Below are 60764 nucleotides of genomic sequence, written 5' to 3' on the forward strand. Positions count from 1 at the left end.
CGGTACTCCCACAGGATATTGTGGTTTCTGGGAAGCTGAACTTGCAAACCAAGGGTAGGAGAAACCGCCTGCTGAGGCACTGCAGGGAGCTACGGGGGCCTTATCAGATGAAAGGTTCCCCTCTGGAAATGGGCAAAGCTATTCTTAGTTTTCCATTTATCTCTTCCTCTTATACGTGGCTGGCAGTTGTACTGCCCCTTTGCCTCCCATGGACTTTATACCCTCCCTGTTGCACACACACTCGACTGCTTGTAACTCAGACCAAATTAGGAGTGAAGTCTTTGGCTATTAGAAATGAGGCCAGGATCAAAACCCAGAGAAAAATTCAGAGAAGTTCTGGTTTTCCAGCGCCACTAAACAGGACATGCAATGAAGAATTAAGCATTTGTTTAATTTGTGAGCTGCATATCATCTCCTGTTCACGTGTTGCTTCCAACCCCTGTGAACCTTCTGGACAGAGGTGAGTTAGGCACACTGATATCTACTCTCCCTGACAGAACCAAAAACTAAAACAAAACAAAAAACACAAACAACAACAACAAAAAAGAAAATTATTTGTGAAATACTGTATTTGCATGACACACAGAAAAAATGAAATGGGAAGGCAGAGCAGAGCAAAGCCTTCATGTTGGTGGCAAAGTGCTGCTGTTTCAGCTCAGCTGTGTTGGAAACCACATGTGAAACGTTAAAGCCTGCATTCAGCTTACAGGGAACTTGGGTTTAGAGGATGCCTCCTCTACCTGCTGGGATGTCAACCAGGTCTTCAGAAAACAGACTGCCCTTCCTTAATTGCTTAATAGTTGGGGGTGACTCATTTTTATACCGCCTCACACCACTGCCTTGAGAGAAAAACATTCCTTTAGTGCTGCAGCATGGACTTCGTCCTTCTTCACCCTCTTGACAGGACGGCTGCCATCGCACAGCATCTGAAATATGGGATTTCGTGCGGGTGGGTGGAGAGGCGGCTGCAGTCAGCTCCTCCTGCCCACAGTTCATAAGAAAAAAGCCCTGTTTAAGAGGTGCCGTTCTCACCTCATCACATAGATGTTTGCTTTGCCTTCCTTCAGCCTTTCAGGTGAGAATTAAGGACGGTTGAACACACACATCTGAAGATCTTCACTCAGACTGCTGAGCGTGCTGCTTCTCCTGCAGAGCTCAGTGCCCGGGACCGAGCAAGGCTTTCCCTGCAGGTACACCTCTTGTAGCCTGGGCAAGTTACTGATGCAAACTGCAGCTGCCTAAAAGCTTAAAGGTGGCACAGATGGACAAAACAGGCATTTCTTTCAGGTGTAACTGCTAAAAATCATGAGTTGCATCCTCTCCTTCATCTGGTTGATAGAATAATGCATGAATCCAGCAAATTAACTGAAAACAAATTCCCCCCTCCCCAGCCTTTGCAAGGCTTCCAGAGCAGAAAGCTGACAAAACCACAGAGACATCTCACATGACTGACTTCGATCCTTTATGTTCCAAGTCCCTTTATTCTTTTTTTCCATTGCCACAAAAATTCACACACGTACAGCTTACTCAGCAGCAAATCCCTCAGGTGCATTGCACGAGTGGATGCCTGCGGGTCTGCTCTTCTTGGCATGACACACACGATAAATTACATTTAAATTTAGAATTGGCGAGTACAAATCCTATGGCTCAGTTTCGAATGCTCCAGAAAGAAAACCCAAAAAACTTGGCAACAGCTTTAAAAAAAAAATACAGAGTTTATCTAGGAACTAGCACTGTATGTAGTGAACAACTTCAAGATTTCTGTACCATTGATGATTATAAATTAATCAGCCTAGGTGTTACCACTAGAGGAGCTAAAAAGCAAAGTCAGAGTGCCCTGTAAAGGGGAACAGCAGACAGTGGCAAACACTGGAAGTCGTAAGGAAAACATCATTTGAAAGCTGATCATTTGCATTTACTTTTGCGATTGTTCAAGCTTGAAGCTGTCCCTCCATATTTATGGGAATGTGAAATGCAGAGGTGGTTTCAAGCGAGTAGAAGACTGGGAAGAGCAAAAGAAAAAAAAATCGACTACACTGGCTGATGGGGTGCAACTCCTACCTTGAGAGCATTTCGCCCAGTCTTCCTCTGTGGGAAGGTGTTTTCCACAAAGGACCTCAGGAATGAAGCTTGAGAGGCAAACAACTGTATGTAAGAACTAAATAAATATTCTAAGCACCTGCTTCCTTATATTATCAGCCCAAAAAACCTCAAGCCACATACTTTTTTATGCTCCATTTATCTGGGAAGGTAAAAGCATCGTTAGGTTGATTTGAAGGAGTTCTCAGCACGTACAAATGTTTCGCAAGCTCTGGCGCTAAGAGACTATTTGGTTACACCACACACCAATGGAATAAACTATTTCTGCTCAGTTATATTATAACTATATAATTTTAAGAGATAATTGTGTCAATAGCAAGCATTCCACTGCTTTTGGCTGGACAGAGGCAGCTGATGCCATGGGGTGTCACATACTTCTCCAAAGCCTACAGGACAGAAATGGCTTAGTCTGGGTAGAAGAAGATTGGGTAGATTTGATTATAAATCAAATGCATTAAAAGAGCACACTACTGCTTTTATATCTCAGATGACTTCTGTAGAATACTGCAGTTACATAAGAAATGGCCTCCTAAAAAGACAGTCAGAAAGTGGTAATTTGGGTCAGCATTACACCCTTCCTTCCTATACAAAAGAGAGAAGCACCTGGAGACTGAGACACTGACATCTAGCGGCTGTCGTGCAAGGTCTAACATTTAAATACTGCTTGGGGTAAAGAGACTAACAATAAATCAGTAACTGGGCATCTCTAACTTGCTTGCTCTATTCCTATACATAGAAAATTTGCTAATTTGTTCAATTTTGTCCTAACCCTGCTTTCTAAACATCACACACACCTGAGATTTTCTCAAGTAGAAGGATGTGAACTTCATGTGCACCACGTATATTTGCTTTGTAGGCTGCGCTGACGTAAATGAAACCTGAATGCTTATATGAAAATCTAAACATTAGATTTTTACGAGTAGTTCAAGTTTTTACACCCTCCAAACTATGAAATATAATAAGCCATCATGCAATAGTTAAGTTACCTGAGGTGAGCCAAATCGGTACGAGTTATATAACTCAATGCACTGCCTTCTCAAAGGATTCTTGGATTTATGCAGCTCTGATTACAGCACATCTATTAGTCGTAGCTGTGTTTACTCTTTAGCCACTCTTTAACAAACTTTTATAAAGGCTAGGACAAACTCATTTCAATGATGTAGAGTTTAGAAGAGCCCTGTATGAAAGCATGTTGAATAGTTTCTGGTAAAAAGAAGTTGTGCTTAAGCACTGGAAGACACTGTTGGGGAAAAAGAAGACTGGCCTCTATACACTTTGTAACAGATAATTGGTGAGAGGGGAGAAAAAACTGAATGAATTTGATGAAAACTGATCACATTCCACTGCTCTTGAGTGATATTGCATGAATTTACTCACTTTTTTCCTTAAGTATTACTGAATATACAAAATATCCAGATTCTAACATAATTAATGTGAAATTTCCTTTCCTCTGCTTTCGAAGTGGAAGCCAGCTGTTGAAGTCTTTGGGCTTATTCACATTTACTTTCTGTGAGGCTTGTCAGGAACTGCACTCATAATTTGTTGCATCTTGCTAGAATCAAGGGTGTCTTCCCGGCTACAAATAAAAGTTATGTTCTACCAATCCACTGTTTAAAATAAATACATAACTGAAGACTAGGAGAATTGATCATCAAATATAAATTAATAGAAGTATCTTCAGTTGTTTAAGGTCTATTTTCAAATGGTTAATAAAAAAGGCTGGAGGTGCAACACAGCACAGAGCAGCAACCCCTTCCTCAGCAATGCTACTGCCACATGTCCAAGCTCTTCAGGAATTCAGTAGTGAGGAAGTTAATCTCATCGGGGAAAACAAAAGGAATGCTCAATCTCTATACTGAAGGCTTAATCTCTATATCGAAGGCTTAAAAATATAAATTCAAAATTCTGGCAACAAGGTCAAAGAATTCTGCATGAGGACAGATCCATAGAGCTAGCTCTTATAAAAATACACCATACTACATGTTTTATTTAGGGATTTAATTTATATACCACAAATACTGCTTTTCATATAAGTACAATATAATACAGTTTTGTTTATTTAACTGCTGGTGTTCACTTTGGATCATGAACTCAATGGCATGCTGTGCTGTCAAACCTTTAATAAAATGGCCTCTAGTTAAACTTCTCCGAAGTATAAAATCATGCAAAATCTACATCCTATATGATACAACCAGTAAAATAGTTGAAGCCAATAGCCTACAAACAGCCTGGACTATCTTCTGGAGTTTGTTCATGAAATGTCCGCGGGTCAGCCATCATTTTCTTCAGGCAGAAAGGAGGAATTCCTGCTCTGTCTCCGGAATCTCATCACGACCACCGAAACCAGCAACAGTGTGCACAGTTATCAGCCAACAAATCTTTGTTACCTAACGCAGTTCAGACTGTGCATTTAGTCCACATTAAGTCTGGGGTTAGGAAGTTTTACGCTTTCCTCCTGTGACTACAGGTCGTGCATATTCCACAAAGTCATCTATAAGAACAGGCCACGCTCCTAAAGAGAAGTCAAGCAGTTCAGAAATTAATGTATCATTATTAGCAGTAAGTTGGTATAGTCTCTAAATAAAAAGGATCGGAAGGTCACTTTGACTTTCTGGCCTAGATTAGCTTTAGAATCATCGATTCATTCATTAAGGTTGGAAAGCCCTCCAAGATCACCTGGTCCCGCTATCCCCCCACCACCACTGTCACCACCAAACCATGTCCCCAACCTCTCCTTGCACACCCCCAGGGACGGTGACTCCACCACCTCCCTGGGCAACCCGTCCCAGTGCCTGACTGCTATTTCTGAACAGAAATGTTTCCTCATTTCCTACCTGAAACATGCATGACACAAACACTAGAGAAAAGCTCCTAAATAGTAAAAAAACATTGCATCTCTTCTTAAGCAATAGTTCTTCGTACAAACAAAATGCATTTAAAGAACAGTGCATGTTACAAAGTTGATAAACAGTTGATAGAAAAATCATGGCATTTCTATTAGAGTCATTCATAACCCAGTAAATATTTTTGTACACAGCCATTCCAAACTGGGATTTGTAAGATTAGGGACAGTGTAAGTTTCTTTTAGGTTCATTTAAAAAAAAAAAAAAAAAAGCTTATGTATGTATTCTTGCAAGTGGAAAAAATGTTTAGCCTTGTATTTAACAGCATTTTTGGTACAAAAAACAGTTTTACTGTGACTCTTGTAGCATGACAGGTTCAAATAGTATGTGCTATATCACTGTGTGACAGTATCTTTAATTCCATCTACATGTTATGTCAAAATTCTTATCATTAGTTTTGGCAACAAGTATGTTACCCTAAATTTGCAACTAAACCTCTACATGTAAGAAATTGAAACAAAAGGTTTCAGCATGTCCTGATGTACGTTTGTAGCAGTATTTCAGTTCTGCTGTACCAACTTTTGAAGATAATTCAAGTACTGCTTACCTTCCTCATCATAGTTAGACATATCATCTGCAATCATATTTCCAAAGTCTAACAGAAGATTCCACGTATCTTTTGGAATTGATCTTTTATGATGTTCCTGCAAAGGAAGAAAAATGGTACTGTTTAGTACAAACTATTTTCAAATTCCATGGTAGTATGGCAGAACTTTATTTTGACACGTACAGAAGATATTGACATTTTACACTATTTATTTTTAAAAGTTGAGCTCTTCCAAAGAAAACTATAAAATTATTACTAAAGGATGCAAAAAAAATAGAAGTTTCTGATACTTGTTTTGTCCTATTTTTGCTTTTAGGGTATGTGTTCCTAACTTGCTAGTGAAAAGAGTAAAACAAACGTACTTTACACTTTTATGTGATGGATCTTGGTGTCCAAGTGTTTTAACTTGAGCCCTTTTTACCATAACCTTTTTTACCCACCCTTACACAGTTTGTTTCAACCTGCTGGTTACATTTGCACCCATTTTCCTCTTCTCACTCCCAGTCTACCTTCTGGATCCAACATCTCAGCCTCTCAAACAACTCTCTTCTTCACCATTGTGTAACATCTGCATTTGCTCCACTTGTTTTCTCCAGTCTCCTTTTGCCCACTTCCTCCTATTTTTCCATACGACCTCCTAGTCTGATTTCAGGTATGCTCCTTTCACCTCATTCACATGGAACAGTTTCCAGCCCAGCCAGTTTGAACAACACCCCAAAAATGTGTGCTCCTCTGACCCCTTGGGAAGCCAACTGCTTAGCCTGAAGGAGAACACTCAGCTTTTGCTGGATCTTTCTGCCAGCTTAGCAAGCAGAAACAGTTCATACAGGATGGTCAGTAAAGCACTGCAGCTGCTGTAAAAGAAATCAGCAGAAATATATGTGGGGAAACAACTTGAAGCAGTTTTGAGCTGTAGGATTAGGTCAGACCACCTAAATGTAGAACTCACCTCATCCATTGATACTGCTACAGTACTTGAAGACAACAGGGGTGACTAATCAGGAATTCAATGTCAGCCCTGATGCCTAGACCTGGTTTGCAGTAAGAAGTTGTAATTGCATGTAAAGAATTAGTGTTTTGTTTGTTTTGTTCTGTTTGTGTGTATGTATGTGTGTGGTTGTGTTTTCTTTTTTTTTTTTTTAAGCATTAACACTCTGGAATATTGAGAAGAACAAGCTGCATTTCTAAAAACCTGGAACTTGATCAAAATGAGGCTGATATCCATCACAACAGCAAACACGCACTCTTACTCAAGTCGAACGTTACATTTTTTGCAGCCAAAATATAACAAGCAAACAAATCTTCTGGAAAAGGTTCCTTAAAAAGAAAAACAAAAACATGCCCTAGAGAGTCCTAGCTTGCTGTTTTCTTAAGTTGATTTTTTTTAATCTAAACATTTTTTTTCTATCATTTATGTTCAGGTTAAATACTTGTAGCAAAATAAGACACTATATTCCATCTTCTAGAGTACTGCTTGAAGCAGAGACCTGTAGAACAGTTTGTTGTAACAACCTCGATCACATAGCCTAGTGGGACGTTGTATTTTCATACTTTAAGTGTTAAAATGTGAAATATTTTCACAAATTCGCTTTATGAAACTCTTACATATAGACAGTGAATAAAATAAATATACTGTCCAAATTTTTTTTTTTTAGAAAAAAGTAAAATATTCTAAAAAGCATACACTTAAAAATATAGAAATAAATATAGAAAAGACTTGCTTCTGAACTACAGATAAAAAGTTAAGCTGAACACTAAAGATAAATTATACATGATATAATATTATACAAAGGTTTTCTGGTAGCATATAGAAATACCAGTGTAGAATTATGTATGAATCAGTTGGCTCTTAAATAAGAATATTTTGTGATTCCTAAAGTTTAATTTATGCACCTTTACTCCACTGCCCACAGAACTGCACTGGTAACACAAAACTACCAAGATAAGTTCACAACTATTATCTAAAAAATGAGTCAGAATAATTACTTGGACAAAAACTTTCACTAAGAAGTCATCTCTCGGGTTAAGTCAGTCATAACAGAACTTACTTTGTAAAAAGACCCAATTTATGCATTAGTACCACATAAGGTATGGTTAAGTATATGGCTGGCAACAATCACAGCTGTCTTGAGAATAAAGACAACATAGGTTCAATCTACAATTATGGCTTCAGTTCATGCAGCAGCTTTCTTAAGGTGGGAGAATACAGGACTGTGCAAGCAGAACGCACTGCTGCTTTGCTACATCTGTTTGCTTCCTCCTCAATTAGAAAATTATACAAAGATGATTTAATTTGGCTTGATTTAAGACTACCTTATATCAGTCTTCAAAAAAGAAGTTAAAAGGAAATATTCGTAGGTCCTGTCTTTTTCTTTATCGTAAGCACAGCATCATAGAAGTCAGACTACTGTGGACTAAGGTGGGAAGGAATAAAGTCTGTACTTACCAACAAGAATTTATTCCAAAGATCTAGGAATTTAAATCTTCCCGACAAGACTAAATTCCAATACGCAATTGCCATTTCTAGATCTGCAAGAGACAAAGCAAAACATTTAATATTGCAGCGTATTATATGCATTAAAACTGTTAAGATTAAACAATAAATGCTTCATCCAGTATGTTAAGATACAAATTTATTACATTCTTTTGAAATTCTTACAATCATTACCAAGAACTGCTCTCTATAGTAACCCAAAAGGCAGAAGAAAAGCAGTAATGGTAAAAATTGCACGTTGAACATTACAGTCAAAGATTAAAGTCTCTTTGTCACCACCCAGCAGTGCAGGATTAAAGTTACTCAATCTAGAAACAAAACACAATAGTTATCAATAACCCTGCCACAAACTTAGAGAACACACCCATAAAAAGAAGGCAAATATTGATAGAAACCCGGACATTCAAGTCTGCGGGTGCCAACCACTGTTTATTTACCACATTTTAGACACACCTAACTTGAAAGGGACTTTAAGGACAAGAGGGAATAAAAAAAGATTTGTCTGGGTATTATAATTCTACAGCACCCCTTACAGCAATATAAACTTCTGATAAGTGATTGTGGAAGAAAAACCCCTACACACGTAACTGAAAACATAAGACAAAGAAAGCAGATTTTACTCCACACCACAATGAGTGATCTAGGAGCAAAGCTCAGCTCATGCATGCCAAGAGGAGGATGCAGCACTGCCACAGATTCAAGCAGAACAGTAACAGCAGTATTAGATACAGCATTAGGGTAGAAATAAAATTTTTCTTGAAGGCCTGTATCATCTCAGCAATCCGCAATAGCTAACCACTTCTGTCCCTGGTCCCACCCGTAATACCACTAAATACAGTGGTGCGTGCACATTGCTGTGCACCAGCAAAATAAAGGCACATCCTTTCTTAAACCACAACATTCAGTGTTTGCTTTCAGTGTAGGGTAAGCACAAACCAAACGTGCAACTTAACAGAAAGGATCACCACAGCAGCCGAGGAGGAAGGCTGACCTACCTACAAGAGAGGGGTGTGGTGCTTGGAACTGCACATATCTTATTACAAACCAAAAGCCACTGCACCACCTGAAATCAAGTTTCTCAACACAGCCAGCTCCCTAGAGCCTGTATGACAGAGGGCTGGGGCCCAAAGTTAAGCACAGCAGTTAAGATGTTGCAGATAATTGATGGACATCTAATACCAAAGTCCTACCAAAGTCAGATGTCTTGGCCAATGTGCTCACTTTCCACAGAAAATGCTGTTTAATAGCTTTTACTTGCTGCTAATGTATGCAAATTAATTATTCATATCTGTTATCCCAAATGAAAAGCAAAAGAAGCGGGAAGGGAGAAACTCCCATAATCTTACGGGTTTCTAAATTTCACCGTGAAGCGACTGGCTTTGATCCCATTCACTCAGGCTTCATTATGAAGCCTCAACTTTTCCAAGCTGATCTTGTGAGCATTGGCAAGCGTTAAGCAGAACGCACTTTGATGAAAAACAGTTTTACAGCATGAGAGTTTTTACACTTCAGATGAAATATTCCTTGGAAAATGGGAGAAGGTACAGGCAAGGAAGCAAAGATGGTTAGAGGTACTGCAGAAGTGTTAAAAAAGAAAGAAGATGCCACACTTCCTTGGTTTATTTGGGTATTTGCAGCATTATGTTTAGCATTATTTTAAAGTAAACCTGATTTCAGCAGCATTATATTCAACACAATATAAATAAAATAATATTTTAATTAATCTGTCACTTGCAGACTATATTACACGTGTGTGCCAACTGACTCTCCTACACAAAGACGCAGGAGTTGGTTGTTGTGACTTACAGGCATTGAAAAAAGTGTATTTGCCCTACTCTTCCTTTGTTGTTCAGCATAATTAACTGAAAGCTACACAATTAAAAGAGAAGGAAGCCTTAATCCTAGATAAAATTAGCTTGGTGGAGATAAGAAAAATAAATTAAGAAAAAAGTAAATCTTTATCTGGTTCATAGCAATCACACAAACTCATGAACCAATACAAAGAGATACTGGAAGAAGTGGATGAGATGGGACTATGACTCTTGGTAACGGTGGTAGTTCATGTGATCTTAACAGTATTTGGGCAATCTGGGCTTTTAGGTGTGCCATGCTGTCAAGGGATGTGGCTACACGCAGTTTTGTTTGATGACATTTCTCTATCTAGGTTGAAAACCTGAGTCCTGTAGGACAGAAAACTGGATTCTTCTGCTGTCAAGGGAGGGTTTAGTCTCACAGAGTTGCAGTTCCTCATTAGGCTGCTGATAGTAGCATCAATCAACTGTGATGCTGTGGAGTGCAGCTGCTACGATGAGCACAGCATTAAAAGATTAAAACAAAACCATCAAAAGAAAGGAAAGGGAAAAAAAGCCATCACAGGATGGCTGAGGTTGGCAGATGCCCCTGGTCCAGCCCCTGCTCCAGCAGGGCCACCCAGAGCCACTTGCCCAGGCCCACGTCTGGGTGGCTTTCAAATACCTCCAGGGAGAGAGGGAGGCTGCCCAACACCTCTGGCCTCATGCCCTGAGTTCTGCAGCCCTGCAGAAAGATGCTTTGGCAAGGCACAGATTTCTTATGCGCTCTTAGGAAGATCTATTTCAATGCTGCATGGTTATGAAAGCATCAATTACAAATAAAATAAAATGATAATTACAAAAAGTATGCTGCTTTGTACAAAAACCATGCTTCCTATGTTATATACTAATGAAGAAAATTTTAGAAGTGGAAAGGTAAAGACAGATGCACAAACCTCTGGAAACTAATGTCTAAACAAGGACCAGCTTGTGTACACGCTGCATGTCATGCAGACCTTTAGTACAGTCTGAGGAGTTTGCATACACTGAAACAAAGCTTCGTTATCGAGATGTTTGGCTTTCTGGATACCTAGTCTAGGTACACAATATAGCATCTCTATAGCTTTCTGCAGTGAAACCCTGAGGACTAATTGAATCACCTACAAGTGGTATTATTTAAAATTATCAAAGCTAAAATTATTAAAAATATCAAAAAAATCAAAGTGAAACTAGAACTCAAGAAGGAGGAAATGGATAGTAAAGTAATATTTTAATTATTTCAAACGTTTTGCTGTAATAATGGTTATTACAGTAAACATGCCTTAGTACATTTTAGTGTTAGCTTTAATTCGAAATGTTAGGAACTCCTTTTATTTATACTGTTTTTACGCTATTTAAAAGATTTACATTTATTTTCACAGTCAGAAATTAATGATCTTGCGACCAGCATGATCTATTTTGAAACAAGAAAACACATCCTAAATTTGTTAAAAAAAATGAAAGCCTCAGCCTTTTCTACCCTCATTGAACAGAAAGCTTAAAAAGTGGAAATAAATTAGCACAATTAATGCAGGAGAAATAGGCTACCAGCTAAATAGCTTGTACCTACCTTCAAGGTTAGATTGAATGCTTATTTTGTTAGTAAAAATTTTAGAAATTAAAGACAGAAATTAAATGAAGTTCCTTACACCTTCGCTATGATTTTGGACACGGGGAATGAAGTCACTGCATACAAGTAATCAAGAAAGTGAGAAAATGGATAAATCAACAGACAGCAAGGGACTGACTGGAGAGGAGGATTTATGAGGAACATGAAATTAAGTTCATTTAGACCTGCTGCGCCAAAACAGCTCTCTGGGACTGCAGCACTCACTTGTCATCCTCTGCCAAGCAAAGCTTTCCAGCTCTCAGATTGCCCTACCAACAGAGCTGTTTATGCAGTCATGTTTGATGCTGTCAGAATGCTAAACCTAATTCATCTAAATTACTGACATAACTGCAGAGAAAAAAGCAGAGAGCATTACATTGGCCTCCCAAGTACATATTAAGACCTTTAAGTTATTTATAAGAATACTTCAGTATTAGTCACTGTTGTCCTTAAAATCCGTAGTTAGCATGCTGACTAGGTTCTGCACAGTGTGATAGAGCGTAGCATGTTTTAGAGCTTGGAAATAAATCATTTATCTTGATTTCCTCTCGAGATCAAATGATTGTACCAGTATTGCCTTCTTCTTCCTCCGCTGATGTTTAACCTTCTTATCAACATTGTAAAGCTTTGCTACATTACACAAGTCCTGTGGAAGACATTGAGCAGCTTGTTAAAAGCCTCAGTGCTCACTTACTCAAGGAGTACTCTCTCAAACTACAAGGGTAGGAATTTTTACACCAAGAAGTATCAGGCAGTGCTTCCCAGTCCACCTACAGCCACAAACCAAAAAATTAGCAAAGAATGTAACATAAAGCTTTTAGGAGGAAAAAGTTATTTATTAAATCAGTTAAAAAAGAATTAAAAAAGAAAAAGAAAGAAAAACGCCTTTGAGGCTTTCTCTCCTCACTGCAGTAACCAAACCTTCCTTTACAGATCTGAAAACAAGAGTAGCCCACAAATTCTATTGTGCCCAAACCAGCATAAAAATTTAATCTGGACAGGTGCAAGACAAATCTATTTTATACTATTATAAGTCAATTGAATGATAAGTAACCTTTGTAAGAGATGGAACTTCAGATGTTTTCTTTAAAATTATCTAAGTTCCCCTACAGAATCATTGGGTTGATCTCTTCCATCTTGTTCACTCACTGTGGTCACAAGCAAAAATCATACCTCTATAAAGCTAAAACAAACTGCATCATACAAATAATTACTTTCTTTCTATACAATTCCTGGACACGGTGCAGAAACTGGTGTAGATTTGGGAACAGTGGAAACTGGTGTGAATCTAAGGAATCGGACTATCACACTACCCTCACCAAAAAACATCAAATGAATACTTGCAAGATTCAGTGAGTTACTTGACTCCTTGTATCCTCATCTCTGAATGATTTTAAGAGTCTTCTTAGGCCTCCAAATTACTAAGGATATGGACACAAAAATTAGTTTCTTTCCTAATGAGAATATATATTTTTTTCTACATACAAATAAAATCTACAAAGCAAAACAGCAAGAAAATAGCATCAGATCTCAACCTGGGGACCCTTTATCAAATTGTCAAGCGTTTAGAGCAAAATAGCCCTTATCTGCAATTAGTAGCTCCCCCCCAGAAGGAATAGACAAGGCGAAAAATAGAGAAGGGGTATGAAGTGAATGCTGGACGTGGCTGAACTCAGGATCCAACTGAGTTGTTTCCATTCATCCCTGCAAAGCCGTAAGCAAGGAGCTTCCCAGCACTCCACGTTAGCAGACACAACTCACAGCATCAGAATTACATCTCTGTGGTGGCCAGGGAAGCGTGGTGAATCACAGGATGCAGATTTCAGAAGAGCTCCGCAGGAATCAGTCAGGCTCTGACTGCTTATTAACCACCTCACTGATAGCAGGCTGATTCCACGCAGAACCTTTCATGCTCGTTATCTCGAGCATCAACTGCACAAAAGCAAATAAACTGCTCCTGACTGTGAGCTTGCCTTAGAAGAAAGTAAACATCAGTTTGAGCACAGGATAATAAGCCTGATTAAAGATTTTAAGATTGTCTACATCTCTCCAAATCTCCCCACGTACAGTTCAAATAAGCTATGACGGATGACTTAAAGTGGACTGGGTAAGTAAGAGCCAAACATGAGTAAAAGAGTTAACATGAGTAAGAGTTAACAAGGCATTACTACAACTGGCAGTTATGCCACACTTCTGCTGCTGTTATTGGCCTCTTTTCCTCAGAGCACCCTGTCCTATACTGAACCTCTCTTAAATTGGTGGCATTTTCTGAATGAAAAAAATGAATAAAACTAAAACAAAGACCAATAAAACTTGGACAAACCAAGGCTATTCAAACTCCTGAAATACAGCATTCACAGACCTCTTCCAAAGTAAACGTGAAATTCAGTTAATTCCCTCAATTTCTTCATCTACTCACTCCTCTAAGTACCCTACAAATGGATCAATCTTCATTGAAAGCGGAGGAAATCCTGGTAACTAGTAAGAAAACAAGTTATATCCTTGCCTATTGTCTAAGTATTTTTTCAAAGAATCTCAAGCTTCTGATACTGCTACGATGAAAGCTAAAGATGATGTTGCTTCAATTAAAAAGAGCATGTTATACTCATCTGCTCACAGAAGATGCAACCTCCTGGAAGTCCACATACCGGCTGCAAAGATAGTCATTCTTCTGGTCTTGAGGTAACATTTGATTCAAGTCTGAATGCCCTCCTCATGTATCATGTCTTGCTTGATCCCAGGAAACTGGCAGAGAGAAGGAAGCACAACCTTTTGAGCCAGTAAGTAGGCGAAGGGACCACAAAGGAGCGACGAAGGACCCAATCTGCTTTTTGTCTCCATGTTGAAAAGAAGCCGAAGACCGTGAAGGAACGCATTAAGTTCCTCCACTGTGCTGAAACAAACTGTAGTAAGAGTCCTGAGCATGAGGAATCGCTTGAACACATCTTGTTGGGGCTCAAAGGGAGATCCATTAAGAGACTCACAATAAGTAACAGGTTTAAAAAACAAAACCAAAAAGAAAGACAGGGCTAAGGCCTTATTTTGACCTTGAGCAGTGTCCTTAGCAATCTCAACTGCTCTATACACAGCACGACAGAAGATCTGCAATACTGCTCTTTACTACAGTTATCACGCAAGAGCTAGGATGTAAAACATCACTCAGACTGCAGTAGAAAAAGTTAATCTTTGGGAGTAGAAGGTGAGATAAACCTCTCCAAAACTTAACAGTTATTATAACGTATATACTAGCAAGACCATGAGGAAGCAGATACACAGGCAAAACTAGTTATTCATAATAATCCTTTGCCTAAGGTTCCTGGCAAATTGGACCTTAATAAACTGCACCTTTTATATTATCTCAAAGATACAAACAAGGCACTCGGATGCAGTTTAATATATCCAAACATTGTGTCTGCCAGGTCCAATATTCAGCCATTGCTGCATGAAACCTTGTTATCTTTCTTCCTGAGTTCTGTCTACCACTTAGAGGGCAGTCGCCTTAACAGTCATAAACATCCCTCTTTCTCTTAGCCAACAACCAAATCGATTCAGGTGTATCAGACATGACAGCTGGGTCCTAAGTGACATCAATCAGAGCATGTTTTTCTGTTTAAAGGAAATCATGGTAGACCTCACGCAATATGCTTTTGCTTCCTGCATTTCACTGCTTATACAGGCTATCACCTAGGGGTACTAGTCCCACTTTTTACTTCTTTAAAGAGTATATTCCTTACTGAAGCAAGCTACTTGACAGTATTAATAAAAATAAATGGAATATTCAAGTTAGATGAGACTATGGAGCCTACAGATAGAAAGAAAAGTTCCCTAGTATCACCAGGTTAACTGTGGAAAAGAGACTCCTATAAAAGGCAGTCCTGTTTCTAGGAATTAATATCGATGTACTGAACTCTTTGCCTAGTTTGGGGCCTGACAGAATCGATGCAACTGAATTTACTGGAGAGGATTCTTCACATCTAATTATGTACAGGCAGAATTTCTTGCACTGGCTCTGAGTGGAACTACAGGAAGAAATTAAAGAAGCATTGGAAGACAAGCTGGTCTAAAAATAAAAAAAAAAAAAGAAAAGCAACAAAAGAGCCAGAATCGCTTTCCTGCAGTGAAATCCACTGTACCACAAAGATGACCAGGGCAGATATCACCAAAAATTCTTTTTTCATCACCAAAAAAACTTCCAAGAAGGGCTTCTGGGCCTTTCCACTCTCACCCTTACAAGTGTCAGCTGGTGTAATGAGAGGTACTACACCTTTTGCTGATACCTCCTAAAAGAGGAATGTTTGGGACATGGATTTTTTTTTCCCCTCCACGATATGCTGCAGGTAAAAAGCTTCGCTGAAAACTGACTGCAATCCCAAAAAGAACTAGAAATTCAGTCTGAAAGCACTGATGGTTAAAGTGAAGCTAGATGTGATCAAATTTAGAGCACGCTGAAGCGCCCTCAGAGCGGAAACTCCTCTGAGATTCCAAGGAGTTTCTGGGAGACCACACTCAAATTTAATTTCAGTAGTTCTCTGCCAGACTGGGAGAACGTGACTTGTCCATAGGAGTCAGGCCTGTACCTAACGCTTCAGTAACTCAGATGAGAAAACAAATGAAACCCTCGTTAAATCTGCAACTTATACAAAGCCTGGGTAAAGTGTAGCATGGTGGAAGACAGGATTAGAATTCAAAGTTATCTGTACAAACTGAAAAAACTCTTGAAAGTAAATGGGGAAGATTTCACTAAGGAGAAATGCAAAGTAATACAGCTAGTAGGACTAATCAGCTGCAGAAACAGAAGACTGGAATCAACTGGGTGCATTGCAGTTCTGCAGAAACCCAGTAATATAATAGATCACAAACTGCTGACATTATCAGTGTTAAAATATAAGCAAACTTAATACTGAGATGTAAAACAAGGAGCAAAGTACCTAAGGCAAATGAAAAGTCCAACTTATTTGGGTACTACAAGACAGGAGAAAGTTAGATCAATTAGATTGCAATGGAAAATACACATGATCAGAGGGTTGGAAGATATAATATCTTGAAGTAGTTGGTTTTACTCAATCTAGAGACCAAGGGAAGAGACATTTACCTGCCAAATATGTAAGAAGCTGTCCCTAACTGTGAGAAAACATTTTTCTATGTATTTACTCTGGATGTGTAAGTATTGAACTCCAGATCTCACAAACATAGATTTAATCTGTACACTAGAAAACAATATAAAATAGTAACTAGAAGTGTGAGCAAGCATTGACACAGATGTACAAGACCTGTTGCCAGAAAATTAAGAACTTATTAAGCAAAGGCAGCAGCTTCCAAACTTTTTCAGCTAGAGGACTACAGCTAACAGATCTAAAATCTTGCAGATAACTACTGAAACCAAAAAGACAAGATAGTATACATTGCTAGCATACCACTGAACACTTGGGTAGAAGAACATCTGTGAGGAACCGTTTTGGTAGCACTCGATCCCATCTGGCACAAAGGAATGCACTAAGCAATCCTTTATCTTTTAAGCCAAAAGGCCGCCTGGCATATTGAAAAGGAACCCATGATTCACTGTACTTCCTGATGTTCTTCAGTGGAGATGGTGAAAAAATAAAGTAGTAACTGCTGCTTCTGTTTTAAGAAAAACAATAAGCAAAGTTTTTTTTTTTTTTTTATTTTTACATATAGAAATTTGTCTGGCAAGCTCGTCTCATTTTTTGTTTCTGTTAAAAAAATGTGGTAGCACTTAGCCTGGAGGATCCTACCCTTTTAATTACATCATCTTTTATATAAGTTGTGTTATTAGCAATCTGCTACAAATATGGATTTTGTGATTGTCAATGACACAACGTCAAACCTGTTTAGTTTTCAACTATGAGTATTCATAGGTCACGTGTATTCCTGAGAATCAAGTAATATTCTTTTAGCAGACAGATCACTGCTCTAAGCAAGGAGTGCTACCAGACTTGGTGATTTAAATTCCCAGTACAGCTAAAGAAAAAAAGCAATGGATATTTCAGGCCTCCAAAAAAAAAAATCATATTAAAATATATATTATTTTTAACTGACAGGCAGGAAATAATTCCTTTTGTCATTTTCATTTCATTATTCACTTTTATCTCTACTTTCTATGAGCTTACCGACCTCTTAGTCTTCAAATCATAATTCAAATGTGAATGTCTGTGGGCAAACACCACTGCTGCAGCATGACATCAGAAAAAAAATAAGTCATGCAGCTAGGACAGTTTCTTGGGAGCATCCTGTGTTTACACAGCATTGCGTGTCATCTAATGTGCATGTAGGGAGGAAGAAGAGATCTACACTGTAAAAGGACCTAGGCTGAGGTTTATACCAGCTCATTTAGTAACAAACCAAGTTGTGTGTTCTGTCTGCACTGAATTCATAAAAGCATCATGAGCCAAGGCTCCAAAGTCAGTAAGAAAGAAACACACTTTGTACATGAGTGAGATGTGTTCCTGCATCTCCTTGACAGCAGTCACTGGGACACAAATACCACCCAACTCCATGCAGTTGTGGAGAGAGGGAGGGAAGATGAACAGATAGAAGAAAATAGAGTATATAGAGAAGATGATGTAAAATAAAGAAGGACCTCATCCTGTATTAAGGGTAGCTGAAGAGAGTGTTCTTAGCCCATAGAAATGCTCTTGTAAGGTAACTGTCTGAACTTTTGCTTTTCTTTTTTTTTTTTTGGTTTTGTTTTTCCCCCAAAGAACAGGAATAACCTTTAGAATAATCAGAGCAGAAAACAGTATGTAGTAAACACGAAACAGCATTTTTTTTTTTTTTACTTCTCTCTCCCCGCTCCACTGAACACAATGGCATTCCTTGAAAAGAGTCCAGCTCCAAACCTATGCAGCTTTAATTTTTCTTTGGCTAAGCTATCACTGACCTCAAGCACTGAAAAAATACAGTATCAGTCAATATGCCTGCTCAGCACCCTTTTTTACTCAACCTATAGTGGCTCAAGTTGACACCAGAGAGAAGTATGTATCTCTGCTGAAATAAGTAGCACCTGATTGGATTTATTTAGTATCTAGAATAACCTTAAGAAACCCAGAAGAAGTCTGACCACAAATGTCCTCAAAATACTGTGAACTAAGCACTACTTGAAATTAAGGAACAGTAAGTATTGGCACAATTATTAAAATTCCTCAAACCTGAAATCAGCAACGGTTCCAATCAACTCTTTCTACAGTGTATTTTACACTTGGCTTTCTTTCTGTTCTGCTTAGTTCATCCTGCTACCACTTCAACTTCTAGTGCAAGAAAGCACTTTGGCATTTTCTTGCTGAAAAGTACCATTCTTACAAAACAGGGAAGACAGACATAAATGGAAGGGCTTCCATACCAAATAAACAGAAGTAATGGAACACAACTAAAGTTTCCTTTTTCCTCCTCATGTCAAATAAACAGTACATTCAGTTCCATAACCTGGGTTGGGCTGCCTTCCCTCTGCCCCCCCTCTCTTTGTACAGGCTTAGGTGAAAAGCTTTTGCGTCCTATTTCCCAAGTACACGAGTTTCAAGTTGGAGGGGGGCCAATTAAAACAGGAAGCCATTTGTAATATTTCTTTAGGTATCCCATAAATTCCAACCTCAGCTGTAACCAACCTACTTTTTTTTACCCTGCAGGCTGATAGAGCTGGGCTTTTTAATGCAGGAGCAAGAAAATGAACAACTAGGTGATGAACTTGAACTCTAACCACCTCCACAGAACCTCTACTGGACTATTTCATTTGTGTCTCGAAAGGTGTCATGTGATGCAAGGAAGACATATGTAATAAAAGAAAAAATTGCTGCAAAAGATAAAGAAAATGGGACACTGACTAAAAGCTGTCCACAGCTGGAAAAAAAAAAAAAAAGGACATCAAAAAATTCAAGAGATTATTACTGCAAGTAAAGAATGAGGTACAGACACCACTGCTCAAGAAGGTCTAAATATTCTTCTTCTCCTCCCACTTCTTTGAACAATTTTTGAGAAAGAGTATTTGTTAACATGCTTGCCAAGCAATGTAGACACACAAAGTGGCTAGGCTTAAAACAAAAAACAAACAAACAAAAAATAACCCCCACACTTTTTAACCATTGCACAAGCGTACAGGGATGATGACATGATGCTGTTCTACACACAGAATGGGGTCTTTTGGAAGTGGACATATATTTGAAGTTTTATCCTACAATTTTCCCCATCTATTCACAAACTTTTCACTTGAATATAAAAATTGGATTTTTGATTAGAGAATAAAACATTGGAATTTAAATTACACGTCCTTTTCACTCCAGCAATACAAGACACGGACTGGGACAATCTCAAACTTTAGAGAACAACGTAATACTTCATACATCATATGCCTATTTCTGCTCACTACCTTTGAACCAAAGCCATATTACTTATTTTAGAAACTTTACATAAAAACTGTGGGCTAAAGCTAAAAATTCTTGAAAGGACAATATCTTTTGCCTGGTGTTTTCTCCCTCTTTTCAAGCTGATATGGAGATTTTGTTTCAGCTTTATTCTGAGCAAAACAAACATGAGGAGCTCATTAGCTAAGTCTTTTTTAAAAACAAAAAAAATGTTTTTTTTAAACATTTTTTAAACAAAAAATTACATCAGGGGTCCAAGAACTGCCGGAGCTTCCTTTGACAAGAAGAGAGATAACATCAAAGCTAGCAGAAAACCCTTTTAAATTATCTGTACCAAGGGGACATTAAAGAAGAGATTAATTGAGAAAAGAAGGGTAAGAGGAAAAGTCAGGAAAAAATAATCAATAATGAATTTACTATACAATTGCCAACGAGACAATTATATTATTGGAAGAATTTGGAATCAAGTTCACTGTCTGTAGATATTTTCTCATTTTTTTTCTACTTACCTAGACCTTTCTGTCCAGGGTTTTTAGCAAAGTTGAAAGTAAATTGATAAAAATCTTTGAACTTTGTTGGATCCTTCAGTTCTTGTTCCAGTCGCGGCAATAGAGCTTTTAGTTTTTCTATGGTGTCACACCTGTTGACAGAGAGATTACAATATTTATATATAATTAAGGGATTTTTTCTGTTTCAGAGCAAAATAAAACAGTAGTTAAGATAAAAACAGTGTCTCAAGGTAGAATTTAAAAAAATATGACAATCTTTTACTAACCATTTTTAGGTAGAACAATACATATAGGCCTTCAGAAGGACACAACCTAATCACGGAATCACAGAATTTCTAGGTTGAAGGAGACCTCAAGATCATCAAGTCCAACCTCCCACCTAACACTAATAAGTCCTCCCTTCCCTTTCATAGCTGTTGTAACATAAGCTTTATGTTTTAATCTAATTACACTTTATTTGTTCCCTGTTCTACATAAACGAAGAACTGTGTGCTATTTTTACAGCTAATCTTGATGTTAGAGGACTTTCCAACAAAATGAACTATTTGCAAACATCTGCTTGCCACTACTGTACACCTACAGATAAAACCTGGGGAAAAAAAATGACCTTTGACAACACTTTGAAGGCTGGCAAGGTGTTTAACAGCTTGGCACAGGTATGCTAAGATGGGATCAAGTTACTGAGACTCTAACAGAAACACATCCCTTGACACATCTGAAGTATTTCCTGTGAAAGTGTATGACCCGACAAGATGCAATTTTAGAAGAAAAAGGGTTTTCCCCACATCAAGGAATCAAATGCATGTTCAAGATCTACAGGATATTACCAATACTCTGAACTGCACCTTGATACTCCAAGAGACGGAAATCAGTTTCAGAAAATCTTGCAGATAACATTTCTCAGTACCTCAACGATTGCATTTATTTTAAAGCTTCAATAACAATTTTATTAAAGAATGGATGGGTATAGAAAAATCTATACAATGCAGATGTTGTTCAAAATGTCTTGCATATTACAGATTAAAAAAAAAAAACAAAAAACAACCTCCCTTGTCTCTAACAGTACCTGGTAGAGGAAAGATGAGGAATTTTGCCAAGTTTTCAACTAAGAGCTTCAGTTTCCTGGGGACATGATCTACCTAACAATAGGAACACTTAACATGCCTTCCTTCTGCTTCCCATTCACACCCTGACAGTGCTATGTGGACTAAGCCTCAAGGAATGTCTTTTCATTCAAATCTTAACCTGTGTTCAATGCTAACAAACCACAGATGCTGCACATCCTGTATGTAACAAAAAGCATTCCAGATTATCAATAAACAGCATACCAGTGGCAAGCAGGTATGACCAGATTATGCTTTCAAGAACTCTAAAATGCACAGAGAGGTAAAATTCACAGACCTCTGTGAAACATATCATACAGGACATATGATCAACACAACAACGAAGTTACAAAATAACATCCAAGCCAGAAACTGTAGGAGGATTAGCAAAATATTTTTATTTTTATTTTTAAATCAGTTAAATCAAATAATGCTGGCAGCCTTCAATGTAACAGCATAACTGCTTGACTTCTCCATGGCTAGAAAGTCGTAACTATTCTGAATCTATCCAAAACCCAGACTGAAAGGGACAAAATAAAGCAGCGGAGTTCAGATGATGTTAAAAGATCTTTCATCATTTTCTGAATATCCTTACCTAAAAAGGAAAGCTTAGACTCAAGTCAATAACAACAGACTGCTAGGACCCCTACTTCAAGAAACAACTACTACATTTGCTCGCAGTTGCTCTACTGTAGAAAGGTATTAATGAAGTGTCATTCTAAACCAAATTAAGTTATTTAACAACAAGAAGTATGCACAATAAACTGTACTTTCTCACTTACCTAATGTAATCTGTTAAATAATATATACACATATTTTATGTAAGGGTCAAAATGATAAATATAATTAATACAACATTTCTTCTAAAGAGTTGCACATAAAATATTAAGTTATGGTAATAAATGCTTGATTTTATTGCTAAACAGGAGGGATAGGTTTTAGCCTCTGTCTACTCTCCAGATCAGTTCAATAATTCAGGAAGGAAAAAAAAAATCTTTTATCAGTTATGTCACAGTCAGAGCAAATAACTTTTTCTACCACTGATACTCTCATTTTTATTTCGGTTCCTTAGAGATATTCTCTACAAATGAAGTATCTAGCACAGAAGGCAATAAAAGAAAACTATATTTTGTAAAACTGGTAAAAAGAAACAGTTCCATTTGGTGGTGAGAAGATAAAGAACTGAAAGTTCTTCTTTGCTATGCTATTTCTTCTCAATGCTTTTTTTTTTATTTGAAACTTTTCCAGTGATGTTCATCTGTTAACAGCACAGGGTCCAACAAAACTGTAACATGATCATACATGTATTTATGTAAGTTACATGAAAAGCTCAGCATATCTTGTTGTACTGTTAAGAATTATTTTGCTTCTACCTTACCAAGGATGTCATTAACATTTTGCAGTAAAGCACCAGTTTGCAGAAGACTGGACACTACAGGCCTTCAGCACCCGTTAAGCTTGGCACCATCATTACCAGCTTTTCAAAGCTTCACTCGATTTAATCTAAAATATTTTAAACAGAAACTGAGAGCATTACATTTTGAACCACGAAGAAACTGATACTCACCCCAGCTCTGTCATGCCATCTACAAATTCTTTTTTACTAAATTCACACTGAGTAGCTGCCCTGAACTTCCATGCTACAACCAGAACACTGATACTGGCAGGGTCCAGGCTTAAATCATCACAGAACTGCTGAATCCCATCAACGCCGATTTTATTTTCATCTTGCGGGTCTGCAATTCAAAACACAAAGAGAAGAATTATAATTATTCATAAAAACATTTACCAGTAGTCATCAGCACAGCTCTGATATGCTGCATATCACAGGTCTTCGGTTTTACATAAGCTTCACTTGAAATCTAGCTATTCAGTAGGTAGATCGAGTATTCTGCAAACTTCCCTAAGGATTGGATCACAACTTTTTCCTAAATGTACCAGCTAACTTTAACAAAGCAGTTTTGTCTTCTTTCCACAATGCTCCACGCAAGATCCAAATTTACAGGAAGAAATGCCTGACTGAATCTACAACGCAGCAAGGCTGATAAATACATCCACCTGCACAAGGTATTTACTGGTTAGCACATGGCTAACTTAAAAAACAAAAAACAACTAAACAAAAACTTACCAAGTGAGGCCCAAGATTATTTCCTGCTAGTGGCAGATGAGAATACACTACAAGTGTACACTGAAATATTTTTGGTTTTTCACTGCAAGCCAGGAAAATCACCACAGCATTGCTCAAACGATGCCTCAGCACACTAGTGGCTTATGATAAACTTGGAAAATGTTATGTTTCACTAGTACAAAGTACCTTCTTTAAGATTAGCACCACACTATCTGAATGTTAGGGTTGGTAACAATGCTGTAACTGTAACAGAGTTCTCACTTAAAAAAAAAAAAACAACACTAAAAATTACACCTTTCATTCTCAAGACTTGAGGTATCCCTTGAGTAAGCTTAAAAAATTAATCCCTTAATCTGGTAAGATTTTCAACTACACTGCTTTAAGTCCTTATTCTATGACTGATCAAAAACCCAGTTTAAGAAACCTTTTTTTTTGTTTTGTTGACATAAGATCTCTTTCGCTTTTCCAGACACAGCTACAGTAGCAAACATACTAAAAAGGGAAAGTTAATTTAGCAAAAATTTACACCCATTACACAAAGAATTATTATGGACTTTTGAGCAGGAATAACAAGTAACAATTCTACTATGTGCCAGATCTAGTTCTGTGACAAAATGCTTTTTTTTTTTTTTTTTTTTTATATATAACTTGGGAATAACTGAAGATATGAAGGCAAAAAGTGTGTGTGTGTTTTAAAAAATCACTGGAAACATTTTGATGCATTTCAACAAGGACATCCTTATCATGCTGCATGTCATCCAAGTGATTGGATGAAAAATGGATTGGAACAAAAATGAATTTGTTGCTTTGATAAAGCTGCTAGATAAACAGATACGACAACTACCACCAAGGTGGCACAGCAAATGAAAGACCTCTCATCTCAGATTTCAGAATATAACGCAATGTACGTAGTAATTCTATAAACCCTAGTGAAAACAGGGATCCCATCTTGTTGAGAGGCCGTGTGAAGTTTAAGCTACATCTAAGCACCTTTCCCTCGGTGCCTAATCAAGTCTGCTGTCTCTTAAATCTTGTGAAAGTTTAGTCAAGTTTACAAGCTTACTGTGATTTGCAGAACACAAGAGGTGTGCTGCTAACCAAAACACAGACATAACCGAATAGACTTTTCTTTCACAAAAATACATGCTAGTTTCCATTGCTATAATATTATGAATAAGAAATAAATTTGTGATTTTTTAAGATTTAGATATTCTTGGCAGCATTTGTGAATTGGTATATATATTTTCAAGCAAAGGACTGAGAGAAAGAGATACAGACACATACTAAAAACAAAGAGTGGTTCATTAATCCAACTTTTTCCACCTTCTCAGAGGAAATGCTACAGTTTTGCTGATTCTTTGTCTCTCCCACAACTCATTGCCACCTTTTAACAAAATACTGAAGATATTGAAGAGTGTCTATATTTAAAATAGAATGTGTGGTTTAAAGAGTAGAAAAAAAGAAGTGGAAATACTATCGTAAGAGTAAGATGAGGTATATGTGAAGCACGGTATATACCACAAGTAGAAAAGTATGTGAAATCATAGCTGATTAATTTTGAGGAGTCCATTTTTTAAAACACAAGGTTTATGGATCTCAGCAGTGGCTGGTAATGATGCTTCCAGTGCACTCTGCATGAACACGTGAAGAACGCGTGTGTTCCCATCAGATGGCCACATTTCAGAAATCCTTGATCGCTCACATTATTACATACGTTCTTACATGACTTTTTTTCCCTATTCCTTTTATTTTTCCTATCTTTGTAACAATGCTCCAAAACCAAATGAAAAAGAAACAACTCTGCCTTTAACCTGCTTCCCTGTGGTTTTCCCTCCACGCCTCTCTGAACACAGGCATCATTTTTGCTGTCATAGGCAAGCAGGAAGAATAAATTAAGGATGGAGTTTCAAGACTACTTTTTGAGTTTTCTCATTTTACTGTTTAGTCAGGCTTCTAGCCATAATGTCACCCGACACGCTTTTGATTTCAATATATAGAAATACTACCATCTTGGAACTAAATTAACTCCCCCAAGTATTTGTACAGGAATCACGTGTATTATTTTGCCACCCAAAGTGCATCACAGGTATATTTAATAGCAGCACCAGCAATAAATCCAGTTCCGTAATAAGCTCTACTCTCATTTCTACAATACGTAGCTGAGACTTTCTACATGACAGGTTTAGTTTCCTGTTGTGAATTTATTTGAAACTCTACAGGAATACCCAAGAAAGCTGTGTATTGGAACACTAAGAACGTTTAAAACCTCTCTCATTCTTACCTCACTGCTACGTACAGAGTAAGAAGCACAAGTTAATAAACTTTCCTTAGAACAGCTTAAGAATGGCAGAGGGAAGAGTAGCAATACCACCCCAAAGGAAATTTAAAAAAACAAATGAAACCCAACACACACACACACACAAAAAAGAAGCCTTACCTTTGTATCGATTATACAATTGTTCTAATTTCTTCCTGTCTACTGAATTTTTCATGGATTCTTTGTAGTACAAGTCTGGGTTCTGGAAGTAGTTGTCTGTTGCCACTTCTAGTTTCCACTCATTCTGCATTAAGCAGTATATAGCAGTCCTTTCCCCAGCCTGGGTAAATGCCATAAACTGCCGGACCTTGTCCTTCTGTGACGATTTAAGCTTATGCTTTGGGATGCAAAAGAAGCAGGAAAGCCAATGAAGCTAATCCAGAAGTTTGTTTCAGCATTCTACTACTAACGCCTATAGTTAAAAGGGTTTAGTTTTCTTGTTGATGGTAACTTTCACTTCAGAATTATGGGAAGACAAAGCCTCGTTCTTCTGCAGTTAAAAAGACAGCATTTTATTCTGAAAGTCGAAACGACAGCATCTATATGTACATTTTTAGCAAAAAATATTCTGTCAGTAATAGTCTTACGCCTTCTATGCAAGCGTCTTTTCTGTAACATCAGCTTTTCTGTAACATCAGCAAACACAAATTTCATCATATAACTATACAGCTATCTTCTGAAAACATAAACTTATAAACAAGGAATCACAAAGGCCTGATGTACAGATTCTTGGGTCCTGTACAAGCCCTCTGTGGATGGAGAAAGTGAGAAATCTGCTTAAAGGTTTTCCTGATTTGCTAGCGCTAATTCAAAGTTTAATCATTTTAAGTGATCAACTGAAAGTCAGAAGCGTTTCTCACATCTTTTTGTTAGCAACTAGTAACTTTTGCCATCAGAAGATGCAAGACCGAAAGAAAATAAAGCACACACACCCCAGAGGTTTGCTGAATGCTGCAGCGAGTCCACAAAGTTCCCGTAAACATGATCTAAAACTTTAATCTACTCTGAAAAAAAGCTGTTTACACTATTAGCACATTAATCAACATAGTGGCCTGTTGCAGGGGCACAGAGGAGCCACGGAGGGGTCCCTCTTAATGAGGGCTAATTGCAGCAGCCGCCTCTCTGCAACACCCCCAAGTTTATTGGATAAAAATGGAGGTGGGAGATGGGATTTTTTTTGGGGGGGGAGCAAACCTGCTGTCGACATGGGTCAGCGTGATTCTGTGGGAAGAAGGAGGTTGCTTACATGCAGCTCTGTTTTTTTTTTTTTATCGTGTTTTGGCACCACCTGATTCGGCTAAGCCACGCTTGGCGTAGCTGTCAGACAAGGATGCCTTATCTGAGAAATTTTTCTGGAGCTGCTTACAGGCTGGACAGGGGTGCCCTAAGCAGGAGCGGGACGGGGAGCACTGCAGATTTGGGCTCACGGCCCCATCCCTGGGCTGCCTCCTTATCTCTGTGGCACACGCATATCCTACAGATGAACTCAGGACACACAACGCATGGCACAGGCAAGATACAAAGGGCATTTTTTACCCCAATTTTATATAATAGACACCCATAGAGCTTTTTTTTTTTTTTTTTTGCATAACACCCCCAAAACCACCACCAGCAGCGCCTTTTGGGACAAAAACCCCTCACTTCTGACAAAACCTCAGACCCCAGACCCCAACTCCTCATTATCCTGAGCCGGGGGGGGGCACCCAGCGGGGGTGTGCAGGGGGGGGGACCCCAAAAACGCCACAACCCCAGACGTGAGGGGACAGACAGCGGGACGGACAGAGGGACACGGAGGGGGGGGGGGGGGCGCTGCGTGTCCTCCCGCAGCCCAAAAAAGGGCAAGGTACGCGGCTGCCGCCTGCCTGCCCGCCTCGGGTCACCTTCCCCGCTGCCTGGCACCGGGGCTGGGGTGGGGACACAGCGGGGCTGAGGGGGACGCTGAGGGTGGGGGGGTCCCCGCTTCACCCCCCAACCGTCCCCAACCGTCTCCAACCGTCCCCGTGCCTCCCCTCAGCCCCAGCCCCGCCGCCTACCATGGCACCAGCGGCGCTTCGCCCAACTTCACCGCCCGCCGCCGCCTCCCGCGCAGGCGCTGAGGAGCAGCAGCAGCGCCGCCTCCTCCTTCCTCCCCCTCCTCCTCCTCTTCTTCTTCCTCCTCCTCCTCTTCCTCGCTTAGGCCGCGGCCGAGCGGCGGACTACATCTCCCAGCCTGCCCCGCGCCGCACCGCCCGCCTAAAGGAGCGACCCCCGCCGCCGCGCCTCTATTTATACACACACAGACACACAGCCCGGACTACATCTCCCATGAGGCAGCGCGCTTAAAGGCGCCGCAGCGGCTCCGCGGGGCTGGTGGCGCCCGGGGGCCTCGCCCCGCTGCCGCCGTGCGGGGTGCGGAGCCCGGCTGGGCGCGGTGCGGTAAGCGGGGGGCGCTGCTCGGGGTTGTGGGGGGGGGGCAGGAGGATGTATACAGATCCTTCTATATTATCCTTCTATATCCCCGCCGGGGGGTGGGGAGCGCTGCGGTCCGGCTGCTGGAAATGGCCAAAGCGCAGGGATTTTACCGAAATCGCGAAATATTCGTGCTTTACGCGCCGCCATCCGCGGGGTGGGCGCGCTGCAGCCCCTCATTGATCCCCTCCGTTTCTTAATTTTAAGTGTTTTAGCTCCTCTGTTCCTATACCTTGCTCTATAGTCAACTCCCGGCACCTAAATGTATGGGCTCGCCTTTCATTCATTGCAAGGAGCCCGACAAACCCGCCCCCACGGGCAAGGATCAGGGCTTTGGGGCACCCCAAAACCCAGCAGGGCACCCCAAAAGCTGTGCTTGACGTCGTCCCGACACCTCGTACCCCTCCCTGCCACCGCTGCTGCCATATGGGCACAGCGGGTCCGCTGCCAGCCTGCCACCGGGCAGCAGTGACCCCAGTGGTAACCCCGGGTTGGGGTTAAAGGGCGAAATTTGGGCTCACACAGGCTCCTTCGGTGATACACCGAAATGTCCCGTGGGTTGCGTGTCTTCAGGGTGCTGATTCAGGGTCTCAGGGGGTGTTTTATTGCGTGTAGCCTTGGGGGGGTGGGTTTGTGCCACAAAAATGTCCCTGGTCTTGCACCGAGATGTGGGGTAGCTCCTGGGAAAGGAACTTAGGAAAGATACTGATTTTATTTTTAATACCAAACTCTTTTATAATGTAAGTCTATTTAAAATCACGAGGATCAGTAATTAGTGCTCAAGCAGAATGCCCCCGGGCCACGCAGCCTTTCAGGTCGAGGTCTCCGATCCAAGCTGGTAGCACCAAGTCCAGCAAGTTCTGGTTTTTCCCTGCAGGAATGCTTCTCTCACAACTACAGTGTGATCTCTATCAATTAAGGTTCTTTTTGTTGAGTTTTGTATAAATCACAGAGTCATCCAGGTTGGAAGAGACCTCCAAGATCACCTGGTCCAACCTCTGAGCCAACGCCACCAGTTCTGAGACTCTATCCATAACAAGCGAATACGATAAAAAATTACGATACAAAAACGATGAGAGGTTACAGATATAAAGGAAGAAGGCCTTCTGGTGCTAGGTTGAAGTCCAACCTACGGCCTCATGATATTTTTAATGGCTTTTCCCTCCTCTAGGAAGCAGCACAGATGACTGCCATGTGATATGACTCAGCCTTCCGTTTGATGTTCTTCAAACAAGGTCATCTTTAGAAAACAGAGGGAATAAAACCTGACAATGACTTTGGGCTGTTGCTTAGTTTTGATAACTCTTGACCGAAGGAGACCATATGTGTTCTGTTAAAGATCGTGGCACAGAAAGCAGCCTTCGGTTTGTTTTATAATTTGTTTGATCCAGTGACTCAACATGATGATGTTTGATAACTGCTTAGGACTGTCTTGCAGCACGGTGTATGCGCTGGGGATGCAGAAACCATGCAGCAGAAAGCCGTGAGCGGCTGTGGATGATCAGCTTCTCCCCAACAGCAGTAAAAAGCGAAGGATGAAGGTGACTGGGCTTACTCCCCTGTGGACGTTGCTTTCGCTGCTTTGCGGCCACCTGGCGAATGCTGCAGACCATGAGGATGTCGTAAAGCACGCGATAAAGCTGCACCGTGGGAAAGGAGCTGTTATCACCCAGCGAAAGCAGTGGGTGATGGAGAGCTGCAGAAAGCTGTCCGGCCTTCTTCGCCAGAAGAACGTCGTTCTCAACAAACTGAAAAGTGCCATAAGGGCGGTTGAGAAGGATGCGGGGCTGTCAGACGAGGAGAAACTTTTTCAGGTGCATACCTTCGAAATCTTCCAAAAGGAGCTAAATGAAAGTGAAAACTCCGTCTTTCAGGCAATCCATGGCCTCCAGAGAGCTCTACAGGGGGATTATAAAGACGTTGTAAATATGAAAGAAAGCAGTAGGCAGAGACTGGAAGCCTTGAGAGAAGCTGCAATTAAGGTTAGTGCCTTCTCCCTTTTGTTCCTCCCCCCACTGTGTTTGTTCCTAGAATATTATTTTAATTTTATTATGATACTGTTTCAATCTGTTCTAATGAAAAAAGTGGATCTACATAAAGCTGGGAGTTTTAAAGTGGATTTTGAATAAAGTTGTGAGTATGTGATTCTGGAATAAAGCTTAAAGCTTTGTGGCAGCCAATAGTTAGACCAAAACAAAGCCAAGCATACTCACACGTCAAATATGTCAGACGAGGAGGAAGACAAGAAGTGAGTCAGTGAACTTAACAGAGCTGCACTGTGTGAATGACTGGGATTATGCGAGTGGAAATAAGGCAACAAATTGGCAAAATACTAAATGTTTTTTCCACTTCTGAAGAGAATTACTCAACGAAAACCTGCAAATCAGGCAGAACAACTTCTTTACTTCCTGTACTCCTATAGATGTGGGTAAAACGGGCGTGCAGAGCATTGATGACAGGATTCTTTGACCTTGCTGGAGAATTCCTAGCTGAAGAAGTGCAGGTTTGAAAAATAACACCTCCAGGAAAGAGCTGGCTGAGGTAACTTTGCTGAGAAAAGCACGGATAAGTAACAGGAGAGCAGAAGTACTTTGGGGAAAGTTTGGGTTCCCATGCTGGTGCAGAGCTGTTGGGGCTTGCAGTCTGGCCCCAAACTTGGTAGTGCTCAGGGTGTCCACTGAAAGCCTACAAAGGAGAGAAAATGTTGCTGAGCTGACTCAGTAGTTAAATTGTTCATTTCCTAGCCTCTACCCCTCAACCACTGAAGAAAATCATTAAGAATTTTCTTTGTTTTCTTCAGGAAGAGGCTCTCCTTGTGGAAGGGAGCCAAGGAAAGAAAAAAATGTTATTGGGCTATAGTGAGCAGGGAGAGGAGAATCTAGAAAGTGCATCTGCATGAGAGATGGGCAGACCTTAGGAGGTGATGATGGCAAGAGACTGCTGTGTGCCAGAAACGTGTGCCAGAAATGGTTGGGAAGAAAGGCTGATGGCAGTAGAAGGTAGGATGCAGGCTTGGGAGGCTGGAGTGGTCCGTGCAGTGGAAAAAAGGGCTGGATTATCAGAGCCTAGCTTCTGCAGGGGTGGGTTGTGTAGGCTGTCAAGGTGCATGGTTGTCTAAACAATGTTTGTTGTTCTAACCTTGTAAGTTGCTTTATAATGTGAAATAAAGGTGGAGATGATGGGGAAATGAATGCCAAAGATGAATATTACACGGAATAAATTTTCTTGGACTCGTTCTCGCTTCAAAAGACATGCACTAGGTCTGGTTTTGTTCCTGTTTGGTTTTATTGTCGTGGTTATTTTCTCGGTGCACTCGTGAGACATCCTCTTCATTTTTTAAAGAGTGGTTGAATGGAAAGTACCAATTACTGCAGAGGATGCTGGACTCATACATTCACTTTATTTCTTTTTAGCTGAAGTATTTGTAAGTCTTTAATATCAGAATATGTGTGCATGTGATGGGTCTGCTGCAGGGGGAAGGTATAGCAGTTGTTGATGGAGGGGAAATACTGAAGATACTGAAGATGTGCCGTGCTTGAGGAACTATGTGGATGTTCTAGACAAAGCAACAAAATCTTGTCTAGTTTACCTGCTTCAGATTTCTTGGGTGGAATTCAGATTTCCCTGGTGGAAAAGATAAGTCTCAAGCACTGTAAAGAATTGAATTTGCTTTCTTCATCCTGTATTAAAGAGTAGGAACGGCAATGCTGCATTCTTAACTAGTCTTGCCTTCATTTTGCTCACATTTCTAGGCATTCAAGTCTGCTGCTTAGTACAGAATCCTTACCCATATAACCTTGCTTAAAACATTGCTTAGTAAGCACTTTGTGATCAAATACCTCAAATCCCAGCCTGAGCTGCAGAACAGAGCTTGCACTGTGATGCACTTTCGCCCAGCATGTTGCAGGCTGTTGTGGCAAGCAAGAAAGTTTCTCCTGCTTGTGGACACCACTCTTGGTCCCACTGTACTGCTGTGGCACTGGGCAAAACAGAGGTGCCACTTTGTAGGCTACGAATGCTTCATCTTCATTAAGGGAACTTAAAACTAAAACCTGGTTGTTTCAAAGCTCTTATTGTAACTTTAGAGTTTGTCCCAGCTGCCAGAAAGGACTGATCAGCTCCCTTTCACCCCAAACCTCTTTCTGTTTGGAGGGGAGGGACTAAACCTCATTACCTCCGTCCTGAGCTCTGAGCTGTTGACTGAGGAAAGAGCCGGCAGCTCTCCCTGGGTGTGTTTTTAACATCTCTGAGACAATGTCTGCAAGCAGAGAACAACAGATAGGAAATGTTTTCCTTTCCTCCAGGCTGTAGGAGAGTGACTGCGACTCCTTCCTATGTGTTGCATAAGAAGCGAAGCAGTTGACATCGGTCCAAACACGCTAATAGCTCCATTTTTTCCCCAACTGCAGTTATTTTAGGCGCTGGGTAATTCTCAGCATGCCAGTGTAACTATGGTAATCCCAAACGCCAGCAGACGAGAGGCAGCGATTCTGTGGTTTTGTCACAACCTGGAGCATTCATCAGACTGTCGGGATTTCGAAAAAAACAAACAAAAAACCTCCAGGCTAAACACAGTTACAGGCTGTTCTGAACATACTGCTGTCTTGGCGTCAAGGAATCGATGGAGTTATATGCATGTTCTCGGAGGTTTTCAGCAGAAAAATGTCCATCCACAAATGTGTGTGGAGGAGGGGACCCTCCTTATTCCAACACCGGTGTCTAGGATCAGTTTAGATGCCCAGGCTCTCTAAGATGCTTGTGTGGGGTAGGCAGACAAAGCCCAAAACTGGAGGGAAATAGATTTATGTCTATCTGATCTCCAGCTGAGTATGGCAGAGCATCGAACATTCAGGTCGAAACCTGTGTTTTCAGGCAATTCGGTCTGACCTAGAGGTTGCTTGTAGTTTTTGCCCAGACTGTTTCTCGTTTCCCTCGGTAATAATATTGGCTCTCTCGAAAACCAGATGTAGGGACTATCTGAGCCAAACCCTCACAGCATCCTGAACCTCCCCGAAAGGAAGAAGCCTGCTGTCCCACCTCCCCTCGCTTATTCATAATTGTCCACACTCAGTGCATCTTCAAGGGAACGCAGGCATGTAAGCTGAAGCATCTTATATTTATCCCCCCCAAAATGCTGGGAAAGTTAACTTCATCCCAGCCAGACCCAGCACCTGATGGAAAATGCTTCCAGGGAAGCAGAAACAGGAACCTCAGCTAACTGCTGAGGGGCTTAGCTGCTCATCCGTGCTCTTACCCAGCTTTTTTATTTTTATTTTTATTTTTGTAGCAATTCTCAAAAATTACAGCAAGTGTGGAAATGATAAAACAGGCTTCTTCCCATCTTGGTAAATCTGCTTGTAAAATTGCTTACAAAATTAAGATTCCTTGTGTTTACCTTTCAGTTTGTTTGATGCTTGTAGCTGGTAAAGCAATGCTTTCAAGTTTATTACGCTTCCCTGCTAAAACATTGAGATTTAAGTTTTACATGGCTCTGAAATGTTTCCTAGAATTCCTCAGAGTAATTCCTCTCTTATTTTCTGTAACCTTGAGGCAGCTCTGCTGTTTAATGGATTAGAAAAGGGAATCAGTGTTTTGTTGTTTGTTTATTTTGCTTTGTTGTTTTCCTTGCCCCCTTTCTCCAACTGAGATTGGCACAAGAGAAAACAGTCTTCAAACACCAATACAATGTCTGTATTGCTTTTGCAATTCCCCTTGTAAGATGCTTTGTGTCAAAAGAAGCATACATTTATGTTAAATGTTTGGCTGCTCAAAGGCCTGGCCAGCACTTTATCTGTATTGTAAAATTCAACAGGAAGAAATGGAGTATGTCGAACTCCTAGCAGCAGAAAAGCATCAGGTCGAAGCCCTTAAGAACATGCAGCATCAAAACAAAAGCCTGTCAATGCTCGATGAAATTCTTGAAGATGTCAGGAAGGCAGCTGACAGATTGGAGGAAGAAATAGAAGAGCATGCCTTTGATGACAACAAATCTGTAAGTGATGTTTTGGATTGTCTTTTCATTCATATGCATTTATTTTTAAGTTTTTGCTTTGCATTAAGTATTTGCATTGTATGGGTACTTCTCTTGTATTAGATAGCTTTTAGGATTTTAGTGACAACTTTAAAAAAAAAAAAAAAAAAAACACCCTTTGGCTCTACATTTCTTTTTGCTTCCCTTTCAAGAGGAGAATGTAAGTAGCCGTAAAATAGTCACCTTTTAGGAATGAGCAAACGGGGATCGTTATTTTCTTTGCTAATGATTTCTCTGCTTTAGTTTGAAAGTGCTCCCTGTGGCTACCACTTTCAGTGATAAGTGTATTCCAGCTCACTGATACAGCTCGTGAGAGTTACGACATATCCGTGATGGTGGTTTTTAGACTTTGCAGTACTCCATGACTGTTGTATTCAGACTTTGCAAGATAAGGAGTTACGTATAGTCTCCAGTTTTATTTTTCTCTTCCATTTTGTTGAGAAAGCTATAGGAGAACAAGAATCCTTGCAGTTAGTTTTCACAATCTGGGAAAAGATGTATTTTTCAAGGTAAGGATTTGAAATGTGTTTGTGGTGTTGCATTCTCCAGCTTCCCACTTTCTCTGCTTTTAGCACCATTTGCATCGTTCATTGTTTCTGTGTTGCAGGATGGACAGTGTCCCTCAGGTAAGGCTGTGTGTATTTGGAGCCGGGAGTATATCACATTATCCTAGTGTCCCATTGCATTTTTCTCAGAAGCTGTCTCTGAGTTGATCCTCTTTATAAGCATGGATTTAAATTTTTATTTGGCTTCTGCTCTTGAAAGGTTTTTGTTGATTTGCAGCTTGACTTCTAAGGCAAGCATAGTTCATGAATTCTGCTGCGGAGGAAAAACAGCTGCTCTGCAGGAAAGGGCCAGGCCATTTTTGTAATTGTACTCTCCTGAGAGAGAGTAAAAGTAGCTTTTTGCCTACGCCAGACAGGTACAATTACACCTAGTGGTAATCCTACCTAGCAGGACCAAGGGAGGGTAGGGAAGATCTTGCTGGAGTGCCCTCTTCTGTTATGCTGGGGTATAACGGCACATTTTAAAGAGGCCAGGAATGGTACTTCATCTGCAATACCTGTTCATTGGCAAAAAGTGCCCAATGCATCCTTCTTGTCCAATGTATCTCTTTAGTTTTTCTTATATCTCGATTCATGAAAAAAAAAGGAATAATGAAATTCACACTAGAGGACTATTTGCATCTCTGTCTTTGTGAGGAGTATCTAGAATATTTTCTCTTAAGCTGGAATGCAAAAAAAAGTTCTAATACAATCATCAGTAATCTGATAAGGATGCAAAGGATTTTATTAAAGATACAATCAAATAGAGAAATGTAATAGAGACAAAAAAGAGAATACGAGCTAACCTATGAAATGAGAAAACATTTTTTTTTCCCAGGATTTTATTTCTTCAAACAACAATCCCTAAAAGGGTGTTTTACATAAAAGTGCACAAATACTGTTGTCTTCTATTATGTCCTCAGATGCTTAGTGTTTTTTAAAAGCACCTCTGAACCTGTGCCATCTACTCTCACACTCTGAGCATAGTCCGTCTTTTGTCAGTTCCCTTTTCTTTAGTAAAAGTAAAAATGCACCATAATATCCACACAATACATGACTTCTGAATATATTACACTAAAAAAAACAAATTCATAATAGTGTTTATCTTAATCTTCCCTCTATTCCTAATACCATTTCTGAAATAGACTGCATCACTTTTATATGATCTTTGATACATTTTTGCTTTTGATACAGAGAGGTTTGATTAGATGCCAGATACACAAGCTACCAAGTACAAAGGAACATAGAGCAAACTCTGTATGAATTTAGAATTCCAGATCTTCAAAGTAGATGCCTCAGTGCTGATGTATTTCGTAAGGTAATTCTGTCTGCTGTACGTTATCACTGATGTCATAACTTTAAAATCCCAAGAAAATAATAGAGCAGATGCTGGCTTATTAGAGTTTTTGTTTTTAGGCAAAGTACTACACTGAACAGTGAAATAACTCCGACGTGAAAATCAGTGTAAAGTATGTTTTAATTCATAGAGCCAGCATTCAACAGTATGCTCTAAGCTCTGTTTTGGTTTTCCTTGTAGTAGCATCAAGGGCATCAGGAGTGAAGATGACAGAAAAACAGTAGGATTGGGAACCTATTGTGTATTCTGATTAGAAACAGTTCTTGTTTGCTGACTGTAGGGAAGCCTTTCTTCTTTGTTCTGATGCTGTGAGAATAGTTTGCATGTACGTGGCGCGCAGCTGCTCTTGCCTTTTCTCATCAGCTGAAAACATGAAAATGTGGTTTGGTCTCCTAGACTTGGCAATGGAGGCTTCATTCTGGAATGCAAAATAGTCTGGTAAGTGGGGAGCTCAGGGAAGTGAAGGCAGAATAGATATAAAGAGGCAGGTTGCAGGCAGGAAGTGAGTAAAATGCAGCTTTCGTAATATATAAAAGGAAAATAGTTGTCAGTCTCTCATTTGGACACCTGAAAAAGCTGATGTTTGAATTAGATATACTTATAAATACTTATAAATATATACTTATATATACTTCTATATATTTATAAATAATTTTGCAAACTTCAGAATATGTTTCAGATTCCTAAATTGGAATTTTGCATCTTTGAAACCCTTTCCGTATGTTTTTTTAAGTTGAACAACGTGGCTGAAGAGGCATTATTCCGTTTGCAAGTGGGTCTGGAAAACCCTTCATTGTCTGAAATAAAAAGTAAATTATAGTGTTTTCAGTTTCAGACATCCAGTTTTGATAAAGTGGCTGAAAAGGTTTTTCTAAGAAGGAACTGGTATTTTTAGTCCCTGTCAACAAATGCTGGAGTAACTTCAAGAACAGCTAATAGTCTTTTCCTTTTTACTATAAGCTTCCTAGACATGCACATGTCTTTTGTTTGCTTTTCTTTTTCTTTATTATTGTTTTCCTTCTTTTCCTTACAGGTAAGAGGTGTTAACTTTGAAGCGGTTTTAAGGGTGGAGGAAGACGAAGCCAACTCCAAAAGAAATGCTTCAAAAAGAGAAGTGGAGGACGACTTGGGTCTAAGTATGCTTATTGATTCCCAGAATAATCAGTATATCCTTACCAAGCCCAGAGATTCAACCATTCCTCGTGCTGATCATCATTTCATAAAGGTAATCCTTTTAGAGACACTCTTCCCATTTGTTTTGATCAGACTTACTCCCCCCAGTTTGCATGCTGGAACTGCTTGATGGGGTAGAATACAGTTTCAGCACTTTTCCCTCTAAAGCTACTCTAGCATTCATGATTTTCCCCTTCTGCTGGTGATCTGGACAATATGTTCCTAATCCCAACGCAGTCTTCACAAGACTGATTGTGATACCATATGGATACTCTCTGTTTGTATTTGACGTGACTTGTTGCACCTTTGGGGCAGCATTCTTTCTGCCTGGCTGCACAGGGGTGAAGCAAGCTACTGCTGTGCCTGGTAAGCCACTTGTGTGTTATCACTAGAGAGAATTTATCTATTCATGTCTTGTGGTAAGGAAAGGGAAGCTGAAAAATGCAGAGACAGTTCTTATTATATTTGTGCTTCGTGAAGAATAACAGGATTGGGAAACTCTTTTTAAACAAAATGTATCTGTTTCACCATAGTGTTTTTTTCACCATTTCATGTAAAGCGTCAGTCCCCCACCACCACTCCAGAAGACCTCAGGAAACCGTTATGTTTCCTGTTATATATTTAAGATATTTAATGAGTTGATCAAAAGTCCCCAAGGCACTAATTACTTAAGGTTAGTACCTCGAGTGTTTCATCTACAAAACTGTAGTGCTTATACCTATGACAGTGTGTTCAGGTTAGTTTACTGAAGTTGTGTTTTGTTTTCACAGGCAGTATTCTGCATTTAATTTTACAGTGACATTTCTCTTTTGAAGGATCATAAGTCTTTAATTTCAGCACAAAATTGTGTATCCTTTATGTTAACATACTTCTAAATTGTATACATTAGGATATTGTGACGATAGGAATGTTGTCTTTGCCATGTGGCTGGCTGTGCACAACAATAGGATTGCCAACCATGTTTGGGTATATCATCTGTGGCGTACTCTTAGGACCGTCAGGATTGAATAGCATCAAGGTAAGTGTGCAACCTGCTTCTTGACTGATATTATTTACTGATGTGTTTAACAATATCTTAAAAAATGGTATATCCAACTGCAAACATATTAGAAAATAAAATAAAATCCCCAAGCGTGGACTTTTTTTTTTTTCTCCCATGTAATGAAGGTACAAAAGAATTGTTGAAAATGAAAGCTAAAGGCTTATTTTGTTTGGTTTATTTATTGTTTGGTTTTGTTTTGCTTGTTTGCTGTTAATCATAAAGCATTACATTTGGGAGCCAAGTCATTTAAGCGATATCAGATACTCAGAAACTTGCAAAAAGTCAGTGTTAACGTGTAAGAAGTGTTTAAAACGAGTAGTTTCCTGAGTAGCATAGCTTGGCTTCCTAGAGAGTTATTTTGCATCTCTGTAGCTCTTTCATCCCTCCTAGTAACCCTGGTTCTTTTCCCTGCCTGCATTCCTGAATTCTCTTGAAGCCTTTTAGCTCCGTCACGTGTAGGCTGATTACTAGCTCAGTGAGAACCAGCGGGCTGTGTTTGGCCAGAAGCTGCACGTTTTCATTAGTGTTCTGGTGTGCATTAACAGATTGTTTGGCCAGCAGGCAAAACAGAGCAAGTGTTAAGGTTGGATGTTAATGTCAGGTTAAGTCAAACGTGTCTGTTACGTGAATACCCACGTAGCTGCTTGGAAATTGCTACCTTTGCAACCTCTGCTCTGACGTGGGCTTTTGTGGAAATTGATTATTGTGCTCAAAAGTGAAGGCAGTAGAAATTGTAGGATTTTTCTCAGTCTTGTATTAGAAAGGAAGGCTAAAAAATACACTTTCAAAATCGTATTTTTCTAAAACTGAGTTCAAATAATAACCTTTGTGTAGTACATAACTGTTGGGTTGAGAAGGTCTGGACCACTTGACCACTTAGATTAAGAAACAAGTTTGTGTGGCTGGCATTAGAAAGATTCAGCAGTGTATTTTCAGAGACTTATTCTGAGGAAAATGATGTGATCAGAACAGAGCTGAGGGAGATTTCTGTAGGAAGGTTTCTTTCTGAGCTCCCTGTTTCTTATGGAGCTGTGATTAAGCAGTACTTCTCTGTATAATGTTCATATGGACTGGGTCTCTTGTGTGTGTTCTCTCTTTTTGTTCTGCATTTCATAAAAACAGGGAATGTAGGAGATGAGTTGGAGGCAGGCAGATTGTGATCTTGGGGAAAGATAGTTTCCATCTCCACTTCTCTGTGATTGATGGTAGACCCTGTCCTCCTTTGCTCTGGACTATGAACGCATAGAAAAAAAGTGTTTTTCCTGTTCTGAGAAGGAACCACTTTTCTTGCTGTTGCATCCTTCTCTCTGAGGTAGGAAGGCTGGCATTATACTTGTCTGAGAGACGGATGCATGGAGTCTATAGGATGGAGAGTAGAACAGCAGCTACGGTACATTGGAATAATTCTACCAGTAGACCCACAAAGTAACTAGCCAGAAGTTACTGCTGGAACAGAAGCCTTGGGGGTTTAATAGCTTATGTATGAAGCAACCTCTTCAATTTCAACTAGCAAGCAAGCTTCCCTAGCTTAAAGCACCTGTGCTTTTTGGGTGACCAGCCCTACCCAACCTAACTATCCAGTAATAGCTAGGTGGTGTTCTGAATCCTAAAGATGCAGAGGGAACTCCTGATGTCATATGACCAGCGAGTGAACTGCTTATGGAAACATAAACTGTTTATTTTGTGAGTATACTTACATTTTGCTTTATGAGTAGACTGATATGCACTAACATTTATTTTATCTTTTTGAAAGTCTATTGTACAGGTGGAGACATTGGGAGAGTTTGGTGTTTTCTTCACTCTATTTCTAGTTGGTCTGGAATTTTCTCCTGAAAGATTAAGAAAGGTATTTCTGTATAATACTTCTATATTGCAGAATTTAATTGCTAATGTTCAAGTTACCAGTTCTATTTCAGATTTTTACACGCTCTCTGTAATATACTATTGTAACGTTGTACAATTTTGAAAAGACAAATATGGTGTTTTTGTCTTTAACTCTCTGGGAAGAGTAGAATGCATTATTTATTCAGCGTCTCCAACAAACTTTGCTATTCCTCTTCATTTTAGTAAAACAGTTTGATTGCTAGAAAAATCTCACACAATTTATGGCAATCCATCTCTGCTTTATTTTAACATGCAGTAACATGCAGTTGCTGTTATGGAGTGTCCAGTGATGTTTGCCAGTCCTGTAATAAAAAAAAAAAAAAAAAAAAAAACAGTTTAAGTACTGCATACTGAATTGATGATACATGCTGTACTGGCTAATAAACTGATTCTGCAAGTATGTTAGCACAATCTGGAATAATTCATGCTGTGATGCTGTGGCCATCAGGATTCAGCAAAAAGGTACAAGTTTCTTTTGGTCTTAATTAAAAAAAAAATCTCATAAAAACAAGCTAGAATTTTAATAGTGGAAAATACTGCTGCAAAATATGTGAAGGCTCTATCTATTTAAAGAGTTCCATTGTATGATTTGTTCCTAAACTGATGGTTGTGAGTTCATCAGACTATAAAAGCTTTATCTGAAATGTGTTAAAGTTTATGAGCATTCAGCCACTCTGCTATTTTTAGTTCACCTAAAGTCAAAGATAAAAGTCAGTAAGTCAGAGGTTCGTAAATCTTAGCATGCAGATTGTTACTGGTGTGCAAGCAAATTCACAATCGTGTGTTGGACTAGTATGGAGTGGGCTGCTGGTATTTATGATGGTCTTAACTGTGCCTTTTTTTTTTGCCGTGGAGTCATACCAAATAACTGGTCTTCCATTTGATTTTAATGTAGTTCAACCCACAGTGGGCCTTTGACCCTTAACTTGTTGGTCTGTGAGCTATGGGAATTTACGTAATGAGCTTTCATGAGGTAATAAGTGTTCTGGCACAGAATATTATCTACTAGGCATAATACCTTCAGAGTTTCAGGATGTGTATGATGAGAGCTGGTTATGTCAGTGGCCCAGCACTGCAGCCCCTAATCGTGCACCTTTAATGGCTTATTTGCACTGAAGAATCATTGTCATGTATCAGACTTTATTACAAGAACTTGTTTTCTTCCCAAGGTATGGAAGATATCTTTGCAAGGACCCTGCTACATGACCGTTCTGATGATTGCCTTTGGTTTGTTATGGGGACACTTGCTCCAAATCAGACCAACACAAAGCGTCTTCATTTCCACTTGTTTGTCTTTATCAAGCACGCCACTGGTGTCAAGATTTCTTGCAGGTACTGTTCGAGGAGATAAAGAGGGTAAGTATGATTTAAATGCTTAATGTTTTAAATCAATGTATGACTTAAATATTTATGCATCTACAACGAAATTTCATTGAAATGGACTAAGTAATACTGTAAGAGAAACAAAAGACCTAACTTTACTGGAGCTCTGGAATTCTTGTGCTGTTTAAGAGGCTACTCCATTAGACCATTACTACCAGTCTGTCACTGGGGCAGAAAGGCTGACTTAAGCAATTCACATCCTTTTCCTGCAAACTAAGACCAGCTCAGGTAGTCTTGCAAAGACAGCAGCTCTTCAAATAAATACTTTCAAGTGCCAGGTTACTAACTTCTCCAAAGGCTCCTAAATGTTTCCACTCAAACGTTTTGCCAACCTGTTCTTCCCCTTAAACCTCTCTCATATATACAGTGTTAAGGTGCTTTTTTTTTTCCCTCTCTCTAGAATATTCTTACTACAATGCATAAATTCAAAGTGTATGTTTTATGTATGCTGGCTCTTATTACATTATATATGCCTGTTATTTTGAAGACTATAAGTTTCAGTAAATGTGTAACTTTTGCTTAACTGCAAAGCAAAGTCAAGCTTCATATGAATATTTCCTTTATATTATTGATATATATTTTGATTTAGCTACTGGGGGGCAGAGAGAAGCAAAAGAAAACCAGAATACTTTGACCTCACCCTCTGGAGAGTTATGCATAGCTTTCATTTGATTAAGACATTTCTAGATTTCTGCAAGCGTTCATATATTCTGATAAATGTTTCCATGACTGCTTTGTTGGTGTACAGGAGATATTGACTACAGCAGCGTACTACTTGGCATGTTGGTGATGCAGGATGTGCAGCTTGGTTTATTTATAGCTGTTATGCCTACACTTATTCAAGCAGGAGTGAGCACACACTCCAGGTAAAAAAAATAAATTAATCTCTTCCCCTCCCCCTTCCAATTTAGTATATAGATCGCAAATATGGACATGAGGGCACTACCTTTAATGTCAGCTCTATGAAAAATAGGGCTTTTTTCTCCACGTTCCCTTTACTATTTCTATTTGTCATGTTGTACGAGGATATTCTTTCTGTTCTAGCTGCCTTCGTCCTGTCCACTCTTAAACTAAAATTTGTAGTGAAAAATTCAGTACTGTTGAAAGTAAGTGAATTTCTTCAGACTTAACTTTATTACCTTAATTTACTAAGATTTTTTTTGTCAAAGGCAGAGAGATAGAATTATTGATTCTGATGGTTTACTGTGAAAATTAATCAATAAAAATCTTTTTGAACCAGCATGAGAGTAAATTCTGTGCTATAAAAGAGATTGACAGGAATTCAGGAGATTTAGTATTCACGTTGTTTGCTAATATATTGAAATATCTTACTGTAGCTACTCAACTTTGAACATCCATGGAATTAGATCTTTTCACTTAAGGGGAACTCATTTAGAGGCAAGAGAGCAGCTGAAATAAATGTTCTGTTTGTTCTTCTCTTCCAGCATTTTCAAGGAAATACTGAGAATACTGATACTGATTGGCCAAATTCTCTTTTCTCTGGCTGCTGTTTTTCTTATATGTCTTGTTATAAAGACGTATCTCATAGGACCGTATTATCGCAAGTTGCATGCAGAAAGCAAAGGAAATAAAGAAATCCTCATTCTAGGAATATCTGCATTCATCTTCCTCATGCTAACGGTAATCTTTTAAATTAATAAAACTTTTTGATACGTGTTGTAGAGTCTACTGTGCCGGTACCACAAAAGCCATCACACCTACTGTTATTGCATATCCACATAGCTCTGTAGTTAATTATTTAATTTTAAAATGTTTTAAAACCCAAATGAACAGATGATTCATGCATCACAGTACAGATGAGTAGTAGCAGACATATCTTGAATCTCAATAGACTGAACTTCTGCGGGTAACTTTATACAGCCACTATAAGGATCATGATTGCAGTTCTAATTTTGGGATACTTCATGCATTTCAAAATAATTTAGGATGGGTTTTGAGATGCTGATAACATCTGACTGACACTTGCTGACTGGATTCATTTCAATGGCAAATTCTGGACAGTTTTTGTTATAAAATTAGCTTTTTTTTTTTTTTTTTTTCTGTGGGAGATAAACAGCTGGAGATGAAGTTGAGAAAGCAGGGAAATGCCCTAAAGTTCCTCTGCCTGAACTAAAATGTGTAGGATTCCTATGCATAAAGTGGGATGTACTAGGAAACAGAGTAAAACTTCAGGAGTCATGCCACAGTTCTCCAGGATATGATCCACGTTCACAGGTTTTGATATCTTTTCTGGGTTTGCTTTGTTTGGCTCTCAGTCTTCCTTCCGTTGGTTACTATCTCATGTTTCATCCATCTGACACGCTCTTCAGTTGGAGAACAGACTGTGATGGCTATTCATAATGTCATGCGTTTGAAACTCTCTTATCCTGGTTATGCAGATTTTTGTGTCCCCTTTAAGAAATTCTGAGAAAAATTGTCAAAAAAAAAACTTCCTGTGTGCGGAACCTTTTTTTGCTAGGTGTGTTTGCTTAATTATTACGGGGCCTTCTCCAGGAAAAAAGTTGAGAAAGAAGTCAGTGAGAACATACCTTCACAATTTATTGATTTCTATTCTGTAGGCTAAAAATACCATCCCTCTAAACAGCTGTTCATATTCCAAATGCTGGTGATAGTTAATAAGAAAAGAAACAAAACTATTTTCTCCTTTTTACGTTCAAAGAGGCAGACATAACAGTTGTACAACAACTTGAATAAAAATGAAACCCCACGTAAGTCACATTAGATACTGTGGTATATAGAAAAAATCTTACTTTCATGAAAGAATGGCCTGCATGGACTGATTTTATTGAATTGGGCGCATTGTGCCCAAATCCACATCAAATGTAAAAAGAGTTTGTGTACATGACTTCACATAATGTGTATGTATACAAACCTAAGGGAGAATATGTTTGAGTGGATTGGATGCGTAACGCAAAAATGGGATGCTTGTTCAGCACGGTAAGCGTTTGTAAAGAAGCAAGTATTTTGTGTACTTTTAAGTGAAAGCGGCTTGCCTTTTAAACTTGATAAATAATGCATCAAAAGGAACAGTACAAAAGATGCTACACAAAACTTTGGTAAACCAGTTCAGAGGCTTTATGCTCACTGACACAGATATATTTATTATAGTAATACTACAAGCTGTGGCTTGAGCACAAAGACTTAAAAATAAGTATAATAACAATTAAAAAACGGTGGTATAACAACATGGAAGGGTGGGTTGGTAATCTAATTTGAAAAAGTCACATGAATTTGGAAAGGGTAAACTAAGGTTTTTGGGTGCCAGGTAGAAAAACGGTTAAACTGGAATAATGCCTGCAAAGATCTTTCTCCTTTGAGAAGCAAGCCTAAACGTTGACAGAATTTGTACAATTATCTGCACACGTGGAATTTTCCATGCTTGTTTAATTCTAAATAGCTTTTAAATTTTTAAAGGGAGGAATAAGAGAGTGAGAAAGATTTTGGTAGCCTTTACCAAAAATAACTCTGCAGCTTCATTTAGAAAAATTGAGGGATCTTTTTAAAGAAAATATTTTAATTCTCTGTCTAGTGTGTGAATTGTTTTGCAGACCACATCCTTTCCAATGCATGACAAAGCAGGTAGGAATGATACTGTGTTTCTGCTTCATGCACAGTTACTTGCTATGTGCTTTTGTACTGTCTAGATTTCTGGGCTTCACCTAAGTTTATCCTTTATTGGGGTTCAAGTCTAACACTAGCATATGTATTGAACACATAAGTATAAACTTATTTATTATTTTATTTATTTCCTGTGCTTGAAAATCTCCTTTGACTATGACAAGAATTGCAGTTTCTCTACCAACGAGGGCAAATTCAGTGCCTCGATATGGGAAAATGAGAGGGAATATATGGCAAAAGAGGTTCTTGGCACTGCAGTGTAAGGGGTTTCAGTGTAAGTGTTATCCTGTCAGTAGAGGAACTTTCTGTATGGAAATGACTTTCGAACATTTCTTTGTTTAGAGCATTTCTGATCTGCTTGGCTCACTTGGGTAACATTACGGCTCATTGAATCTGAAACTGGATCTTAAATATGTCTCTGCTTTACAAACTAACTTAGAGTAAAAGAAAGTAACAAATCTAAAACATAAGCTATTTTACTAAGTTTTGGAGATGCTTCTTTCTGCTTCCCTGTGTTCTGAGAAGTAACGGAAATTCTCTTTTTCCCTCATCGAGTTGGGCAGACTGGTGGGTCAGGGAGTTGTCAAGTGCCAATCCTACGCAAGTCTAGCTGAATTTTGACATGCAGTTGTACATCTTTAAATCTTCTTATCATCAGTAACAAGGGTTCAGTAGATAACTATTAAACTTTAAACTGATTTTCAAACTTTGATTTATGCAGACACTGTTCTTTGTGGATTTTTTTATTTTTTTTTAAGACTAGGAAACTGTTTTTTTCAATTACAATATAAAAAATGAATCCAGCTTCTGGTTTATATATGGTCAGATAGCCAAACTGGTGATTTTTTAAGTTAAGACACTTATTATGGTGGCTGATGAACGTGTCATGTGTCAGCCTGAGTGTCGATGAGTGTCGCGTTGCCTTTTCATATTCTGTATGTACAGAAATATTACAAGAATATTTGTCTTAAACACTCCACTGATAATGAATTGCTATATTAGATATCTGCAGGACGACAGTGGTCAGTTTTGTCGCGTTTTAACACTTAAGTTGTGGAAATTTATTAAGCAATTGAAAAAAACAGGACCTAGTAAGGAGGACAGCAGTTATATGTTCATAGGACTGTGCATACACCTGAGGAGATGTGGCTTCCAGTTTGACTGCCCTGAACTCTGGTGACAGCAGCAAGAGGAGGGAAATTGCCAGTTATCTTTATATATCAAAAAGATGGAAGGAGAAAATAGTTACGTCGTTGCAGCGTTTCCTATAAGAAAATGTACATACTTTTCCCTGCATTAGACTAGGAAAGTCATTCCTGGTTTGCTGGACTACTTTTCAGTGGCTCATAACCTGCTTTTGAACTCTCTCCTGTCAATTAAAGGGAGAAGATTAAGGAAGAACTGTAATCTCATATTCAAATTAATTATTTCATAAAATACAGTCGAGATGGAATTTTAAAAGGCTCTCTAAAAAATATTTCAGTTCCCATTAATGCTTTGCTTCTTTAAATGCAAGCTTAGGATCCACGTCTTTACTCTTGGGCAGGTTTAAGTTATTAATCCCCAAATATTAATACCTTTATTTCAGTCAGGGATTTCTTTAGTTTTACTGGCTCACCCTATTCATTAAGCTTCTACGATGATTAAAAAGTAGAAATAAGACACACGTTATTAGTGAATATAGGCAAAACAGCTGCTCAACAAGTGGTTGAAATTCAACTGGAACATGGTATAGCAGTAATATTTCTCGCTTTATTTATTGCTATGGTAGAACACTTGAACATAAAAATCCTATATTCTAGTGAGTGCAAAACAATCCTCTCTGAATTAAGAGTAAAATGCAACCTTTGAAGGCAAATGAAAACTAAATTGTACAGGGGAAAAAAAGTGCAAATTAACAAAAGTTTTCACTTAGTTTTGACTGGCAAAGCTTACTGTAATGTAGGAATCGAGAAAAGGACAGAGCACAGCCCAGGAAATAGTAGTTGTTAGAGCCCTGCTCAATAAAGGAAAATGTTAAAAATGGGGCAAACAGAGAGGAATACTAAATGTAAAACACATCCTGAGTTTTGCCTATATAATACATTTTGTTGAGAAGCCCTTCCTGCCAGTGAAACAAACACTCTTCATTGCATCTATCTGCACACGTTATTTATGATAAACCCTGAAGCTACAGAGTAAGTAGGGGAAATGTGTCTGCTTATTGATAATATTGGACAACCAGAAACCAGGATGGGAATAGTAAAAGCAGTCTTGGTATAAATCTGAAGAACAGACTGGAGGAAGTTGAATGAGGTTAAGAAAGTACCCTGATTTGGGGGTTTTTCCTTATCTTCTCATCCACTTCTCTTTTTTTCTGAGTAATGATTTAATATATATGTATGTGTATATATATATATATATGTGTGTATATATATATATGTAGTAGACCTGAGGTTTTGTAGTACCTGGAGAACAGACAAATAGCAAAATCTGCATTTTTATCTACCAGGTCCTTGAACTCATACTTAGCTTGCTCTAGAGTAAAGACATAGATCTCGGCTTTTATGCTGTGGGAGCAAACCTAAACAGACATAGGTTTTACTCTAGTTATGTTTTATGCTTTCTGAACAAGCATGTAGTTTATTTATTTCACCCTGATAATGCTTCTTACTTGCCTAGTGATTCTGATAACAGCACAATATCATACAGTTCCAATACAAGAGCTGGTAAATCCCTTCTGAAATGGTAACTTTACCATGCGCATATGAATGCTTAAAATATTCGGTATAAATGTTTTGACCTGAAGCTCTGTTATAGCAGGTAATACTCAACTGTGGGTGGTTTATATCTGAATTGTAGAAATAATTCCAACTTTATTTGAAGAGGCTGTATTGGATCATGGTCATACTCTCAAGCTTGTGACTTCCCAAAATGTTTCCTATGTTTCTCTTCCTTTTTTTTTTTTTTTTTTTTTCTTTCTTTTTTTTAACCCCCTGGTGATTTAAAATCCTTTGTGTACATTTCCTTCTTCCCTCCTGCTATTTCAGATTGTTAGGAAGAGCACTGCACATCTTTGAGACTGAACTGAAATTCCTTCTGTTTTAAGATAGGAGTGTATCCAGAGTGGCAGATTTTTCACAGTAGCTGGCCCGGATTATTTTGTTGGTTTTGCCAGATCAGCAACTATTTGCATAAGTTGACAGACCCAATTTGTTTTCTTAAATATCTTGCAATAAATGAAGGACTATCATCACAAATGGAATTATGTGATGATCATTTAGACGTTAATACTTAAAACTAAACCCCAGTCTTTTGCATATTTAGGCAGCATTTTATACCTTGCTTGGAGACTCATTTATTGTGTCTTCCCTTCTCCTCCATTAATTTCAAGTCACTTGAGTTTTAGCTTCATACCTTAGTGTAACACCATTAAAGACATGATCAATGTTGTCCATAAATGCACCGTGGTGTATTGTTACTTAAACTAAATTGCTATGGAAATAAGTCTTCAGTTAAAATGTCCTATTAATATTAATAGCATTGTCCTTTCTAAGTGAGGTGACCGTCTGCAGCAGTATGGTTTTAAAGGCATTTTATTTATACCTTTGAGAAGTGCTGCTTGCTTTTCTCATGTTACAAGCATTGCCTGAAGCAATTTCTTGGTTTGTAGTTCATTCTCTTTACATGTTTCATCTCTCCCTTCTAGCACCATGTTCAGATAATAAAAAAAGAACGAAGAGCAGTCTGAATCCTTTCAAGTAGATGCTTCATTCCAGCAGTTTACTTCACTTGCTTAAATCCATCCCTACTCAGTAAAACACACAAACACGTTTAGGTCCAATTTACAGTCATAAAATGTAAATTATGTCTGGGACTGTTTTTGCTAAATTGAGACTATTCTCCCAAATTATAAGCTTTGATTTTTTTTTTCCCCTTGTTTGACGGTTGGGAAACATGAAGTTCCTATGGCTTATTTTCACAGCCTCATTGTATTATGCAAGCCTGTCTCTCAAGCTGTTAGTCTCTCTCATTTTGGTGAAATCAGATGCTATCCATAAGCGAGACACAAAGCATTGCAATGTAGATTAAGAATTTTGTTTTTGTGGGGAAGGAAATAACATCACGGAGGGGAAACATCATGGTTTTGTCAGTCTCTTCTACAAACATAATACTGCAGAAAACTGAAATAAGCTAAATTATATTTGATGTTGAGTTTGTGTAAGGTTATATTAATTTATTACATCCAGTGCAATGCATAGCTTTGTAATTTTTGTGTGAAATGGTAAAGAAGGTCACTCTGGGCAAGAGAACGGTAATAGATTTTCCTGTTATTCCTTGACAGATCACAGAGCTGCTGGATGTCTCGATGGAGCTGGGATGCTTCTTAGCTGGAGCTCTGATCTCTTCTCAGGGTCATATGGTCACTGAGGAGATTATGTCCTGTATTGAACCAATACGAGACTTTCTTGCCATCATTTTCTTTGCATCCATAGGTAATTTCCGACAAAGCTTACTAAAAGTAGTGCTAACCTACAGATGCGGGGGAGTAAAAATAAATAAACTGGTGTCTACAAATTGAAGGGAGATAGGTTTTATGTTTTCAGTATACTAAAATGTTAACTGATGACACCATTGGTTTGACTTTGCTATTGTTTTAAATGCAGCATTAATTTTCATAAGGAATTTCCACATTGTACTCTCAATTTTTGTTTTAATGTCAGGTTTTTGTTCTCAATTCTGAATTTCTCTGGGCTCTTTAAAGCACATAACTAAAAATTTTAAGGGAAGAAAGGCCTTATATCTGTTTTTTTTAGAAAATGTTCTTCTGTCTTTGCAGTGGATATACTTGTAATTTATACCAAAAATTTTATTACCATTTTGAGTCAGTGAATAGATTAAACTTCACGTCCTTGAGGCTTGGTTTTCTCTGTAAGCAGAATATGGTAATGGAAGCGGATCCTTTTTATAGCTCTTGGTTCCTTAGTTAGGAAGATGTAATCTGTGTGTGCTCAATGCAGGAAGAATTGATCAAGAAATATCTCAGACTACCCGCTGACTGAAATGCAATATTGATGCCTAAGACCAGGGGAGAAATTCATTAAGGTTGTTATCCAGAGCATGCTAATTCCGAGAATATTTATATAAATCGGTTGCTATCTTCATTTTGAAGTGTTAGATTCCTTAGCAGTCCATATACCTTCTCTGAAGGAAACTGAAATGCATTTCTGCAGTGCTTAGGTACACTGAATGAGGAGACAGGCCTACTGGACTATACAGGAGATGCATATCTGATTTGGGGAGCATTGCAATGTCTAAAAGTAGGAAGATTGAATGGGGCACACAAATCTAACCTACTTCAACCAATTCAAATTGAGAGATTCTTGGATTTTATTTCCAAGACAGCCCATGTTTTTGCTTCTTTTTTTCCTCTTCTTTATTTTATATCTCCTTATATTTATTGAGATAATAATGTAGCCCTACCATCATCAGAATTTGTATGCCTTTCTTTATATACTGTTTTATGCCCGTTCTATCATAACAGAAACCAAGTGTTTCTTGGCAGTTTTCAAAATAAAAAAGTTATACTTGCCAGTTTTGATTTTGTTTTACCCAGCCCATGATAATAAATTGTGCTGATCAGCCAGATTACTTAGTAGTAGGAATGTCTATTTGAAGAACTTGGTTTTGTTTTAATAAAATGGAGAACTATGGTAAAACAGACAAGGTTGACAAGCAGACAAGGTTGGATGAGTAATTGCTAAATGCTCACAGATAAGTTTTTTACGTATTTTGGTAAAGAAAGTGATGGAACCAATGGTGTTACCAGGTTTATAAGGCAAGACAAGTAATCATAAGCCAGAAGTGGATTTTGCAAGGAACTGAACACAAAACTGTCCTACGCTCCTGTGACCTCATAAATTATGAATAGTGATGAGACGGATGGACAGGGTATGACCTCAGTTGACATAATAGGCAGCACTCCATGTAGTGTAACTTACACTCTAAGAAAATTATTTTTGTAGTACTGTTACAAAACTCAAAAATTACTTTTCTGACTGTTCTTAATGTAATTGTAAGGCTTATTCATAATAGGGTGCTTGCTACACACAGCAACAGTAGAGACATCTGAGATCCCGAGATGGGGTGATACACCATTGTAGCAATATAATTTCTATTCCTTTTAGAAGAAAGGACTTGGTTGGAACTGGGGGGCTGACTTTATTGAAGAGTGAATGTAAATACATCATTTGGAGAAGTTAGTCCCTCTTTTGTTTGTCCTCAATGCCTACTTGTGTTCTCACTACAAAAACCATCCTGGGGCTTGAAGGCTGAGCTGAACAGTACCTGTTCACATGCTATCTGTGACAGTGTACATTCATTTACACCTCTGTGTGTTGCTTCCAGTTTTCTGACTCTCTTCCTGTTATCTGTTGAGATTAGGAAGTTGCTGTTACTCTCTGTCCTCACTAATATTTTTTGAGGGAACATCTGGATCAGTCTCTTCTCAGAGCCACATTTGGAGAACTTTGAGTACCTGCTACTCAGATCCTTCCCTTTCCACCTCGGCCTCATTTGATTTTTCTTTTGATTGCTTTTCAGGAAGATGGGAGGAATCTTTGCGTAGCCTGTTTATTTTTTAAGGCTCCAATATCCTGGGTTTTCTCAGACCACAAGATGCGTGGAATTTGGGCATCAGCAACCCTATCTGCCACTGGTGAGGAAGCATATTGCTTCTAGTGAGTGACTAGGTTGTGTGTCCTCAGTGTGCTGTACAGGTGTACTCGCTTGCAAGGCTCCATGTTTTTCTTCTGGGTAAATCTTGTGGCTGGCATCGGGGCCTTAAATGCAAGATGCTGAAAAACTTCATCTTCTTCCTCTGAAGAGAGGTGATGCTGACAGTGTTAGCAGTACCACAGTCTAGAACAAACATACAGTGTTTCTCTGAGCCTCTAACATTTCTGTTGAATTTGAGAGAATTCAAAGGAAGATCCCAAGACTGGAATTCATTAGATGACATTAATCACCTTCTCCTCATCTATCCAGCCCTGAATCCAGCCCAGAATGAAACCTGGATGTTTCAAGTTCTCAGAACTGACATTAGGCTGGAGATGGCTTTCCCTTTTGTTGCAGAAAAATGAAGGAGAACATTGTTTTTCTGTTCTGCTATTGTTGTCTTTTTGATCTTAGGTTCAGTAAGATACAGGGCTCTTAGGTCCATTAAGATATGGTATCCCAGTGCATCACTAAAGTTATTTTTCTGATTGACTGTCCCGTCTTGAGGATGTGTCAGAATTATTCCCACTGGCTGAGATTTGACCACCAGAGTTTTCTTTTCTTTCATCATGTCTGCTGTCAAGGATCTCTGAGATTCCTCTTCTTGATGCTGGATTTTCCAGGACACGGTGATGACTGTCGTTGGATCTTTGCATGCTGTTTAGCAGCTATGTAGCAGAGAAGTCTGTGGTAGTTTGTACCTCAGCTCTTTTGAATATGGTAATAATCTCCACGTCAGGAAGCAGTCCAAATGAACTTCAGACTGCTCCAGAAGTGAAAAGGTAGATCTACCAGTAGTGAGGAGAGCCCTAGGCTATACTTACAGCCTCCCTTTGAAGCCTACAGTTCCAGATATGCTGGTTGGCCCTCTTGTCAGACACGATGTTGTTACAGGCTGTGTTTCTCTATCTGCTTTTCATGTACACCTCTGAGACCAGCCTAGAGGTGAGCAAGCAACGTGCATATGACAAACACTAAAAACAGAGAAGCTACTTGCCTGTCCATGTCCACAAAATATTTAGATTTCTTTTTTTTTTTTTTTTTTTTGGTGTGGTGTTCATCTCTTGTTCTGCCATCTCTCTCCTTATTCTGATAATCTTCTGCATTTGTATTTCCACAGTTAGAAGAAAATTAAGAAGTAAAATGCTGTTTGCATGCTGACTGGTTACTACTTGTATACAAATCTCTGAGCTTACGGTTTTTGAAGTACATTTTCATCCACAATGGAACGTGCACATAGACAAAACATCTTGAAGCTGCTCTAAGTAAATTCTCCTGTGCATTTAGGAAGGCAGCAACTCTTGGTTTTCTACAGTTCTTCTGGCTCTGCAGTGCTACAGGGCAGGGAAAATTCATGAAAACCGGTCCTGCATTAAAATAAGAAGTTAGAGCATTCATTTACTGGCCGCGTGCTTCAGAAAGCTAAACTCTTGCCCTTCAACAAAAACAGTTAGGTTGGAGAATTGCCAACTGTTATGGATTTATCAGGAACATCTCGACTAGTTTGGTTTCTCTTTTAAGAGATTTTGTGGAAAAGGAATGGACTTCCAAAGATGCTTGCCTGCACAAGTCCCTCATATCCTAGGGGAAAAAATAGACTTAGCTGTGAGTAAGATTCCTCCTCAGTGACTACAGGACATCTCCAACAAATATTTGTTTTTCTTGTCTGTTTAATAATAGCCGGATTTAGTTTTAAGCTGCTGTGCTCTTGACAGTTCATTATCTTGCTTCAAGTAATAACCAAATCATTTTGCTGATGCTACAGCAAGGTTTGACCTTTTAATGATTATACAGATAAGATTAATGAAAATACGTGTGCGGTCACTGGGAATAAAATTCAGGTGTCTCAACATGAGACATAAGGTTCTCAAGCAAGACCACCTTGATATATTAATTTTCAAAAAGCAAACAAACAAACAACAACAACAACAAAAAAAAACATGCGAAAACAATCAAGACCAACAGAAAACAGCCCTAAATCATCAAAATGTGGCTTTAAGTCATTCTTTAGCTGGGGTAGACCATACTCAGGGGTTTTATGGCTTTTCCTGATTCCAGTCCAAGTGAGTTTTCTTGTTCAGGTGACTTTCAGTGATTGCATGTGAGGGTCACGGGATCAAAACAATTAAGTTTTCTGTTACACTTGTAATTTATGTGTAACGTGTTCCATCCTCAGTAATAGTCCATTACCGTTTCATACAAGAATGCTAAATGGCTAGCAAAGTGTATCTTGCAATCACTGTGCAGAACAATGGAATTATTTTCCTGCAGTATTTTTATAGCTTTAATGAAAGAAGTGTGTTTCAGTTCAGGTTCTGGACTGTTGACTGGTGTGGAAAAGACAAAACATAAACGAAAGTGCTAATGCATCTGTCATATACAATTTAACTCAATTTGGAATATTGTTGGAGATAAACCCCTCCAAAAACGTCTACGTTTGCCAGGAAATACTTAAGTGATTAAGTAGGTAGTGTTAGTAGGTGTGTTGGGGATTTTTGTTTGGTTGGTTTTGAAAATACAGTCTTGCACTTAAATCTATGATGAACTCTGAAAATTATCATAATAAAATATTGGCATTAAACTTTGAAATATTTCTTTCCAGGGATTTCTAGAATAACAAACTGAATATTGCTATCTATTAAATAGATCTTAGTTGCACTCAGTAAATTAAAATATAGCAAAGCAGTGTTAAAAAAAAAAAATCTTAAAAAAAAAATGTTAAAACTGAATCATTGTAAATACTTCTTGTGAAACGTTACTGTCCGGTGGATTTCTTTCAGCAATGAACTGTATGTGCTCTAAATAAGTTAGAAACAGAACATGCCACAGTATAGCACATAACTTTAAGGAAAACCAAACCAAACCAAAACAAAACACAACACTAAAACTCCTAGTTCTTGTAAATGAAATCTAACTCCATACTTCTTTGTAGATGCAATAAAATCTGAATAGTTTAAAGGACAAATATATTATTTCAGCATTTGGAAACATTACATGTTTTCGTTGTCTATTCCAATAAATACAAGATTTTTATATTCAGCCTTAGCTTACATGTGAGTATGAATGCTTGGCTAAAGTTGTTGATTTTAAAAGATGCACTAAGATAACACCAATGTTTTTCCTCCTAGGACTTCATGTTTTCCCCACATTTGTCATATACGAACTCACAGTCTTACTCTTCCTTACGTTGTCTGTGGTCATAATGAAGGTATTTTTTATTATTTTTTTTAAAATCTTTTAACAGTGTGAATAATCTTAGTGCTGCATGCCATAATGAACATAGTTCAAAAACTGAACATCTGATAAAAATCTGATAAATCTGATAAACATCTGAGAAGTAATACATCTTTACTCTAATTGGAGGAATCTAACTGGTAGAATGTAGTTTGGTACAACATTCTTAGGCTATGTACACACAAATATATATATTTTTTATGTTTAAAAGATAAATATACAGGGATAAAAGTCAAATATGCAGGGTTTTTATTTAATGTTAGAAGTCTGTTACACGTGGATAAATGTCTTTGCTTAACTTAGGAGTTGTAACAGTTATCAAATGCTTTATTTTAGTAAAAATGCTACTTTGTACCTTGCTGTGTACTTTTTGCCTCTTTTGATGTTAACACAGAAGACATTTACAAGTCTGCCAGTTTATTTTTACATCCAGCATTGTTGTATTTGATGCTATGTATCAGTGATAGCAATATTTATTTTTTTTAAAAAACAAACATAAAAGCCAACAATGTAACAACAACCCCACCCAAAACCCTACTTTTTAAAGTTTGTCTTGGCAGTGCTTGTCCTTTCTCTGATTCTTCCAAAGACCAGCCAGTATATCAAATGGATTGTCTCAGCAGGACTGGCACAAGTCAGTGAATTCTCTTTTGTTCTTGGAAGTAGAGCACGCAGAGCGGGGATCATATCTCGGGAGGTAAGCTATTTAATAGTTATTAACTTCGGGTTTTGCACCTGAAAAACTTACTGGGATTTTATATTGCAGTGTATGTCAAAGTTTTGAGGCCTATCTTGACCCATTTTGTGTAATCTTGAAACTGGTAACAAATAATCAGCCCATACAAACAGAAACTTGTATGTCCTTGACAGGGTTCTTAGTTCAATTTTTCCCTTATTGAACTTTTTTTTACTTGTTGGACTTTAATGTTGCAGATTACACATTTTAATTTTAAAATTGCATAGTTACACATGTTTTGCCTTCACCGTTTCCCCTTAACAACTTCTTTATTAACTGAGCAGTGAACTGTAGATAGCACCCAAGTGTCTAAGAGTGAGAAGCCTTTGCTTTTAAAATCTTGATACAGCTATAGAAAGAGGTAATGAGAATATAGGAATTGATTAAGGAAATGTTAGTAAATCAGAAGTAGAGGGCAGGTACAGTGAAGTGCAAGTTGCCTTAATATACAATCAAACAAGTGAGCAAACAAACTTGTGGTCTTTACCTGCAAAGATTGTTAATTTTAAATCCACTGCAGAAGAAATGAGATTTTTCAATATCCGTGAAAAAATACCCTAGGAGGGAAACCTTAAACTTAGCTTTATATTCGAGCTAGGAGAACACTATTTTCTCAAGATGAAATCTCTTTTGCGAACTTCAGTAAATTATGGCTACAGAGATGTAACAACTGACCTCACTTTCTAAAGCTAAGTGCTTTCTCCTCTGTGTCTCTGCTCACAAAAATACTCTGCTGGCTCTCTGAGCTGTCCATTGTGAGAGCACTGGGCTGTATAATGCTGGAACCAATTCCAAATAAAGCAAGTGTGAAAAATCTACACAATGCTGTTCACTTGCATGTGTAGAGGTGATTCATTGTCCTGCTTACTCCTGCATATAATTAGGAGTTATAAATACTATATGTTTGTATAGAGTTTCAAGATACCCATCACAGAATCAGTTTAGGGGCCCACCCAGAGTGCCTGGAGACCCTTAGGCTTTCAATTTTCCCGGGTCAGTTTTCATGTCATTTTCTACTGTACAGGTTTACATAGGTCTAAATTCCAAATGTCACTCTTACGTTTGAGACCTCAAACTACTTCTCATTGCCATTTTAAAAGACTCTTCCATAACATGTAACAGAGATCTCATTTCAGAAGGTGTGCAGCATGACTTAGAGGGATTCTTGATAGGTAAAAAACTATAGTGTATATATTAGTAATACACTTTGCCATTATATCTTTAAACCAGAATGGTTTATGTTTTTTAATAAAGTGGTGTTTGGCCTTTGACTTTTTAGCACTTTTTTAGGTTCTCAGCTATAGATGTAAATAACTGTTACTCTATGAGCTCATTATGTTTGTTTATTTGTTTGTTTTTTCTTTTTCAAGTGAATGTTCAAACCAGGTAAACAGATAATTACATGACTTGTGCATGCACTTTTTTGCCTTTGTAACCAAGCATACTTGGTAAGAGAGACAGGTGAAGTCTCAGCCTGAAAATATTGAGAAAAGTCTGATCTCATCAAATTTAAAGCATTTCTTAGTTTATCACGTAACTGTGGCGAGAAGTAATGGCTTTTATTTCCGATTTTCAGGTCTATCTTCTTATTCTGAGTGTGACTACTCTAAGTCTTTTACTTGCCCCTGCCCTGTGGAGAGCTGCTATTATGAAGTGTGTTCCAAGACCCGAAAGACGCTCAAGTACTTGATAAGACTTGCACATGTACAAGAATACATCTTGCAAAGAATATATTCATTGTTCGTTGTATCTCTATGCACTCGGAAAACAAGAGGTTTTGAGTAGTCCTCTTAACATGCACTTGGTTATAAGCCTTACACTGACCTTAAAACAAAACAAAATTCAACTTCTAAAAGAGTGATCTGATTTGAATTGCACATCTCTTACAAAACTGGCTTTCTCTGACAGATTAGAATCTACCAGAGTATTTGTTCCTGATCTGTTCAATTATGCAGAGTATAAATTATTTTTTTAACTATAGCATCATGCAAACTGTGTTGATTATTTCTTGCCTGAATGTGCCTTTTAATTTTCATCTCCTTTTCTTACGGTTGGTTCATCACCAGGTTATGTTTAAAAGCAAAAAATATATATTATGGTGCCTATGGTATCTTCTTCTACTATATGACTTGAGTCATTTTCACACTTGAGTGTTTAGTATACTGGTATAAAATTAATCACAAAACACATTTCTGATGGTGAGTAAAAGTCTAGTCCTTTACACAAAGAAGTATAACTGTTAGTATCAAGCTGTTTTAAGCAAATACGTATTCCAAATGATGCAGCCGATATTGTATAAGATTTTATTCCAAATTACAGCATATAATGTATTTTCTTATAATGGTAGCTTTTATTTGTGTTAGTTCTTGTATTTATTTACATACTTGACTAAAAGGTCAAAGGGCATAGGTTATATTTCAAGACTGACAACTGTCACCCATTCTTGTTGCTAACTGCTGTTGTAGTAATTGTTTACAGTTTCTTGTTTTAAATCAAAAATAAAATTAGTAGATCTGGGACGTCTAATTTCAAGCAGATATAAAAAAGTCATTTTTTTTTTTATCTCTGGAGGTTGGGTGTTGCTGATAATATTCTACATTTGAAGTTATTTCAAGCAAATTAATTTGCACAAAACTAGAAATGGCAGATTGAATGTGTATTTGGAACTCCACAACTTCATACTTTGCATTTACATTGTATAAATTCTTAGTCTCCTTAAAGTATCATGATATTTAAAAAAAAAGTTTTGAATGTGATCTTAAATGTAAGTGCTTTGTTCTTTAAAACATTATACGTAACAGGATAAGCCTTGTAAGACTATTTCGTAAGCATCATAGAGAAAGCTTATTCGTAGACTACTGTAGTCCACTCTGACAATTTCAAAATCATGTCGAGTTTTATCTGTTTAAAACAGTGCTATTAAAAGAGGTATATTAACACTTTAGGCCAGTATTATACTGTCACATGAAATAACTTTGATACCCGGCAAATAGCTAGCAAAATGCATGTTACGTGGGTTTAAATTGCCAATTAAAATGAAAGTTGTCCTCCAGGTAGCGAAACTAACAAAGCTTTGGATGGATTTGCGTGCTTTAATACTTCTTTCCTCTATCACATATCAGCAAGGCTTTGGACACTGTCTCTCATGACATCCTCATAAACGAGCTCAGGAAGCGTGGGCTGGATGAGGGGACAGTGAGGAGGACTGAGAATTGGCTGGACGACAGAGCTCAGAGAGTTGTGCAGAGTCTAGTTGGAGGCCTGTAGCTAGCAGTGTCCCCCAGGGGTCAGTACTGGGTACAGTCTTGTTCAATTTACTCCTCAGCGACCAGGGTGAAGGAACAGAGTGCGCCCTCAGCAAGTCTGCTGATGACACGAAGCTGGGATGAGTAGCGGGTACCCCAGAGGGCTGTGCTGCCATCCAGAGGGACCTCCACAGGCTGGAGGGATGGGCTGAGAGGAAAATCATGAAGTTCAGCAAGTGCAGGGTCTTTATTTGCACCTAGGGAGGATTAACTCCAAGTGGAGACTGGGGGCTGGCCTGCTGGAGAGCAGCTCTGCAGAGCCTGGGAGTCCTGGTGGGCAGCAGGCTGACCATGAGCCAGCAGTGGGCCCTTGTGGCCAAGACGGCCAGCGGTGTCCTGGGCTACGTTTGGAAAAGTGTTGCCAGCAGGTGAAGGGAGGTGATCCTCCCACTCTACTCAGCCCTGGTGAGGCCAAACCTGGAGTGTTGTGTCCAGCTCTGGGCTCCCCAGTACAAGAGGGACATGGAGCTACTGGAGCAAGTTCAGAGGAGGGTTACAGTGATGAGTAGGGGACTGGAGCACCTGTTGTGTGAGGACAGGCTGAGAGAGATGGGCCTGTTTAAGCCCGGAAAAGTGAAGGCTGAGGGGAGACCTCATTAATGTGTATAAATATCTGAGAGGAGGGTGTCGAGGGGATGGAGCCAGTCTCTTTTCAGTTGTGCCCAGCACAGGACAAGAGGCAATGGGCACAAACTGAAGCACAGGAGGTTCCAGCTCAATATGAGGGGGCACTTCTTTACTGTGAGGGTGACAGAGCACTGGGACAGGCTGCCCAGAGAGGCTGTGGAGTCTCCTTCTCTGGAGATATTCAAAACCCGCCTGGATGCCATCCTGCACAATGTGCTCTAGGTGATCCTGCTGGGCAGGGGGTTGGACTGGGTGATCTTCAGAGGTCCTTCCAACCTCAGCCATTCTGTGATCGTAGTAGCCTCAGCTTCCTTCTCTGTTTTTTTTTTTTCTGACATCAGCTGGGTTTGTCAAAATACAACTTGGACTACTTTAGAGAGTGTACTTATTGTTAGGCTGGTTGGCCACTGCCACTCATCACATCTGAGTTCTTGCAGACTGGATGTGGGGCTTTATCTCCAGGCACTGATTCTTCATAAAAATTTACAGAAACACATGGCAATTTCATCTCTTTTGTAATGGTTTCCAAAGTTATTGAGGAACAGTGACAAACAGAGGCAAAAGCTGCCCTATAAATCTATAAAAGAGTTTGATTATAAAATGAGTATCAGAAAAGAAATTTGAAACTGCTTTCTTGGTTTACTTCAATAACTGGTATTCAAAATATAGAAGTAATTCAGAAGCTTTATGATA

At 38.8% G+C, this 60764-nt stretch overlaps 2 protein-coding genes across 5 annotated transcripts; one reads left to right on the plus strand and one right to left on the minus strand.

The window, feature by feature from the left end:
* Positions 1-1984: 1984 nt before the first annotated feature.
* Positions 1985-28097, minus strand: DCUN1D2 (defective in cullin neddylation 1 domain containing 2). Of its 2 annotated transcripts, none has more exons than XM_084288973.1 (7): positions 27945-28097; positions 26032-26248; positions 23034-23202; positions 20364-20494; positions 7997-8079; positions 5551-5647; positions 1985-4612 (listed from the first exon to the last, which is right to left on the minus strand). In XM_084288973.1, exons 1-7 carry the CDS (start codon positions 27945-27947, stop codon positions 4533-4535), a joined length of 780 nt encoding a protein of 259 aa, XP_084145099.1. In that variant the 5' UTR covers positions 27948-28097; the 3' UTR covers positions 1985-4532. The 2 variants fall into 2 exon arrangements, with proteins under 2 accessions (XP_084145099.1, XP_084145098.1); XM_084288972.1 differs by lacking the exon at positions 27945-28097 and adding an exon at positions 26844-27896.
* Positions 28098-28240: 143 nt separating this feature from the next.
* Positions 28241-59257, plus strand: TMCO3 (transmembrane and coiled-coil domains 3). 3 transcript variants are annotated; one of them, XM_084305923.1, is made up of 13 exons: positions 28241-28326; positions 29531-30341; positions 34172-34351; positions 37326-37517; positions 38355-38483; positions 40261-40353; positions 41561-41747; positions 42523-42640; positions 43220-43415; positions 49738-49888; positions 55298-55377; positions 55951-56100; positions 57716-59257. In XM_084305923.1, exons 2-13 carry the CDS (start codon positions 29895-29897, stop codon positions 57827-57829), a joined length of 2037 nt encoding a protein of 678 aa, XP_084162049.1. In that variant the 5' UTR covers positions 28241-28326; positions 29531-29894; the 3' UTR covers positions 57830-59257. The 3 variants fall into 3 exon arrangements, with proteins under 3 accessions (XP_084162049.1, XP_084162051.1, XP_084162050.1); XM_084305925.1 differs by having other exon boundaries at positions 56027-56100; XM_084305924.1 differs by having other exon boundaries at positions 28289-28326; positions 29798-30341.
* The last annotated feature ends 1507 nt before the right edge of the window (positions 59258-60764 follow it).

The sequence above is a fragment of the Netta rufina genome, assembly GCF_964035555.1.
Source record: "Netta rufina genome assembly, chromosome: 1".
Classification (NCBI taxonomy): domain Eukaryota; kingdom Metazoa; phylum Chordata; class Aves; order Anseriformes; family Anatidae; genus Netta; species Netta rufina.

What these genes read in the sequence shown, in the direction of transcription:
- TMCO3 (XM_084305923.1), top strand. Translation starts at nt 29,895, where the DNA reads ATGAAGGTGACTGGGCTTACTCCCCTGTGGACGTTGCTTTCGCTGCTT. An exon ending in GGAGTGAGCACACACTCCAG is followed by an intron (nt 42,641 to 43,219) that starts GTAAAAAAAATA and finishes CTTCTCTTCCAG; the next exon opens with CATTTTCAAGGAAATACTGA. An exon ending in CATTTTCTTTGCATCCATAG is followed by an intron (nt 49,889 to 55,297) that starts GTAATTTCCGAC and finishes TTTTCCTCCTAG; the next exon opens with GACTTCATGTTTTCCCCACA.
- DCUN1D2 (XM_084288972.1), bottom strand. Translation starts at nt 26,894, where the DNA reads ATGTTTACGGGAACTTTGTGGACTCGCTGCAGCATTCAGCAAACCTCT. An exon ending in GCATTCAGCAAACCTCTGGG is followed by an intron (nt 26,249 to 26,843) that starts GTGTGTGTGCTT and finishes TGCATCCCAAAG; the next exon opens with CATAAGCTTAAATCGTCACA. An exon ending in GTCTAACTATGATGAGGAAG is followed by an intron (nt 4,613 to 5,550) that starts GTAAGCAGTACT and finishes ACTTCTCTTTAG; the next exon opens with GAGCGTGGCCTGTTCTTATA.